General features: G+C 43.3%; 3 protein-coding genes and 1 long non-coding RNA gene across 4 annotated transcripts; 2 read left to right on the top strand and 2 right to left on the bottom strand.

Annotated features, from left to right (window-relative positions):
* Window positions 1-3,957: 3,957 nt before the first annotated feature.
* On the bottom strand, window positions 3,958-8,445 carry 4930509K18Rik (RIKEN cDNA 4930509K18 gene). The gene is made up of 3 exons (NR_040663.1): window positions 7,770-8,445; window positions 5,767-5,849; window positions 3,958-5,008 (listed from the first exon to the last, which is right to left on the bottom strand). It is a non-coding gene; the product is annotated as an RIKEN cDNA 4930509K18 gene (long non-coding RNA).
* Window positions 8,446-42,255: 33,810 nt separating this feature from the next.
* Window positions 42,256-51,086, top strand: Ndufb6 (NADH:ubiquinone oxidoreductase subunit B6). The gene is made up of 4 exons (NM_001033305.3): window positions 42,256-42,519; window positions 43,932-44,024; window positions 48,823-48,867; window positions 50,830-51,086. The coding sequence occupies exons 1-4, from the start codon at window positions 42,340-42,342 to the stop codon at window positions 50,896-50,898; spliced, it is 387 nt and encodes a 128-aa protein (NP_001028477.1). The 5' UTR covers window positions 42,256-42,339; the 3' UTR covers window positions 50,899-51,086.
* Window positions 51,087-51,448: 362 nt separating this feature from the next.
* Smim27 (small integral membrane protein 27) lies at window positions 51,449-52,098 on the bottom strand. Its single transcript, NM_001349093.1, has 2 exons — window positions 51,958-52,098; window positions 51,449-51,639 (listed from the first exon to the last, which is right to left on the bottom strand). The coding sequence occupies exons 1-2, from the start codon at window positions 52,000-52,002 to the stop codon at window positions 51,535-51,537; spliced, it is 150 nt and encodes a 49-aa protein (NP_001336022.1). The 5' UTR covers window positions 52,003-52,098; the 3' UTR covers window positions 51,449-51,534.
* Window positions 51,836-62,071, top strand: Topors (topoisomerase I binding, arginine/serine-rich). Its single transcript, NM_134097.3, has 3 exons — window positions 51,836-52,003; window positions 53,176-53,373; window positions 58,596-62,071. Exons 1-3 carry the CDS (start codon window positions 52,001-52,003, stop codon window positions 61,494-61,496), a joined length of 3,102 nt encoding a protein of 1,033 aa, NP_598858.2. The 5' UTR covers window positions 51,836-52,000; the 3' UTR covers window positions 61,497-62,071.
* The last annotated feature ends 9,074 nt before the right edge of the window (window positions 62,072-71,145 follow it).

Below are 71,145 nucleotides of genomic sequence, written 5' to 3'. Positions count from 1 at the left end.
TGGGTACTACTGATTGACCATATTTACACTTTAAAATAAGATTTTTGAAGTGTCTAATTTATACAATGGATAGCATTTAGACTTCAAAAGTAGAGTATTTCAATAAAAAAAAATCATGAAATTAGGTATGGTGGCACATGCTTGTAAAGTTAATGCCTAGGAGGTAGGGCTTGGATCACAAGTTCAAGGATAGTGGGGGGATATGGAACTATGTTTCCAAACAACCAAGATATAGGAAAATAAAAGTAAAAAGGAGTATTTAGAATACATATTCCAGGGCTGGAGAGATGTCTCAGTGGTTAAGAGCACTAACTGCTCTTTCAGAGGTCCTGAGTTCAATTTCCAGCAACCACATGGTGGCTCACAACCATCTGCAATGAGATCCAAGACATCTGGTGTGTCTGAAGACAGCTACAGTGTACTCAAATACATAAAACAAATAAAGAAATCTTAAGAAAAAAAGAATTAGTATTCCAGAAAGAATTATCCTTGAGCTCACTTGCATGATATATATAGGTATATTATGTATATACATATAGAAAAATAGATACCACCTTTGCCTAAAGAATACATCCATGATTACCCAGTTAACACACATTTTTCAATACAAGGATCCCTATATCTTTTGTTTGTAACACATATTATTAGTTGTCTAAGAACATAAGGAAATGAGGAAGCAATTGCCAATATAACTGCAAAGCACAATAGACTGAGGAACAAGAAAATCAGGGGAAAGTGGAAATAGTATTTCCCCAGGTACAAGAAATAAGGGAAAGGGCTTAGGATGCAAAACCAGTAACTTAGAATTTTCTTTCTCTCTTTCTTTTTTAATACAAGGTTTCTTTGTGTAGCTGGCTGTCCTGGAACTCACTCTGTAGACCAGGCTGGCCTTGAACTCAGAGACTTGCCTGCCTCTGCCTCCCAAGTGTTGAGATTAAAGGTGTATGCCGCAGCGTCCCAGCCTGACTTAGTGTTTTCAGTGGATACGTGAATCCCACTTGCAGAACTCGTCGCCTGTTTTCCTGTGGTGGAGTCGTCTCAGAATGCACTGATGCTCATACACTCGACTCCTTATCTGCCTTCCACAGCACTGTGGCCCTAAAGTCAGAGTGGGCAGCTTGCCGGTGTCATTCTATGGTGACTGTGTGAATGGACCCATGACCTCTGTAATCCACGGTGACACCAAGTTTTACTTCTGGTTCTCTGTCCTTAAGACATGCCAAGAAACCAGTAAGACCTTCAGTTTCTCCTATCTCCCCGATCTTGATGTCTAGTGGAAAGTGGAGGTCATGTGTGGAAGGTTTGTGATATAGCTAGTCCATGGACTGCGGTCTCTGGGTCAATAAATGCTTCCTTTCATTTGTTTTCTAAGGTCTGTTGATGTCTATTCTGTATTGGTTTCCATTCAAGAACTTGAAACTCCCCAATTATGATTGCTGCCATCATTCTGTCAATCAATCTCTTTATAGCTACCCTGGCACAGCCCTGCCTCCTTGGGAGTAGTCCATTAACAGCATCTTATGTGTCCTTCTATTGCTGTTGATCACGTGGTTTCACCAGAGCTCAGATGTGCATGTTCAGTAGCCTCCTAGATTTTTTTTCTCAAATTAGCTTAATTATTTTAAAACTGATATATACACACTTCGGAGAACAGCATAGTGCAATATGAACATTGAAAAGCATACCCTATGACGTAACTGTAACTGCCCCAGGCATCTCATGCTGGAAGAGACAATGGGTTGAAGACCTGAAGCCAGAGGAAGGACTTGACTCTCAGGAAAGGAGCTCACAGACATGACAGCATACCTCCTGGCTTTTTTGTTTGTTTTTATTTTTGTTTTGCTTTTCATCTTTTCTGTAAAACTGTAGTACTGCCGGGGGGAAAGATGAAGGGAATTAAGAACTTTTCCTCACTTTATCCCCACTTCTGGCCAAGTTGTGAATAAATCCATTTTCTCTTATCAAATAGCGTTTCTTAATTTCTTTTGGAATATAGAGCAACTGAGGCAGCAGGTATGGGCCTAAGTGTTTTATAATGGTAGCATGTAACACAAGCAAACACATGCAATGAGCCCCTGTGTTAGCATCTCCTATTAATGATGGGCTTTTATCCCTCGGACCAGTTCAAGCCCAAGGCACAGAGTAAGGAGAAGGTGGAGGGAGATGTGGAGTCAGGGAAGCAGAGGTAATGAGAACACAAGTCCTAAATCTTTGTCAGTTGGGGATAACTGAAGGTTTCCTTAAAATAGAAAGGAAGTTTGTCCTTCCCTTTCCTTTCATAATACCGTTAGGGTATACTGCTGTGGCTTCTGTCGAGAGAGAGAATATTACTGTCATCCTTGTCACGTCTAAGAGTCTGTTGTGTGCAACAACATCTAATCTTACTGCCACAGCCCTTGTTTGTATTATAAGGTAAAATACTTACATGTATGTGTGCACACACGCTCACACACAGATGCACACCACGAGATGTGTGTGCTTACACTGTATATGTGCGTAAAATACCAGTAAGTGTTGATGGAACACTAACAAGGCTGATCCCTGGGACAGAGATCATTAACAGAGGCAGGAAGAGGCTTTTAATTCCTTGTATTTTAAAATTCCTGTGTATGGCATGTGTTTGCATGTGTTACATGCTACCATTATAAAACATATTATCAATAAACATATATTCTTATGTAAAATGAGATATTTCTAGCTTTATGGAGAAAATGGCTAGACTGTAATCACTTAACTCTTAAAAATCACTGGAACGGGGGTGGGTGGGTATGGGGGACTTTTGGTATAGCATTGGAAATGTAAATGAGCTAAATACCTAATAAAAAATGGAAAAAAAAATCACTGGAACGTTCCCTTGTTTTTGTCACGATCCTCCATGTTGACTCCGCCCATCTAGCTTCCAAGATTCTAGCATCATCTAGGAAAGTTGCTTTTTCCTCCCTTTCTTTTTATTTTTTTAATATATTTTATTCGTTTGCATTTCAAATGTTGTCCTGGTTTCCCCTCTGAAAACCCCCATCCCATTCCCCCTTTCCCCTGCTTCTATGAGGGTGCTCCATCACCCACCCACTCCTACCTCACCACTCTAGCATCCCCCTAATCTGGAGCATCAAGCCTCCACAGTACCAAGGACCTCCCCTCCCATTGATGCCAGATAAGACCATTCTCTGCTACATATGCAGCTGGAGCCATGAGTCCCTCCACGTGTACTCTTTGGTTGGTGGTTTAGTCCTTGGGAGCTCTGGGAGGTCTGGTTGGTTGATATTGTTGTTCTTCCTATGGGGTTACAAACCCCTTCAGCTCCTTTAGTCCTTCTCCTAACTCTTCCATTGGGATCCCCAGGCTCAGTCCGATGGTTGGCTGTGTGCATCTGCCTCTGTTTTGGTCAGGCTCTGGCAGGGCCTCTTGGGAGACAGCTATACCAGGCTCCTGTCAGTAAGCACTCCTTGGCATCAGCAGTAGTGTCTGGGTTTGGTGTCTGCATGTGTGATGGATCCTTAGGTGGGGCAGTCTCTGGATGGCCTTTCCTTCAGTCTCTGTTTTATTTTTTGTCCCTGCATTTCCTTTAGACAGGAACAATTCTGGGTTAAAATTTTTGAGATGGGTAGGTGGCCACATCCCTCAACTGGGGGCTGTGCCTATCCACTGGATATGGTCTCTACAGGTTCTCTCTCCCCTTTGTTGGGTATTTCAGCTAAAGTCATTCCTGTTGGATCCTGGGAACCTCTTGCTTCCCTGGCATCTGGGACTTTCTTGTGGCTACCCTCAGTTCCCCATACCCCGCTGCTACAAACCTCCATTCAATTTCCTGACCCTCTGTACTTCTCCCCTGTCTCCTCCCATACCTGATCCTCCCCTCACTCTTTTTCCTCCCCCTCCTCTTTCCCTCCCAGGTCCCTCCCTCCCTCTTAATATCCCAGCTATTTTCAAAACAGGTATTGTCATCCTACTCTGAATGCAGCTTGAAAACTCATTTAATAAGGGAATGAATAATTGATTTAAATAAATAAGTCACAGTGCTACCTTTACATTAAAAGAATTTTCCTCCTTGCAAGACTTCTTATTAACACCAATACTCAGCTGTTACCATGGCAACATGCTCATTCGTAGGAAGAAAGATTTGGAGAAGATATTGACATACTTGGAAATCTAGAGACTTCTAGGGCATGGCAATGTCTTGGCTATGCCTAGTGTCTCCCTACTTAATAGTAGTGATAGTCTCGTCACTATTTAATGAATAACACAAAGAAACAAGCACATAAGACATAGCGGTAAAAGACACCCATGAGCTGGTGCCCTCCCAAGGAGAAACCAAACCAAGAAGCCAGAGGTAGGTCAGTGAAGACTTGGGTTAACAGCATACTATAGATTCAACTGCTGGCGAAGGAAGGGACCTTCATATATACTGTTAATGCCAGGGTTTCCTAAGCATTATGAAATTGATGTTTAAGAAGCTTAACCATAGATATTATTTCCATAAACACAGCTCTTTGAATGTAGAAAGATATTTATAATTTGAGAGGCAAATGTCTTGGACACTGGATCCTTACCATATAAATTCTAGTTGCTACAAAGTCACTGCTCCTGTGTGGTCCCAAGAGGAAGCAACATATACAGAGAGAGGACAAGCCAGGCAAACGGGGGCTCTTGTCACTCAGACCCAAAAATGGAACTTGAGTTAGGCTGAGTGCTCCTTTTAAATACTATATCTTTGTGGGATTTTTTTTTAAATTTAAATATTCTATCTTTATTCCTTTATGAAAGTAGAACGTGAAAAGAGAAAGACAAGTTCACAGAGAAAGACTCGGGGGAAGCAGGAGAGGATCTCAGGACCAGAGGATGAATGCTCTGACCAGGGTGGCTGACGTTGTCCAGGTATCTCCTCTAAGTGGGTCACTGAGGGACACAGCAGCAGTCCTGACTCCTGAGCACTGACGGTCTTCTCTGTTTTATAGACACGAAGGGAAGCATCTTCGCATCCAGACCATCATGCCCTTCTTGGATTCTCCTAAGGAGGAACACGAACACGTGAACTTTCTGGATCGCGAGTCTGTATATTTTCTATTTGAATACATATTGCCAAATTGCCTTCCAGAAAGGTTATACAACATTGCTTTCAACTATAAGGATGACAGTTCTCTGCTGCTGAGTTAGCAAGGCTAGAGGTTTACATCTATATCATGTGTAAAATATATAAATTATATTCAATACTGTCTTTTGTCATTTTTCTCCTTTTGTTAATGTTTATTACATCTGCAAACTTGAGGATATTAATTCCTTCCCCACTTCCTCTCAGAACCCCTTCCCCTTCCCTATTCTTCCAACTTTGCGCCCCCCCCCCTTTTCAACACCTATCATGTCCAATTTGTGCTGCCCACATATACTTGGGTGTGTAGCCTTCCACTGGATCATAGATGACTTATTAGGGATATACTCTTAAAAAATAACTGTCTCTCCCTCTCCCAACAACTATCAATTGCCAACAGCTCCTCACCTGGGGTGGGGATTCATGCTTACACTCTGCCCTCATCCATGGTGGAACTCGATCTGGTTTGGACTTGTATAAGTCTTGCGCATACTGTCATAAGAGCTGTGAATTCATGTGTGTAGCTGCCCTGCTGTCTCCAGAAGACACTGTTTCCTTGTGGCCATCCACTACCTCTACCCTTTCTATTCTTTCCATGCTCTTCTGAAACCATTCCAGGGGAGTGTGACATAGATCTCCCAGTTAGAATTGAACACTGCACAGTCTTTTATTCTATGTACCTTGACCATTTGCAAGTATCTGCGTTGATCACTGTCTACTGCAAATAGAAATTTCTCCGATGAGGTTTGAGATATGTGTGAACCTGTGGGTATAATGATAAGTCATTAGGAGTCAACTTAATACTGTGTTTATTTAGCAAAATGACAGTGGCAGGCTCTTCTCTAGAATCTATGACTTATCTAGCCACAAGTGTTTGGTCCCAACAATGGTGCTGAGCATGGCTTTCATCTTGTGGGATTTGAGCATCCAATGAGGAAGTATTTGGTCATGCCTATGGTATTCGGGCCACTATTGCACCAATAGGAATTTCTTGCCACTTATTTGTGTAGCTTGCAGGGTTCACACCTGAGTAAGATTGATGCCTGTTTTTCTCATAAGACAGTGTGCATTTCACCTTACAGCACTGTGAGAGCTAGCCAGTAAGGATGAAACTACCTGATCATTACCAGATAGATAACTACATGTTCCATGACTGAAGTATGTGGTGTTCTCAGCCATGGGATCTCAAAATCAAATTATGGAGGGTAACCAAGAGCACTGGCAATAGCCTGTAATGTTTAAGCATCTATGAGATAGCGCTGATTAACAACTCCAAAAGAAGAAATCCATTCCTGGCACTGAGCCTTTAATTTGTTTGCTTTTGGTATCTAGTAGGAAGATTGTCCCTTGATTACAGTTTTAACCGAATGTGTGTGTGTGTGTGTGTGTGTGTGTGTGTGTGTGTGTGCAGTATGTGTGTGTGTGGTATGCGGTGTGTGTGTGTGTGTGTGTGTGTGTGTGTGTGTGTGTGTGTGTGAAGCTTTTACAATACTCTGCAGTAGGTAGGTTTCCATATGATTTTTTTTTGGTTTTGTTTTTTTTGTTTGTTTGTTTTTTTGTTTTTGTTTTTTCCAGTTTTTTCGAAACAGGGCTTCTCTGTGTAGTCCTGGCTGTCCTGTAACTCACTCTGTAGACCAGGCTGGCCTCGAACTCAAAAATCTGCCTGTCTCTGCCTCCCGAGTGCTGGGATTAAAGGCGTGCACCACCACTGCCCAGCTGATTTTTTAAGGTCTTTAGTGTTATTTATTCCTCCCCGAATTCCCTTCTCTACTCTGCCCTTCCATCTTTCACTTCAATTTAACCGTTTCTGTTCATTATTTCTTTTCAGTCTCTATATCAGTGTGTTCTATTTCCTATCTCTTGAAAGCCACTTCCCATGAGACCTTGGTAATTTTCTAACCTGTGAGGGCATTTCAAGTGAAATATGCATATCTGAAGATTTAGAAATAACATCTACAAATGAGAGAAATGATGTGACATTTGTCTTTCTGGGTCTGGATTACGTGTTTACAGCTTGATACAATTACCTTAATGGCTGGATAATATTCCCTTGTATAAGTCTTTGCTCAATATATATTTGACAAAGGGTTAATATGAAAAATTTACAAAGAAAAAATAAATATCAAGAAAACAAACAATCTGATTTAAAACTGGAGCATGCAACTAGAGAGTTCTCAGAAGATGAAATACAAATGGCTGAAAGACATTTTTAAATTTTTTGAAATCTCTAGCTATCAGAAAAATGCAAATTAAAACTACTTTAGATTTTTTTTTTTTACCCCAGTCAGAATGGCTAAGATCACAAAAACAAATGATGATAAATGCCGGCGTGGGTGCCAGGGAATTATTTACTGCTAGTGGGAGTGGGTGCATATGGAAATTAATGTGGAGGTTTCTCACAAAATCTAAAAATACATCTACCACATGATCCAACTCTATTGCTCTTAAGCATATACCCAGCACACTCTCTGTCCTACTGCAGAGAGATGTGCTGCTAACAGTGTCCACTGCTGTTCAGTCTAAATGCCCATCAAATGATGAGCAGCTACTGAAACACACAATGGAATAGTATTCAGGCCTGAAGACATTTGCTTTCTTAAGTGAGTTAACAGTTCTCTTGCTGTGGGATTCATTTATCTATTGCTATAGAACAATCACAGATAAAATTACTATTTTAATAGACCTCGTGAAACCCATTTCATGGGTAAAGCATTTGGGCAGGATTCAACTGGATGGCTGTTCTAGGTGTGATGTCTGGTGAACAGGTTCATGAGGTGGCCTGGAGGATCCACAGGGCCTTCACACCAGCTTGGTGACATGATGGCTAGAAGAAAGAATGACGACAGGTGGCCCAGGACCTCTCCGTGGAGTCCTAGAGCTTCTCTCTAAGGCCTCTTAGAGCTCCAAGAACCTAATGGAAAAACTGCCAGTCTTCCTAGAGGTAAACTCAGAGCAAGCACAGTGTAACTCCCATGATTCTCAACTGGGGACGGTGGTGGTTTGAATGAAAATGGCTCCCAGGTGGTCATATGTTTAAACGCTTAGCTCCCAGTTAGTAGAACTGTTTGGGAAAGATTAGGAAGTGTGGTCTTGTTGGAGAAGGTGGGACTCTGGGGGTGGGCTCTAAGGTTTCAAAAGTCACATCAGGTCCAGTGTCTCTCTGTCTGCCGCCTGTGAATCAGGATGTAAAGCTTTTAACTACGGCTCCAGCATCATGATTGTCTGCTCCCTACTATAATGAGCAAAGACTAGCCCTCTAAAGCTAAGCAAGCCTTGAGGGGGATGGAGCCTCGGTGGAGAAGTAGTTCCCTGTTAATGGGCTTTGAGGGGCTCAGCCCAGCCCGACTTCCGGTTCTTCTTCTGCTTCCTGTTTGTACTAGCGTGTGACCAGTCACCTGATTCCACTTCCTGTTTGTGCTACAATGTGACTAGTCACCTGACTCCACCCTGCCCTGCCTTCCCTAGGATGATGGGTTGCTTCTTCTTAAACATAACCCAAAGCACACCTTTCTTCCCTTAAGTTGCTTCTTGGGTGTTTGGTCCCAGCAACAAAACAGGTGGGTTGTATAGCTGTAAGACTTACCTTCCACTGGTCAATGTTGTGTTATATATATATATGAAAAAAAGAAAGAAAGAAAGAAAGAAAGAAAGAAAGAAAGAAAGAAAGAAAGAAAAGAGAAGAGAAGAGAACAGAAGAGAAGAGAAGAGAACAGAAGAGAACAGAAGAGAAGAGAAGAACCAGGATATGTTTAGTAGCAGCATGGTATGGTGAGGTGGAAGGAGATGCCTCTTCAGGCCCATGCAAAGCATCCCTTCACCTGAGGTACCAGACACAGTGTATATAGTGTGGTATAGAGCATGGGGAGGGAAATTGAGGACGGAAGGGAGAGAGAGAGAGAATGAATATGGAGGAGAGAAAGAGAGTAGAGGAGGGGGAGGGGAATGGGGAGAGAAGAGACAAGGAGGGTAAGAGAGTAGGAGAGTAAGAGAGTAATGAAGAGGGGGCACACAGCCCCCTTTTTAGTTAGGCAGACCTGACTGTTGCCAGGTAACTGTTGGGTGCAGCCCAGAAGGAATGCTAACAGTCAATACTTTTTTTTTTATCTGTTTGTTTTAAAGCACCGGTTTTGTAAATATCATAAAGGAAGGTCTTATCAGGTCCCATACTGCCTTTGTATACCCATAAGTGCAAAGCTGATATCTCCAGTCATATTTCAAGAACTAGATGATTCAGTGTCTGTAAGAAGCCAAGACTCCACACACAGCTTCCATCTATGTAGTAAACTCTGGAACTCTACTACTTTAAAAAACAAAACAAAACAAGACAAAAACAAAAACAAACAAACAAACAAAAAGAAAGCAAAAGCCCCACACCATTTTAACAGTGTGTTCTGTGTTTAAGTCGGATGTGTGCTTTTAAAGAGAAGGTATGTTTTAACCTCAATTCACATTGTTACTGACAGAAAACTGGAACTGCTGGTAAAAACTATATTAGCCATCTCTAGCCAGAGAGATAAAATTCACTGAGATGGGCAAGGGACTGAGAAACAGGGGACCTGAGTTTCTGTTTTGATTTCAGGGCCTGCATATCAACCCTCAATTGCATATTTAGACTTTACTATGAAAAATAAATATCTTGTTTAACACAGAGTTGTGTTGAGCTAGTCTGTGCTAACAGCCAAAATGTGAAATTATCAACATACAGGCTGGTGCTGTGAGAAAATGGATAAAATGTGGGTCTCTAAATGATAAATACAATTCCACAATTACGTGGTGAGTTCTAGGCTAGCCTGAGTTATATGAGACTCTATCACACACACTATCTCACACACACATAGAACACACTATATATATATGGAGTAAGGAGTTTATGTAGCAAGCTAAAGGCCCTGGGTTCAGTCTTAGCATCAAAAATAAATAAATAAATAAATAAATAACAAAAGACCATGGTGCTTCATTATTATAATTTTTATTGGTAAGTGACACATTTTAGATATATAAAGTGAACTTTGCCATCTAGGCTGAAATAACAGATGCAAGTTATCTTCAGCACCCACATCACTGAGAACTTTTGCACGGAGCTAAGAATTCTCTGTTCAGTAGGTTTTAGAATCCTCTCAATGGGTTTTTAAAGGCCCTTCATTTTACAAATAAGGAGTCTGAGACTTAATGAGGCTGTTCCTTGCCCCACTCAGGTAATGTGCAGGTAATAACAGAACCCGTGTTTCAGTTCCTGAGCCCAGAGTCCAGGTGCGTCGCTACTGTTAGCCTACCCCTATAATTAGACGTAGCTATTCCTTACACTACATATAAGAATGTCTTGTAATGGCTGATTACCATAAGCCTCTGCAATCCCTCTGTGACTACGGAGGGACTGTTACACTGTAAGATGAATAAGCCACTCTTCCTAATGCACTCACTGGGTTAGCGTGACATGTGGAGCAATCATTATGACTCACCCAAGGAACACTGGGAGAATTAAGCTAACGGTCAAAGCACACCTGCCAAATGCCCAGAAGCAGATAAGCAGCCATCAAGAACCTGTGACCCAGCAATGCTGAACAGTGTGATCTATGGCTCTGAGGACCCAGTCTCCTGAGGCTGGCAGGCAGCTGCTATCCAAGGGAGGCCAGGCTCCAAGATGGACCGTTTCGCAGAGGCACATCAAAGAGCTGATGGACTCTGAACACTAGTTTGGGTTTTTCTTTTTCTGGCAACAAAATTAAACCCTCTCCCAGGGATTTATCCGGTCTTTTGCTGATCTGGGTGTGTGAACGGTGCAGCTAAATCCCTGCACACAGCACCAGCTGTCTCCTGGGTGCTTCTTAAAATGTGGCTAAGCACAAGTGGAAAACATCAAGGCTTGTTGAAGTCAACACACAGAAGTAATCTCTCGGGAGTAATGTAAGAATTAGTCTCACGTTGTAAGATAACTAACTGTAAAGGCTGGCAGAGTTGGGGTGGTCTCCCAGCTGCTCTGAGAAGGCTAGGATTCGGTGTGTCTGGAGCCCATTTTAATACCACTGATAAGCTTGTGAGACTGTGTGATTGTACAGGTGACTTGGAAGCTGTGTTTTAAAGTCTGTGTCATGTATGACATTTTAAACCTGAAGCTATTCAGTGCCTTCAGTGCTCTTTTATGTTGGGAAGGTAAAATCTTATATGGCTCTGATTTTTTTGTTGTTGTTTTTTTAATCTCTTGGAAACAAATATGTAATTTAAATAAATACCAAATGGAAAACTACTTTGGTTTTTTTTTAAGTATGTATGTATGTGTGTATGTACGTATGTATTTATCGTGTGGGATGCGTGGTATTGTATGGAGGTAGGAGGACAACTACCAGGAGTGGATTCTCTCCTTCACCTTCTTGAATATCTTTTCATGTTTCTGCAGCAAAATACACTTTGTAAGTGTCCAAAAAAAATCCCTTAAGGAAGACCCTAGACTCGGATAGTATGCAAAGATAAAAGAACATTGATTCTGCAGAAACAACCAGCATGTGGTGGTCGACCATTCTTCCAAATGTCCACCCAAGGCAAAGGCACACAGGCCTTCTTAAAGGGAACTAGGGAGATTTCCTAGAGGGATCTGGTAATCTAAAATTTCATTGGTGGGTGCTAGGAGGTCACAGGTGGTCAGTGGCCTGCATTCCTGCCATGAATGTTTAACCATAGGATGAGATAGGGCTGCCCAGAACAGATAAGGGCTCTGCATCCTGAGATAAGATATTTTTCCTTTCTGGTGGTTAGCCCCAAGGCTGTTCTTTGGGAGGGGTTTTTATGACCTTGTGCCTGGATTTTGTGGTCTGTTCCTGGAACTGGCACCTTATGGTCTTCTTTTCCAAATCAGGCCTGGTCCTTAAATAGAGACAAATGGGGTTTGTGTCAGCAGATTGAGAGCCACTTTCCAAACCTAGAGTTTCTTCTTTGACTCTTGGTCACTGTTAGGCAATTTCTTCGCTGGTGAAATGAGCCAATTCAAACCAGATTAGATTATATTAAAGGCAGGATTTGGGGGGATAAGGAAATACCTCACTTCCCTGGGAAGGCAGACTCTGAGGTGAGCAGTGAGCATCCTGGCAGGTGTTCTGGAAGAGCATCCTTCCCCCTATTCTCGGGCTACAAACAAGATGCTTTCTAGCGTGATGATTTCTACAGAGAAGGTTCAAGAGGAGCTATAGAAGACTAGAGAAAGCAGAAGTTTTCACAGCAATGCCCAGGTTCCACTTAAGCCAAGTGAAAATAAATTATGTCACCTGTATGAATGGGCTAGCGAGTAGGGAGTGGGGGGGACAATACTAGCAACAGAACAACCCCCAAAGTAGAGAATGACTTCCCCAGATTGCTTTGTGCTAAAGGAAAGAATAGCGGATACAAGGTCTCAATAAATAAATAAAAAGCATAAATACAAAATGCTGAAGAGAGCAATTGCAAATCGAAAGAAAGCAACCCCAGATCAATGAGGCTGCCAGCCAACGAAGGCATTCTAAAGGGGCGGCCTAAACACTGCTGGACACAGGTAGCAGAAAGCTTAAGGTTTAAAATGGAGAGCGAATACACTGTTCAGACCAGGATGACACTAAGTATCATCACTGCTGCTTCAGGGCTCAACAGAAAACGGACATTTTGGGAAGTGCTGTGAAAGAACAGTTTCCTGACAGTGAAAAGCAAAACCTGGACTTGAAAGAGCACACGCTCAGTTGAGACGCTGAGATGGGTTTTACAATCAACAATAGACATTGATTAAGTCATTCAACTGGAGAGATAAGGAAGAGTTTTCTCTGGCATCTGTGCAGAAAATGCTAACCACCTCCAGGTGGAGAAGCGGGCTGGGTCCGGCTTTCCTCAAAACCCAGGTGAGCAAATCTCTGAGCTTCGGTGGGAGGGAAGCAGGGCTGACTACCGCTATAGGATGCCAAACTGTCGTGCAGACTGGAAGGCTAAGACAGACCTGTCTGAACTTAACAAGAAAAATAACCAGAAGACAAAAGAGAAAATTGGGGGAAGAAGAGAGAAAGAAAAGGAAATAGACCACACACACACAATTTTCGACAGAATCAAGAGAGTCAAGGTATCTATCATTTCCAGATATTGCCTAGAACTAGGTTTCCCAATTCAAGATGACCCCTCACAAATTTTAGGAGAATTAAGAGGCAGGAAATACGGAAACATTGAAGAGGGTAAGAAAAACAAAACAAAAAAAAAAAAAACCACCAGGGACAAACTTTAAATTTTCCTAAACTCCACAGCATTATCAGTCATAATAACGGTAAGAACGAGCCCCGCCTGAAGTGGCGGCACGTGCCTGTAATTCCAACACCCAGGAGGCTGGGACAAGAAGGTCACAAATTCAAGGCCAACCTGGGATACATAGCAAGAGAAGAACAATTTTCCTCAAGGGACAGAGAAAAAGCCTAATCGCACGAATGCTGTGCGCGGACCCTGCTGAGGCCGGAGCGCTAGAGCCTGCGCACTTCTGCATCCTCGTCCCTTGATAGCAGCCCTGGGCAATGTGGTTTGTTTTGTTCAACTCCAGCTCGTTTTAGCTTCATCTGCCACTGTGGTTTGTCAGATTGAAGAATGTATGGCTTGAAGCTAAATATTTCCCAGCAAATTGTTCTTTAAATGATACAGCATTGTGTCGAGAGCCGCAGACAGGGCATTAGAATCCGGCTTCCGGTCTGTGACTCTGTCTTTGCTGCCATTACCGTGAGCAGGAGGGGGCTCACGTACCATGCCATCGGAGTGGCGATTTGGAGTACACCTGTGGAGTCTGTCCTTTTCTTCTTTCTACCTTTAAGTGGGTTTCAAGGTTCGGACTCAGGCAGCCAGGTTTTGAGAGCAAGTGCCTTCAACCATTGAGCCATTCTGTCAACTCTCAGTTTGTGATAGTTTATGGACCTATGTCTAATCTTCCTGAGTTTTATTTATTTTTTCCTTCTAGATTAGGGACTCTTTGAGGTAAAATGACTAATACCATTTTACATAGGGGTGCCTGCATTTTTACATAAGAAATAGCAACAAAGCTTTCACACCTACAACCATCATCGCTTCCTTAGGAGCCGCTCTTTTTGTTTTGTGGGGCTTCGTGGTGTGTTGAATTGGATTTGGAGAATTAGCTAAATTAATTACACAGGAAGCCCTGGGGAGCTGGGGGCTGAGATGGCTCAGCATCAAGAGTTCCCAGGTCTGGTTCCCCAAATCCACACGGTGACCCACAACCATCTGTAACTCCAGTTCCAGATGATCTGATGCCCTTCTTCTGATCACCTTGGACCACAGGCACACCCAAGGTGCACAGACAGATATGCAGGCAAAAACTCACACATATGAAATAAAATGTCTTTAAAAGGGGAAGGTAGAGAAAAATTGGAAGTAGGGGTTTACAGGGTAAGAATCTAGGAGAGGGGTGGTGGCGAAGCACCTAAAGAAATGATCAGCATCCTTCGTCATCAGGGAAATGCAAATCAAAACAACCCTGAGATTCCACCTCACACCAGTCAGAGTGGCTAAGATCAAAAACTCAGGTGACAGCAGATGCTGTCGAGGATGTGGAGAAAGAGGAACATTCCTCCATTGTTAGTGGGATTGCAAGCTTGTACAACCACTGTGGAAATCAGTCTGTCTGTTCCTCAGAAAACTGGACATAGTATTACCTGAGGACCCAGCTATACCACTTCTGGGCATATACCCAAAAGAGTCTCCAACATATAACAAGGACAGATGCTCCACTATGTTCATAGCAGCCTTATTTATAATAGCCAGAACCTGGAAAGAACCCAGATATCCTTCAACAGAGGAATGGATACAGAAAATGTGTTACATATATACAATGGAGTACTACTCAGCTATTAAAAAAAATGATGAATTCTTGAAATTCTTAAGCAAATGGATGGAACTAGAAAATATCATCCTGAGTGAGGTAACCCAGTCACAAATGAACACACATGGTATGCACTCACTGATAAGTGGGTATTAGCCCAGAAGTTCGGAATACCCAAGATACAACTCACAGACCACATGAAGCTCAAGAAGGAAGACCAAAGTGTGGGTGCTTCAGTCCTTCTTAGAAAGGGGAACAAAATACTCATGGGAACAAATATGGAGACAAAGTGTAGAGCAGAGACTGAAGGAAAGGCCATCCAGAGACTGTCCCACCTGGGGATTCATCCCAAATACAGTCATCAAAACCTGACACTATTGTGGATGCCAAGAAATGCTTGCTGAAGGAGCCTGATAGATGCTGTCTCCTGAGAGGCTCTGCCAGAACGTGACAAATACAGAGGCAGATGTTCACAGCCAACCATTGGACTGAGCTTGGGGTCCGCAATGGAGGAGTTAGAGGAAGGACTGAAGGAGCTGAAGGGGTTTGCAACCCCAAAGGAAGAACAACAATAGCCACTAACCAGACCTCCCAGAACTCCCAGGCACTATGCCACCAACCAAGGAGTATATATGGAAGGACAATGGCTCTAGCTGCATATGTAGCAGAGGACGCCTTGTCAGGCATCGATGGGAGGAGAGGTCCTTCATCCTATGCAAGCTCCATAGATGCCCCAGTATAGGGGAATTGAGGGTGGGGAGGCAGGAGTGGGTGGGTGGGTGGAGGAACACCCTCAAAGAATCAGGGGGAGGGAGGATGGGCTAGGGGTTTTCCAGGAAGGGGGGGCAGGAAACGGAATAACATTTAAAATGTAAATAAAGAAAATATCCAATAAAAACATATATATTTTAAAAAAAAATTGGAAGTGGGAGTTTGCAGGGTATAAATCTAGGAGAGGGTTGGAGTGCAGTTCTGTGTTCCTGAGAGAAGCCCTGGCTGGAGCACAGTCAAGGGGAGATTTTTGAAGGTGAGAAGGGTAGTTTGCCTTTTCTTCTGCTTGTGTGATGTAACTTCCCTTCCTGACCTTCCAAGACACACAGACTCTTCTGGGAACTTGATGTTACTCACTGGGCTGCGCTGGGCCTGAATCTGGCAGGGCAATGAGGACTACAGCTTCCTACAGAAGCAGTGAGGTGGAGATAACCTGCAGATGCAGCAGAGTCAGAGTACACAGAGGGGACCACTCCTGGCTCTGTGGATTTCCATGGCTTTGCCCCCTGCCAAACTGCGTATTCAGACAGTCTTTACAGGGTAGGTGTCTATGAATTTCTCACCGTGTAGAATTCCCAACAGTTCTCTGCATGGTACCCAAGAGTGGGAACGAGGAGGTGGAGAATCCCGAGTTCCCAAAGTCTTCCCTGCTGGGCCGCCCCGTCCTCTGTCAAGACAAATGTGATTTATGTCCATTCTGGTCACTGTTTCAAGGTCTCTGACCAAAGATGCTAGCAAAGATGCTTTGAGTCCCCTCCCTACAGCACCTTGGTCAGTCTTCCCGAGAGATGCTGTTCTATTTGCCTACACGTTCTACTATATGGCTGTCAGTTCTCCTGGGAACTTTGCTTTTTTTTTTTTTTGCCTGTCTCTGGAATCTTCATTATACTACCTTTCTCCCTTAGGCACCGGCCCCCTGGTTTGCCAGGAAGTACATAGTATTTTACAGGCTCACAGGACACTTCCTGCTGGTCCCTGTTTCAGTTCATGGTTCCATCATCTTCCTGGTAACACAATCTGTGATTCAACACTGTTGCTTGGCACACCGGAATGTATTATCCAAGAAAACTAGAGGCAAATCGCAGCTCTTTGGACCACAGAGGGAATCTCTGACAGCCTTTCGGGGGCACCTTGTTTGTGAGACTTGATGATTTTGCCAAGATTCTCTCAACTACATAACTAATGATACTTATTGTTGGATGTGTGTCTCTTACAAGCTGGCCCTCTGTGAGCCCGAATTCCTCTCTTAACATGGCTCTGCTCTGCACACTCAGGCCATCTTGCCACATCTTACCGCACTTAGATCCCCGTTACTGTGTTGAAACAGGCTATATGTCTGTCCCAGGCTCATGATTGATTCATTTTGCCTCCAAGTTCTTATCTTTCTAGGCTGACCTCTGACTGTTGCTATCAATGATACAGTGCACGGACTGCTTGTAGAAACATCGACTTTCTAGTGAGCAAACCATCTAGTGTCTCCGTGTTGGCTTGTGCACAGCACTAACATACTGTGCATCCCTGTCCTCGCTGAGTGGTTCATGATTCCCAGAATAATGCCTGGTAGTTCAGGCTGTTTCCCCATGAGCACCCAAGACATCCCACTCACCGGATAGTAAGGACAGTTGACTAGGCTGGGCTTACTTAGGGCTCAAATGATATATACAAACTATGCTCTTAGCGCCTCCCCACTGACACTTAGATCAGAAGTTCTCCACTACAGGTTGTGACCCCTTTAGGCGACAACCAATCCTTTCATAGGATATCAGGTATCCTGCATATCAGATATTTACGTTATGGTTCATAACAGTAGCAAAATTACAATTATGATGTAGCAACAAGGCAATGGAGGACAACTGCTAACTGGCGTGTTCAGCCTACTTTCTTACACAAGTCAGCACCTCCCACAGTTAGCTGAGCCCTCCCACATCAATCAAACAAACAGAAAGAGTTCCCAGATGGAGTTAGTTGCCTACAAGGAATCTAATAAAGGGATTTCCTCAACCGAGATTCCTCTTTTCACATAACTCTAGCTTGCATCAAGTTAACAAAACAGTAACATACCGGCCAGGACCCCACCTCTCTAGCTTGGTGAAGCAGTGAGTTTAGTTGGATTGCTTACAGGAACCTGTCTGACTGGGGCAGTTACATCACCAGGAAGCTCAACCTCGGCATAGGGTCTGCTCGAGAAGGTTGCATTACTCCGGGTCATGCCCAATTTGCAGGCAGCTCCTCCAATGATGCTCCTCTGCTTCAGCAACAGCTTCTGCCCCTGGGACCCCCAGCCTCCTGATTTGTAACTTCCTCCTGAGGTCCTTTAACTTTCATGTGAGTTCCACAGGTCTCCGTCCTTAGGTCCAGGAGGGGATGTTTCCATCAGGAGGAACTAGCCACACAATAGGAACTAGCCACACGATAGGAACTAGCCACACAATAGGAACTAGCCACACAATAGGCATCATTACCACCTCTTACATGTTTACACCAGGGCTATTGACAACGCTTTCTTGACACAACAATAATAATATAATATTTATGATATTGTTAATAATATTTGGATTAATTTGTTTCAACGGAAGCAAAACAACAATCTGTATACTTCCAGAATTTCCGGAACAATAGTAGACTCTTAGATCTGGATGAGACTTGAAGGTCAGTCATTCATTCCTCATTGAACAATTCATGAACAATGAATTGAACGAATAACATCCATTGTTGTTTTATATTTGACTCTACCAGTATTTTTAGCTCACAGATTTGTGTCTTTAGGTTTTGAATATTTTATCAATAATTCCATCATCTATCACTTTGCTTTATGGCTATTGATTGGTTTCTTAGGTACAGGTGCCATTTTCTTCCTCTTTCACATGCCTGGCACAGGCTTGGTACTGATGTCTTGGAATTTCTCTGGTTACAGAAGTTTCCCCTCCTATTCACTCAGGTCATTTTTCAGTTGATAACTTGAGCTCCATGTAACCTTTCCTGTCTGAGAGGGACTCAAGCTGTCATCATCTCCTCAAACCTCAGTCACAGTCTCTTAAACTCGATGACTCGGTTTTGCTTGGCTCAGAAGTCTAGAAACTCCCTCCAGTGCCAAATCAAGGTAGCTGGGGCCCCATTTCCTGTCTCTCATTTCTATCCTGTATCATGAACCCACGTTGCCTAGTATCTGGTGTCTTTAAGCCATTGTTCCATGTATTTTGCTCTGTTTCTAGTTCTTTAAAAAGGAAAGCTAAATCTAGTCCTTCCTCATGGCCGGTGGTGGGATAACTTACCCATCAGCGGAGCCAACCCTAATTTCTTGACTCTGAACCCCTTACTCTAACTCCTGACGCAGGCAAGAACACAAGAAGATTATGCAACTGTTTTTTGGACTTAAGTGTCCCTGGATAGGAAACACGTGGCTCCCATGGTTTTGTAAAAAACAAGAATAGAAGGTGTTCTCTGTAAACTATCCAAGGTCATTTACACGGCTTTGGTACTAACCAGAATGCAGTGTTCCGATTTCTCAGTTAACAGTTGTTGAAATTTTGGAACTGCTAAGTGACGTTGAATGTAGAGTTCCATTTAAGTATATGAAGGATCCTGGGGGGGGGGGGGGGTGGATGGTAGGCGTAGGTGCTCTTGTGTGAACCTCCATCATTGCCCGGAGCAAACCAACGTTACTGTCAATTTCCCTGTGGGATAGTGGGAGCAGAAACGGCAGGAGCTGCATCCCTGGTCTCCCTGGAGCAAGCCAAGGATTGGAGTAAGAACATAAGATGGGCCCATTCTCCAGTTTGTCAATTTTCTGCCTGCGTTACCAGATGAAAGCCCTCGTACATCTGCAGGCAAATGCTTTGTGTATGTGCTGTCCGGAGAACGAGTGCGGACTAGGCTTAGCTAGCCAGCAGAGGATGCGGTCTCTGACATCTGAGTGTTAGGATTGCCTTCAGGCACTACGGTTGCTGGGCTTTGTCTTTGGGTTCTAAAGACACAAACTCTGGCAAATGAGTCATCACTGAGCCATCTCCCCAGTTCAAATCCCCCTGTTCCTGATATGAGCCAACACCTGGGACCCAGGACACCTATATGAATGGCTGCATAGACGGAGGGACGACTCGTCCCTGTTCTGTCTCATCAGCAGCTGTGGGTTTTCCTTATGATAGCAAATGAGGCAACACTTATTAAATTCTGGGTTTGATGCTTTTATAATAATTACATTTTAGTTACAGGGAGAATTAATTGGGCGATTTGGACTTATTTGGAGTTGACAGAATCCATATAACTTAGCAGATTACCTTAGGAATTTCAAAATATGTTATCTCAAAATAGAGCTTAGAAAAAAACGGAGTAGAATCTGTGTTGGCTTTAAAATCCACTTTGAGCAAGGGAAATTTCCAGCTTGGGCTGCCTTCTGAGTCCCTGCTGCTGACTCTGCACTTTGGGCGACAGGCTGTCATTTCGGGACAGGTTTTTTTTTTCATTTTAAATGGTTTGTTTAATGATTTCTTCTTTTAAGAAAACTTTAGGCTGAATTATTTTACTAAAACATTTTCCATGTCATGCTAAAATATTACATTTACCACATCAATGGTGTTTTAGGAAAACCAGCTACAATTGGTAACGAAGCGCCCTAAATTCTCAAAAAGGCAGGAAGTGGGGTTGCCTTTCGTCAGAAAGCTTTACCGCTCCCTGGAATTTGGGACGCTTTTAAACAGCGCCACCTAGTGGAGTTCTCTAACTATAACCGCACCGCAGCGCCCTATCCGTGATTCTTTGAATACCAAGTTTAGCTGGGTGTGACAGCACGTGTAATCCCAGGCCTCCCGAGGCTGAGGCAGGAGGAGAGACTGCACAGCCAGACTCTGTGTTTCAAAACAAATAAATAAAAGGATTGGGGGTTTTGGGGATGTAGCTTAGGGGAACAGCAAGTGTTTAGCCCGTCCAAGGTCTTGGTTTAGATTCCTCGGGGGATGGTAGCAAATTAATTGTTCCAGATGTCATTCAGCCTACTGATAAATGCATCCCAGTTTCAATTCCTGCACTGATTAATTTGAACGCAGATATATACTCAACCAGCTTCTCAAAAGTTCAGTTATTTACTGATTTCATGTCCCATGGATAACTGTTTTTTTTTTCCCGCTGACGTCTTTCACACTGCCCCTCGCCCCCCCCCGCCCCCCCGCCGTGAAGTCTTCCCGGAGAATTAAGACATTATGTATAAGGTAAGGTTCAGTTTTCACAGAATGGGAAGTGACGCAAGGTACATATGCTTGTTAGAGAGGCAACTGAGCTCACACAACACCACACATTATTAGCATCACAGGGAGTGTCAAAATGTGTATACGGGGTCAGGGGACGGGGGCGGGGATGGGGTGGGGTGGGGGAACAGCCAGTGGATGTAGAGAATTTCTTCTCCAAATTCATTTTATATTCCCACTGGGAAAAAGCTAAATTCCATTTGCCAGATTCTCCTGCAGCTTATGCAGGGATCTGGGGTTGAATTTGGATAACGTGGAACCTGGCTTCTAAAATATCCTCCATATTTTCCTCACCTTCCCCAAATCCCTGTCTGATAACTGTCATTATCCAGTCAGACAGACCTTAGGAGCTTTAACTGTCCACACACAGCCTACTACCCTCCTATTCTAGCCCTATGACCTTCAAGGGACTGTGATGTGGACACAGAACCCACTTTCTTGCCATAAGCTAGAGGTTTGGCGTTTACTTGTTAACTGCACTGATGAATGAATATGGAAGAGAGGAAAATGGAAGCTAAAGGAGAGGCGTATCTGAGAGAACAGACCTTTCCTTCAGAAAGATGCCTGGGTTTTCTGACGCATTTGTGCAGGTCTCAGAGTAAGCACGCAGTTGATAAACATCAAAAACATCAGCAACACAGCTGAAAAGCATAACCACAAAACGCACTCTGGCAGTGTGAGTTTGGGAGCCGGATAATCAGGCTGTGATGGAGATGATGAATCTTGTGTAGAAACGCTTCCTGCAGCTTTAGTCATGAGGAGTTCCGGTGAGGCGCCTGCGCTGTAGGGTATTTAGGAAGGGGCCTGTCAGCTTTCACAGCGCCGTCGCGCCTTCTTTCAAGACACTGTGACACCTCATGCTGTCAATCCTGCTTCCACACTAATTAAAGTTCTTAATAACCTCCATTCCAAGATGGTCCGGAATATATGATGTGTGTTTATTTCCATTATAGGCAGGGTACACAACATGTGACATTAGTAAAGAGTTCTCAACTGAGCTATTTGTGGGGCCCCACTCAGCACACATTCAACACCCAAGGAAGCCCTTGGATGAACAGAGGAAGAAGAAACTCGTGGGCTACAGAGGCCAGAGTCTGCAGAGGAAGAATTGGCATAAAGTTGTTTTTTGAAGAAAGAAAGGCAAGCAAGCCTGGTCACAGGAGGAGGGGGAATGAGCCATTGGCTTCATGGCGGGAGGGGAGGGAAGAATTGAAAAGTTTAGCCAAGATGGAGGCAGGATAACAAGAGCTCTGAAAACCATCACTGAGAATTGAATTTAAAGCTGAGTTAGAGCTCCAGATCAGTTAAGTAGGCAGACACGCTGGATCTAGCCAAACCCTGAGCTGATAGCTGCTATCTTCAGTTCTGCCCCAAAGCACACTCAAGATGGGAGGAGATATGACCGCACACCCTGCTCCTAAATAGAAACAATCGGAGATTAGGGGAAGTGCCTCTCTGTACCGTGTCCTTGTGTGTCCTTTCTTCTTGTCAGACTGTTGATAAAAGAACCTTATTAGTGTGGTCAGTGTGGTTCTCACCCTTCCTAATGCTGTGACCCTTTAATACAGTTCCTCAGGTTGGGGCAACCCCAACCATAAAATTATTTTTGCTGCTACTTTATAACTGTAATTTTGCTACTGTTATGAATAGTAATGTAAATGTTTTTGGAGACAGAGGTTTGCCAAGAGGTCACGATCCACAGGTTGGGAAGCACTGCTCTAGATCTTTCTCTGTCTTTACTTGCTTTATATTGCCATTTCACTGTGAATCCCTCTCCTGTGTAGCTAACCTCGACTCCTTGTGCAGCCCCAGTATGGGGTATATAGCTCTGGTACTCCTGCTCATCGCAAGTACTTACAAGGCTCCCACTCAAAATCTACATTCTTGAGGGGGGTGGACTGTGAGTCATTTAAGTCGGTATCGGAAGAATAAGGACAATGTCTCCTCCCTGGAAAGTAATAAAATAATGTGTGTGGAGGTGGGGGGGGGGGAGTCGATAAGTAGACCTGCTGGATCTAGGTCTTATCCTACGTACTTGGGACTGAGTCAGGAGGATCACAGGTTCAGGGTTACTCTAGCTATTTTAGAGTGACTTTGGGGCCAGCCTGAAGAGCTTAGTGAAAGATTGTCTCAAAATGAAAAGTAAAAAGAGGGAGGGAGATAAAATCCAGTGATAGAACATTTGCCAGGACTCTAGGCTCTCTCTCTCTCTCTCTCTCTCTCTCTCTCTCTCTCTCTCTGTCTCTTGTCTGTGTGTGTGTATGTGTGTGTCCCAGAAGCAAGTCCCAGATCCAGGCGTGGTGGCACACACCTTTAATCAGGGCCACACTTTCTGCTGGAGACCTACATAAAAACATTGGAAGAAGGAAGACATTGGAAAAAGGAAGATTCTCTCTTCTTCGCCTGCTTGCCTTGTGGGACTGAGCAACTGCTAGATCCTTGGACTTCCACTCATAGCTGCTGACCATTGTTGGGGAGTTGGACTACAGACTGTAAGTCATCAACAAATTCCCTTACTATATAGAGACTACCCATAAGTTCTGTGACTCTAGAAAACCCTGACTAATACACTCTGTCTCTCTCTGTCTCTCTGTCTCTCTCTGTGTGAAAGAGACACACACACACACACAGAGAGAGAGAGAGAGAGAGAGAGAGAGAGAGAGAGAGAATGGTAATCTTAGCACTTGGGAGACTGAGGTGAGAGAACCCGAGTCCTGGGCCAGCCTGGATTCTATGACAAAAACCCTCTTGAAAACAGAACAACAAACCCAAATGGAAGCCCCACCCATGCACCCAGCCATGTGCATTTACCTGTCTATCACATCTGAAACTCCATGTAAAATGACTATTGAATGAGAAGATGACTGAACTGACAGCACAGGAGAGAAGAAAACTCGGAGAAAACTCAGTGAACACGATTCTAGTTAACCAGTTGCAAGGACAATGCTGACAGTCATTTGTGGTAAGAATCAAGCTGACATAGAGAAGCATGGTGGGATGTACTTGGATCATGGTTAGGACATACTGTTTAAGATTTAAAAAATAGGGCTGGAGAGATGGCTCAGATGACTCAGGTCCTGAGTTCAAATCCCAGCAACCACATGGTGGCTCACAACTATCTGTAATGGGATCTGACGCCCTCTACTGGTGCATCTGAAGACAGCTACAGTGTATATAATAATAAATAAATCTTAACAAAAATTTTTTTAAAAATAAAAAAATCAGAGGGGCTTGAGAGATGGCTCAGTTGCTAACAGCACTGACTGCTCTTCCAGAGGTCCTAAGTTCAATTCCCAGCAACCATAAAGTGGCTCATAACCATCTGTAATGGGATCTGATGCTCTCTTCTAGTGGGTCTGAAGACAGTGACAGTGTACTCACATACATACAATACATAAATCTTAAAAAAAAAAAAATCATAGAAAGTCCTACTGGCCGTGAGAATTTGGGGGGTTTTGATATTGAGACATTTCATCTGTGAATGGGATAGACCAAGTGAGCCCTACATTTGTGTGTTGCTTCTCAAGAGTAGAGTCTGTGAGGAGGAGCCCAGTCAAAAGTGATCCTCAGGGGGCCGGAGAGATTATTCAGCAGTTATGAGCACTGGTTGCTCTGCCAGAGGACCAGGTCTGATTTGCAGCACACATGGTAGTTCACACGCCATCAGTAACTCCAGGGTGTCTGATACCCTCTTCTGGCATCTAAGGGCACTACACATATGTGGTACAAGGAAGTACATGCAGACACTCCATCCATACACATAAAATAAAAATAAAATAAAAGTGAGCCTTTGTTTCTGGTGCTATAGGAGTGAAAGACACAGGTCAGTGAAGCACTGACTTCCTCTGAGATGGACTGTGCTGAGTCCCAGCCACAGCAAAGACTATTGAAGTAAGTCTGCTCCATTAGATCATATGTGGTTCGGGCTGACCTGTGGCTCCTGCTTTTCAGTTATGTAAAGTCCCTGACCTGGCATTTATACTCAATCATACCCAAAAGCTCTAGAAAATGTGCAGGCATTTGGCTTCTTCATATTTTCATCTAATAAAAGAAATAAAGAGCCCAGGTGGCACACAGCATGTGCCTGCAATCCTGTAACTCAGGAAGCTGAGGTAGAAAGTCTTTTAAGCTTGGGATCTTGAGGTCAGTGCGAAATTTAGGGAGACTATCTCAACAAATGGCCCAAATCAAAAGACTGGAGAGATGGCTCAGTGGTTAAGAGCACGCTGCTTTCAGAGGACCCTGGTTCCATTGCCAGCATCCACAAGGTGGCTCACAACCATCAATTCTAGGGAATCTGACACTATTTTCTGGCCTGTTTAGGCACTAGGCACACACAAGGGGCACAAACATACATGCAGACAAAACACCCATACACATAAACAAAACAAAATAAACCAAATCAAGAAAACAAACAAATGGTGCCATAGACCCTCTTGGGTCCCTTGTCTGCGTAGGTTGAGTCTCTGGGTGCAGATGGGCAAGGAGTCGGTGGAAATGACAGACAAATGCACACAGGAGATTGTGTAGAATCTGAATGTAATTTGTCAAATTGAGCATCAAACTTTTTATACAAAAGAATAACAAGAAACCAGGCGAGATACATCCCCTGAGTTACAGTGACACAATACAAAAGGAATGTATACATCAAAAGAAGGCAGGGACCAGGCTGCTGCCGCAAAGAAGGGAGCCAGGTGTAAAGCTAGTCTAGTGTTAAGCCCACCACCAGGGGTTCTGCTCTAGCAGACCTTCTCATGAATACTGCAATACCACAGCCCCCCTATTTCCTGGGCCCTAATAAATTCTTGTATGAGTGTAACTTTTAAGTATCTGTGGAGAATCTCCATTTGTCAGAAGAATTCACCAACTTGCTCCTAATATGCCATGTAGCCTGCTATACCTGGGTGTACTGAAGATCTCTGTCTCAGTGGGATTCCCTAACTCTTTCGTGGTAAACCCACCTATTAGCTAGGCCAATGTGTATTCCTTTGTTTCGATGAGACTGGATGCTGTCCCAAGTAAACACTGCAGACCAGCCCTGAACTGTTCCGGCTCCGTCCTTTCTAATGCTTAGTTACTGAATAGGTAGCTTTCTTACTGAATTCCTACTGAATTCCAAGTTTGTGACTTCAAGTATTTTCTGGGACGTTGGAACACTGGCGAAGGCTTAGATATGTCAGAATTCAGTCTTAAAAGGCACTTATAATAAGATAATACTAAAAAAGAGCACGTGGATCCATACACCAGACTAACGCAGGGATAGGATATGAGTATACGGGTTATGAGAACGCCAAAGTTCCAGGAGGTGAGTTTCCGTGAAACTCTTTGCCTCGTGAGTGCTTCCAGGCCTCTCAGCCTGCCAAGCAGACTTCACTGGAGTGTGCGTAGCAAAATGGAATAAAAAGACCTCTTTCTTCTCAGTTTAAAATGTTTTATTCTGAAGATTTGTGGCATTTGTTTTTGAGTGATCTGATAAGATGTAAAATAGGGGAAATTTTCTGAGTCTATTTTATTTTTTTTAATTTTTAAATTTATTTATTTTGTGTGGATGAGTGTTTTGTCAGCACGTATGCATGGGTACCCGGTGCATGTCTGGTACCTAAGGAGGTCAGAAAAGGGTGTTGACTCCCTTTTTGGACTGTAGATATAGATAGCAAGCCACCACACTGGTGCTGGGAATAAAATGAAAAAAGTATAACATAAAAACAAAAACAAACAAACAAAAAAAACCTAAGCCTTTAGGTCCAGGCTTGAGAATGTGACCTTTGATACTCAATGCTCCAAGGCATGCTAATCATAAAATAGATAGCAACATTCCTTCATCCACCTGCTTCCTGGATCCAGGGAGTGTTTGTTCAAAAAGTCACCCTGACCGCTCATGGAACCTGCTATACAAATGTGCTATTGTTAGAGGCTCATAGAAACTGTCTTGAAAAATAACCCACACAATTACCAGGTATTCCTTGTGACTCTTGTGACTTCCATTCCTTCGTGACTCTTAATTGGTATTTTTGGTATTTTTCCAACAACGTCCTCCCCACCCCCTTGAGTTGTGGTTTCTTCCTTTAAATACCCCCTTACGCAGCTACTCAGGGCTCCAAGGTCCTCTAACCCTGTGTGGTGTATGACTGTGGGCCCCAGAGCGCGCCTGGAATAAAAGTCCTCTTGTGGTTTGCATCAAGACCGTTTCTCATGAGTGATTTGGGGTGTCCCCTCTCCTGAGTCAGAGCATGAGGGAGTCCTCACGTTGTGGGTCTTTCATTTGGTGCATTGGCCAGGAAACATGACCACCCCTCACACCCGAGAACTGACTTGGAGGTATGGGGATCCCCTCTGGAATGTGTGCATGCTGGCCGGTCTCTGTTCTGAGTGTTTTCTGAAACGAACGTGCGCTTTCTTTGTGTTGGTTTGTTTGTCTGTGTCTCATCCTTTGTTTCTGAAGCACACTCAGGCACCACCTGAGCTTATACTGATCAGCCTGAGTCTGGTTTAAAAATTGCCCTGGGGGATGCCCCAGCCCTGGAGGGACCTTCGTCCCATCTATAGGGACCTTTTTCCTATCTGTAGGGACCTTTGTCCCATCTGTAGATCGGTAGTGATACTGTAACCCTTTTGTGGAGAACTGGCCATCTGATTCAGTGACCCTCTGGGTCATTTCTCTGGTTTTGATCGTCCCTGTGGAAGCGGATGACAGTTTCTTTGTGTTTGTTGACAGTTTGTGTGCTGTTTGTATATTTTGTGACTAAGATGATGAGACAGACTGTGACCACCCATTGGACTGAAGATAGGACTAGGGATAGTTTAAACATGAGAGAACCGGGTTTGAGAAAAGCAGTACTCCCCAACTATCTGGGGATAATTTGGTGAAAGAGAAAAAGAAAAAGTAAATAGTATCAATTGGTCTTTGGAGCCCTGCACCTGTAGTTAGGAGTCTAGTGTAGCTGGAGAAGCCCTGCTAGGAGTTGATTGTAAATGCTGCTCTTAAAGGGACCAGCAGCTTCTCAAGTTCTATGGTAAGGGAACTGATGGCTGTTTTTCCTACAAAAATTTCTGTGCTTGTGTTTATTGGATTCATCAGGTAACAAGGAGTTCCTCTCTTGAAGTTACAGCTAGAAAAATTAAGAATTTTGTTTGGTTTAAATAAGCAAATGTCTGTAGCCATTTCATTTTTGTTTCTGAATGGTTTTAAAGGTATAAATATGTTTTATATGTCTTGGTTATAGATTATTGGCTCATAAGTTATTGGTAATGATTAAAAAATTGTAACATTAGTAACAGAAAGTTGGCTTAAAACTGGTAACCCTGGGTTGGAGTAATTTAGAACTACAACACGGGGCATGAGACAACCCAAGGAGACAGGTCTCTAAAGATATGCCTGAATTGGGTAATATTCTATGTAATTCTTATCCTAGAAACCAGACTTATAAAAGATAGGATTTAGGGCAGCATCTCTTTGAGGTATTGGGAGCTGCACCTTCTTGCGTTTGTGTGCAGGAACAGGCAGCCAAACTTTGTAGCAAGTAATGTTTTTGGTGTTGATTTTTAAAGAGAATGGGTTGTTTACACTGTTAAAATTCAGTTTTGCTTCCCAAAATTGTGATTGTGCTCTGGTGTTACAAGAGAAATCGAAAGTGAAGGCTTTTCCTGAATCGGAGCCTCCAGCCAATTGTCAGCAGCTGCTGCATACACTCTTCACAACCGAGGAGTGAGAGAGAATTCTGTTAGAGGCTAAAAAAAATATCCCGGGAGCCGATGGGCGACCTACAGTTACAAAATGAGATTGACATGGGAATCCCTTTGACTCGCCCCGATTGGGACTACAACATGGCTAAAGGTAGGAAGAGCTTGAAAAACCTATCGCCAGGCTCAAGTCTCTGAGGCATCTCAAGATGGCCCACTAATTTGGCTAAGGTAAGAGAGATAATGCAGGGGCCGACCAAACCTCCCTCAGTGTTCCTTGAAAGGCTTATGAAAGCCTTCAGGCGGTTCACTCCCTTTGATCCTAACTCAGAAGCCCAGAAGGCCTCAGTGGCCCTGGCCTTCATAAGGCAGTCGGCCCTGGATATCAGAAAGAAACTTCAGCGATTGGAACGGTTACAGGAGGCTGAGTTATGTGATCTAGTGAAAGAGGCAGAGAAGGTGTATTACAAGAGGGAGACAGTTATATGATCTAGTGAAAGAGGCAGAGAAAGTGTTTCATAAACAAGAGACTGAGGAAGAGAAGGAAGAGAAGACAGGAGAGATCGTAGACAAGAGAGAAGCTTGACTAGAATTTTGGCGGCAGTGGTAGGAGAGAAAAAAGGACAGGACCTAGACAGATAGGGAACCTGGGCAACAGAAGACCAATGTGCTTCACGGAATTAGGCGAGTTGGGGTACCAAGCCTCAGCTAAAAAGGCTCAGCTGTGTCAGACTGAAGTTACTTATTTGGGATACACCCTTCGAGACTAGAAGCAGTGGGTAAAGAAAGCCAGAAAAAAAGACTGTAACTCAGATCCCCACCCCAACTACACCAAGGCAAGTAAAAGAATTCTTGGGCTCCTCTGGCTTCTGCAGACTCTAGATACCTGGGTTTGTGACCTTAGCTGCCCTGTTGTACCCCCTAACCAAGAAAAGGGAGGTGTTTGTGTGGACCCCAGATCACCAGAAAGCCTTTGAAGAAATTTAAAAGGCCCTACTGATGGCCAACCATGGCCTTGCCTGACCTAACCAAGCCTTTCACTCTTTATGTGAATGAGAGAACAGGGGTCACCAGAGGAGTCCTTACTCAGAATTTGAGACCTTGAAAAAGGCTAGTGGCTTACCTATCCAAGAAGTTAGACCCTGTTGCCAGCAGGTGGCCTTCTTGCCTGAAAGCTATTGCTGCCATAGCTCTGCTTGTCAATGATGCTCATAAGCTTACTCTGGGACAGCAAATAACTGTAGTGGCACCCCACGCTCTTGAAAGCATTATCTGACAGCCCTCTGACCGATGGATGACCAACGCTCGTATGACACATTATCAGTTGTTGACTGAACGAGTGACCTTCGCTCCCCCTGCTGTCCTCAATCCTGCTACCCTACTGCCCGAGACTGATGACTCTTCACCTACTCATCACTGCGCTGATATTCTGGCAGAAGAAACTGGTACTCGAAGTGATCTGAAGGATCAGCCTTGGCCTGGGAGTCTGAGCTGATACACGGATGGCAGTAGCTTCGTGGTTGAAGTTTTTATAGACACCTTTTCAAGCTGGGTAGAAGCTTTTCCTACCAGGACTGAGACAGCCAATGTGATGGCCAACAAGATCCTAGAAGAAATTTTCTCGAGGTTTGGGATACCCAAGGTAATCGGGTCTTATTAGAGCAAGACAGTACAGTGAAGCTTTTAGTTTTGAGACAATAGTACCGTGCCCTAAAGGATCAAATGCATCAGGGAGAAGATAGTGTCTAGTTCTAAGATTAGAACTACTAACAAGTAGAAGTGGGGAATGAAAAAGTATAACATAAAAACAAACAAACAAACAAACAAAAAACCTAGGCCTTTAGGCCCAGGCTTGAGAATGTGACCTTTGTGACTCAATGCTCCAAGGCATGCTAATCATAAAACAGATAGCAATATTCCTTCACCCACCTGCTTCCTGGATCCAGGGAGTGTTTGTTCAAAAAGTCACCCTGACCGCTCATGGAACCCGCTATACAAATGTGCTATTGTTAGAGGCTCATAGAAACTGTCTTGAGAAATAACCCACACAATTACCAGGTATTCCTTGTGACTCTTGTGACTTCCATTCCTTCGTGACTCTTAATTGGTATTTTTGGTATTTTCCAACAACGCCCTCCCCACCCCCCTGAGTTGTGGTTTCTTCCTTTACATTCCCACTTACCCAGCTACTCAGGGCTCCAAGGTCTTCTAACCCTGTGTGGCGTATGACTGTGGGCCCCAGAGCGTGCCTGGAATAAAAGTCCTCTGGCAGTTTGCATCAAGATTGTTTCTCATGAGTGATTTGGGGTGTCCCCTCTCCTGAGTCAGAACATGAGGGAGTCCTCACATTGTGAGTCTTTCAAAACACAGGTCCTCTGCAAGAGTAACATGCTCACAACCATTGAACCAACTCTTTAGCCCCTCTAATTCTAGGTCATTAAACCTGTAGTCTCAGCCAGGTATGGTGGCAAATATTTATAAGCCCAGAACTTGGGAGATTGAGGCTTGAGGCTTCTGAATTCCAGGCTGGGTTACATAATGAGACCTTGTCATTCACACACACACACACACACACACACACACACAGAAAGAGAGAGAGAGAGAGAGAGAGAGAGAGAGAGAGAGAGAGAGAGAGAGATTTTTAAAACATTTGGGGCATTTATCTAGGGCTGTCTGCACAGTGTTTTCAGTGACTAAGTGCCCTGTGTAATCAATGAGTGAAATACTCCTTCCCCTAAACATACAAAGTACAATGCCAGTAAGCACTACCATAATTCTGCCTAAAACAAACATTTAGAAAAGGATTTTATCAAGGCTTAGGACTTGACAAAACTCAGCTATTTATTGTAAGCATACTTCGTATTTGCCAGGTAGGTAAAGTAATGTGGGAGGTTGTGGTGTTAGCTGAAGTGGGTAGAACCTATCCACACATGTGTGTGCATATGTATGTATGTGCATGTGTGTACATGAGGAAGCAAGTATGAAATGAATGATTCTTGTTTTAACTAGCTTTATTCTTTCTTATGCATTACCTTCAAACATCACTTTAACTAATGGTTCCTGTATACTCTGGGCTGGCTTTGAATTTTCTATATAGCTGAGGCCAGTCTTGAACTCCTGATTATCCTGATTACACCTCCAGTACTAGGCTACCACACCCAGCTTTAAATTGTACAGTGCTTCTTGTCACCCTAGCCCCCAATGGCTGGACAGGTCTGCTTACATTTGTCTATCCATTCTAGTTGTCCTTAGCTCAATCCCTGCTGTTCATACTTACTCTAGCAAAGGAGAAACCTTTGTATAAGAGATACATTGTATTCAAACTGTAGAAGAGGGCAATTGTTTTGTGTTGCACCTTTATTTACAAAGTTAACAATATTAAACTGGGTGTATAGTTTGTTTCAAGTATAAAGATGAAATTATTGTAAAGTAATTGCAAACAAACCTACAAAACTAATACATTTCAAGTGTGTGTATGTGTGTGTGTGCATGAATGTTCAAGTGCATGTTTGCTCATGTGTGCACATGAATGTGGAGTCCAGAGGTTGATATCAGATGTTGTCCATCTTGTATCTCAATAGGCAAGGTCTCCCACTTGAACCCAGGAAACACCGATTCGGTTAGTCTAGCCAGACAGCTTGCTCCAGGTCCTCTGCCTCCACCTCTCAAGGCTGAGATTACAGGTGGACCACCATGGCAGACAGACATTTGTGTAGGTGCTGCGGATGCTAACTCTAGTCCTTTACCCATTGAGCTATCTCCTCTAGTGTAGATATGTTTCAATCCAACAAAAACAATGATTTGGACTGAGTCATGGGAAATTTCTTTGGGGAATCTCCCCATTACATTGACCTTTCACCTGCTGGAATAGCAGTTGAGTCACTGAGGGCTGTTAACATTCTTCCTTGTGAATAATGGCATTTATTTTAACCGATTCATTATTTTGCTGAGCAGATCTGCTTAAAGCAACCTGCAAGCTGAAATGTTAACTAATATTAAATAATGAAAGAACCTAATTTTTTCCATTTTGCCTACCTTATTTGGCAGATAAGCTTCTGTTAGTGGCTGTGTATAAAAATGGAGTCTATGCGCTGTGAGGAGTGACAGAGATTGACAAGGCACCACTTTCTTGCCTCTGAATGACTGCCAAACCCCTATTCAATGAGCCAGAACATCACATGGTCTCCAGCTATCTGTGTGACTGTAAACACACATGTAAATTTGGGCATTGGGCTATAAGGTGGTGATGTGGGTGATACAGACAATATACACACTAAAAGAAGGAAAGAAAACACACACTAGAACTCCAGGTGTCTCCTTTTGTTAGAGATTTCAACCAGACACTTCCAGGATCTCTAGCTGACATTTCTTGACCCAGAGGTCCAAGGATCCACCTAGAAGTAAGCTCATGAGCAAAGCAGCCCTGCCTAGGGCTTCTAGACAGAGGAGATATCAGGCAAAAGCCAGGAATGGTGGCTCAAGCTGAGGCAGGAGGAGCACTGTGAGTTAGAGACCAGCATGTACTAGAGGGCACGTTACAGTCCACCTTGGGTTGGAGTTACGGCCACAGATTCGGTCTCAAAAAGCCAAACAACAACCAAACAAACAAAACCCCTACAAGGCAGAACCTTTTCTAATCTCAAAGGATATTAAGGTTAAACTCATGCCAAAGGTCTTAGAGGAAACTAACATTCAGCCAAGGGACCGGCTCCACACTCCCACTGCTGGCACATACCTGCTGCCTCAACTAGGACATTTCTGGTTATATTGGTTTCTGTACATCTCCAAAAAGCTAGGACCACCTAAAAGAAGGACCCCTCTCACATCTTTACAGACTCTCTGATCAACATGGGGAGCTTCCTCCTTGTTATCTGAAAAATATTACCTTGCAGTGATAGAGCGATACATTTAACAAAATTTAAATTTTATTATTATATGTATGTATGTATGTATGTATGTATGTATGTATGTATGTACGTACGTACGTACGTATGTATGGATTATGGTATGGGCATGTGGGCATGCAAGTGGAAGTCAGAGAATAATCTTGGGGAGCCAGTTCTCTCCTCCCATCTCTGCTTGGTGAGTTGCTTACTTTTCTTTTGGGGGGGTTTCTCTGTGTAGCCCTGGCTGTCCTGGAACTCACTCTGTAGACCAGGCTGGCCTCCAACTCAGAAATCCACCTGCCTCTGCCTCCCAAGTGCTGGGATTAAAGGCGTGCACTACCACGCCCAGCTTACTTTTCTTTTGCACCATAACCAAGGTAACTTACAGGAGCAACTTTACTTTGGCTTATGGTTCCTGGGGTTATGGCTCATCATGGTGGGGACAGCACAGCAGCAGGTGGCAAGCATGGCCCAGGAGGATGAGTGCTCACTTCTTGAAACTGTCAGCACGAAGCAGACAAAGGGAACTTCAAGTGACATATGCCTTTTAATCTCAAAACCCACCTCCAGTGACATACTTCCTCTAGCTAAGCTACACCACCGAAACTTCCCCAAATAGTGCCACCAAGTGCTCAGACGCCTGCTATGAAGAACAATTTTCACAGAAACAGCACATGCGGGTTCTCAAGATTCAATTCAGGTTTGCATAGCAAACACTTTACCTGCTGAACCATCTTGCCGGCCTATCGGAGGTACATTTCTAAAACTATAAGGAATAAGATAGAAGTTTTTTTTAAATAGGAGCTAAATGGATTATAAAGAAGTTAATTGCATTTCTGTCATTTGGCTTGATCAGTGCCAGTGCCTAAAGTAAAGATGTTAGGGTCTGAAAGGGAGGGGTTTTTTGGGGGGGTGGGAGGATTCTGATGTCGAGCCAATCTCTCACCTGGACTTAGTCTGGTAGCCAAACACTGCTGTCAGATCAGTCTTCCTTCTATACCCCCATGAAATTCATGGCTTCGTCCTCCTGTCTTCTCTAACACACCTTGCCAGGGAGAAAAACCAAATCCCCTTCTGGGCTTTAAAAACACAGCTGGAAAGGTAGACCCTTTCTCAACAGACCCAAAGTCAAGCAAGCTTGCCGATAGACACCTTTTTATTTCCTTTCCTGGCTTGTCTTCTATGTGCCCTCTAAGCCTTATACCTTTCCCAGATTCCTGGCTAGCTACCAAGGTCTTAGACAAAACCCCCATGGCCCTGCTCGCACCCAAAGATTTATTTATTATTATATCTAAGTACACTATAGCTGTCTTCAGATGAACCAGAAGAGGGCGTCAGATCTCATTATGAGTGGTTGTAAGCCACCCTGTGGATGCTGGGATTTGAACTCAGGACCTTTGGTAGAGCAGCCAGTGCTCTTACCTGCTGAGTCATCTCGCCAGCCAGAGTCTGTCTTAATGGACTCTCTTTGCTTTATTTTTTTCACAGCCTGAGGTCATTGGAAGGAATGGAACATGGTAGATAGTAGCCAGTGGCAGAAGAATTATACTTTGCTGAAAACATTGATTCTGTTTATTATTGTTATTATTATTGACTATATTGTTTAAGTGTGAGAATGGAATGGTTTCCACAGAAAGTCATGATGATGGCCCTCAAAGAAATTACTAGATGTATTTGGTCCCATTAACAAAGGCAACATTTACTTGGGTTGTAAAATGCCCTACTGAGGGACCTACAAATAGTCCTTTCTAGCATGGTTAGGCTCCCAGAGACTCTTATAACAGAGTTATAACTAACTCATTATAACAGAGTTGAGGTCAGTAGGTAAGATAAGTCTTGCATGAAGAGTACACAGGTTAATAATAGCCTAAATAATGGCTCAATACTTCAAAGCACAGATTTTTAAAGCTTTGAGCTTCAAGTTTCAACAAAACCATTTTTAAAGGAATACAGTGAGCCTTAGTGACCTATCACACACCAACTGCTAATTAACTGTATTTCCTTTACCCTTTACTGAGAAGTGAGCTCTGCACACCATGTTCTCTTGTGTATAATGTTATGGATGTGTTCTAGGTAGCAGAAGCCCCATTCAAAACACAACCACAAGATCTAATATCTCCTTAATACCATAAAATATCACAATGGTGTTTAAATTGCCCTCTGCCTCTTTATTGGTCCTCATTTTGTTTTTCTCCTAACTATAGTTTTGTTTCTGAAAAAGTTCAGCTGGATGACATCCCGATGATTTGGCTTATCGGAATGTGTCCTTTTAGAATTGTGTGAGGATTTCCTCTGCCCTTTCTACTTTCTTATGAAATGAGTAGTTCTAGAAACTGTACAGATTTCAGGTCAATTTTATAGGCAACAAGATATCTGTCCACAAGAGGGCGCGGATGAGCTTTCCATGAGCAGCCACAGCATCAGAATTATAGAACAGTGAAGTTTACCTGAGGGCCAGCATAATGAATGGAAATATGCAACTTCTGGGGTGGAGGTGTGTGGTGGATAGCCTTGGGGCTAATTTTATTTGATGTTAATTCTGTTCTCCAGTGAGTGGCTTTGAACCAGGAATGAGTCAGCACTCAGGTGGTTTCCTGTAAACCTGCTTCCCATTTTAATTTGTAAAATAAAGGAGAGCTGATGATTGGGCAGATAAAAGGGAAAGTGGAGTGGAAGGTGGAGAGAGGGAAGGAGAAAATAGAAGAGGGAGAGGATGCAGAGGAGGAAGAAGGAGGAAAGAGGAGCAGAAGCACATGGCCTGGATAAACCGAAAGTTCTAAGGGGTCTCATAAGCTGTGGAAGATGGTAGTGTAGCTGTAGATCTGCCCAATCTAGGCACACAGCTTGTATTCATTCATCATATTAACTGAGTCATATTTTCATTGCCGGGGCATATTTGGGTTGGAGATTTACCGCAACAGGGGTGGGGTGGGAGGTGGGGGACCCTCTAGAAAATACAAAGGGAGGGACCTTAGATGAATTGCCCAACAGTGGGGAGGGGGAACTCATAGAGTCCACCTCTAGTAGAAATACAGGGCATCAAGTAAAGGGATGGGGTTGCACCATATCTGCCTGGACGAGGCCATGCTCCCACCTTGATGACTGTCTTAGTTAGGGTTTTACTGCTATGAACAGACACCATGACCAAGGCAACTCTTATAAAAAACAACATTTAATTGGGGCTGGCTTACAGGTTCAGAGGTTCAGTCCATTATCATCAAGGTGGGAAGATGGCAGCATCCAGGCAGGCATGGTGCAGGCAGAGCTGAGAGTTCTACATCTTCATCCAAAGGCGGCTAGTGGAAGACTGACTTCCAGGCAACTAGAGTGAGGATCTTAAGCCCACACTCACATTGACACACCTACTCCAACCAGGTCACACCTATTCGAACAAGGCCACACCTCCAAATGGTGCCACTCCCTGGTCCAAGAATATACAAACCATTACATTCCACTCCCTGGCCCACATAGACTTGTTCAAAAACATGAGTCTATGGGGGCCATACTTAAACATAGCATAATGCAAAATGCATTTAGTCCAACTTTCAAAGTCCTCATAGTCTATAGCAGTCTCAACAATGTTAAAAGTCCAAAGTTCAAGGTCTCTTCTGAGATTCATTCAACTAATTAACTGTCATCTCCAAAGCAAGGCAGGAAACCAGCTGGGCAAACTCCAAACTCTGCATCTCCATGGCTGATGTCAAAGCAGTCTTCAGATCTCCATTCCTTTTTCATCTTTGTTGACTGCAACAAACTGCTTTCTCTTTGTTAGCAGCTTTCCTCAGCATGTCAGCATGTATCCCATGGCTCTGGCATCTTTAACATCTTTGAGTCTCCAAGGCAATTTCAGTGTTTTGTTTTTTGGTTTTTGTTGTTGTTGTTGTTGTTGTTGTTTTGTTTTTTGGTTTTTGGTTTTTTTTTGGTTTTTTTTTTTTTTTTTTTGAGACAGGGTTTCTCTGTATAGCCCTGGCTGTCCTGGAACTCACTTTGCAGACCAGGCTGGCCTCGAACTCAGAAATCCACCTGCCTCTGCCTCCCGAGTGCTGGGATTAAAGGCGTGCGTCACCACGCCCGGCTGCAATTTCAGTGTTACAACTTCTTGTTTCAGTGTCTGGGACACTGATCTTTTGGGCTCCTCCTAATGGCTGGAATCACTTTTCCAGCTCTGCCCTCTGTGGCACTCTAAGCTCAGGTTGATCCACTCCACTACGGCTTCTGTTCTTGGTGATCATCCCATGGTACTGACATCTCCAATACACTGGGGTGTTCCACTCCAACTAGGCTTCACCAATAGCCTCTCATAGGCTCTCTTCATGGTTCCAAGCCTCAAATCCTTTGCATGACCATCAACTTCAACTGAGGCTGTACCTTCACCAATGGCCTTCCATGGCCTCTCACAGTGCCAAGCCTCAGCTGCTCTTCATAACTCCTTCATGCTTTCAAAACCAGTACCACCTTAGTGACTTACACATTACCAAGTACAGCTGCAGCACGGGGTACAACCTTGGCTATCTCTGGAACACAACTTCTTTGTGCTCCCAGAAAACAATTCCCAGAAGATTTCACCTCAGTGATGCTGGTCTCTTCTTAATCATTGCTAATGTCTTAGCTCCAGCTAACCAGCATCAATTGTCCCAGTAGTTCCTTCCATTCTTAACTCTAGAGCCAGAGATACATGGCTGAAGCTGCCGAGTTCTGCTGCTTGCAGGAACTAAAACATGACCCCCTTGTACTATTACATTATCACTGGCTTTATGTTTTCTAAATCCTTCACTGCCTAAGCTTGGCTACCCTGGGTATTACTCTGTAGATTCACCTTGAATACAGAGATCAGCATGCCTGTCTCCTGAGATTAAAGGTGTGTACCACCATGCCTGGATCTAAATTTAGCTGGGTAGGATCTTGCCCCAAGGTCCCACTCCCTTAATCTGTTATCTCCTAGAACTCAGGATTTTGCTCCATTTCACTTCCTGGTACTCCTTTAATACTCGAGCCATATAATTTATATTTTTCCTTTCTAAGCTTGCTATGCTTGTTCAAACTTCTCTTCATAAGACTTAACCAGAGAACAAAGTCTCTGCTGGGCTTTTTTGAAACTTCCTTTGACAGTGCAAATAATCTGAGTCTCTTCACCTTAGCCTCAGGCAGACTTTTCAGACAAGGGCAAAAAGTAGCCACATTCTTCACCAAAATACCACAAAAACTGTCTTCATGCCACATTCTGAAATTCTTCTCCTTTGAAATCTCTTGGACCAGGTCAACACAGTTCAAATTACTCCCAGCAACAAAGTCTTCCATATTCCTACTAGGATGACCCATTAAGCCCCATTTAAAGCATTCCACTGCTTTCCAAATACAAAGTACCAAAATCCACATTCTTTCAAATAAAAGCATGGTCAGGCCTATCACAGCAATACCCCACTCCCAGTACCAACTTCTGTCTTAGTTAGGGTTTTAGTGCTGTGAATAGACATCATGACCAAGGCTACTCTTATAAAAAACAACATTTAATTAGGGCTGGCTTACAGGTTCAGAGGTTCAGTCCATTATCATCAAGGTGGGAGCATGGCAGTATCCAGGCAGGCATGGCACAGGCAGAGCTGAGAGTTCTACATCTTCATCCAAAGGCTGCTAGTAGAAGACTGACTTCCAGGCAACTAGAGTGAGGATCATAAGCCCACACCCACAGTGACACACCTACTCCAACCAGGTCACACCTATTCGAACAAGGCCACATCTCCAAATGGTGCCACTCCCTGGTCCAAGAATATACAAACCATCACAATGACAATGAACTGAACCTATGAACCTGTAAGCCAGCCCCAATTAAATGTTGTCATTTATAAGACTTGCCTTGGTCATGGTATCTATTCACAGCAGTAAAACCCTAAGACACCATCCCACAGTCAAAAATTTTGACCCAAAATTGTTCCTGTCTCAAAGAACTGTAGGGACAAAAAAATGGAGAAGAGACTGAGAGAAAGGCCATTCAGTGACAGGCCCAAATTGGGATCTAGCTCAAGGGGAGGCTCCAAGGTCTGACACTATTACTGATGTTATGGTGTGCTTACAGACAGGAACCTAGCATGGATGCCCTCTGAGAGGCCCAACAAGCTGCTGACTGATACAGATGCAGATACTTACACCCAACCAATGGATTGAAATCAGGGACCCCTGTGGTTGAATTAGGGAAAAGCTGAAAGAAGCTGAAGAGTAGGATGACCCCACAAGAAGACCATCAGCCTCAACTAACCTGGACCCCTGAGATCTATCAGAAACTGAGCCACCAACCAGGCAGCGTGCGTGAGCTGGTGGAAGGCCTTGACACATTTACAGCCCAGAACTACCTGGTCGGGCCTCAGTGGGAGAAGACCAGCCTAACACTCCAGAAATTTGAGGCCCCAGGGAGTGGGAAGACCTGGTGGTGGTGGGGATCCTCTTGGAGCTGAGGAAGGAGGGGTGGTGTGATGGTGAAGTTTGGCTTGCCAGTTCTTCCTATGTTTGGTATTAAAATGCTTCGTCGAAGAAAATTTCCCCAGAAGTTTTTTGTTACTCTAAGATGTAATTTGTACAGAACACTAGAAAAAATGTCTGATTTTTTTTTTAATGGAAAAGCAAGTGTTGTTTTCAGATGTTGGAACAATGAAAGTTATAATACCACTAATTATCTATTAAAATGACTTACCACATCAAATAATGGGTGGATAAATGGGTCTCTCACAAACTATGGATACAGTCATAATAGACCTTTAAGAAAAGCATTTGGAATTTTTTTTACAGGTAAGTATACACTACACATTCCACAGCTGTTCTATTTCTAGACATCATACAAAGATGGTTCATAGCAACTGGGCTTGCGGTTTCCAAAAATAAGGAAAAACTAATCTGTTGGTTAACAGGTAAATATTTAAACTGTGGTATAACACCTGCAATAGGTTATTATTCAGGAACAACAAAGAATATGCTACTAAGTTCTCCTCATACCTCAACCCCTGGATAGTGATGTTGAGTAACAGGAACAGGACAAAATCAAGTTAAATCTGTGATCCCATTTATAGAAAGTTCTACAAGAACACGGACTCTTTAATAGTGATGGAAAGCAGATCAATGGTTGGTGAGAAAGCAGAGAGGGGAGGGGGAAACTGGCCACAAGGCATAGTGTACAAATTGACATGAGAAATGATTTTTTTTTTCTTACCAGATTTCAAGATAAGTTGTTTTTCAAGGCCATCCAATGGCTGGAGAGATGGCTCAGCGGTTAAGAACACCCAACTGCTCTTCCAGAGGTCTTGAATTCAAATCCCAGGAACCACATGGTGGCTCACAATGATCTATAATGGGATCCAATGCCCTCTTCTGGTGTGTCTGAAGACAGCGACAGTGTACTCATACACACAAAATAAATAAAATCTTTAAAAAAATCATCCAAAAATCAAAAACGAGATTTTTTAATAAAGTATTTTGACTTGGTTATGTGTGACGTGTTTTATATTTTAAAAATCATTCAATTCATACTTACTGATGCTGAAATGTTTTCATCTTTGACCAGAGAAACCTGCTAATCAAGTTGCTTACTGGTCTTAGAAACTTCCCCAGTTCTGGTTCGCTAGAGAGAGCCTTATAAATCATATTCTTCTCTGCTGGAGAACACTCAGGTTCCAGAAGCCCCACCATGTAGCTAGATTCTCCTAATTCAGTCTTCTGACGGAGCAGTAAGTGTTCTTAACCGCTAAGCCACCTCCAAACTCCCTAGTTCCTACTTTTGTGTCTATCCTATCTTCCCTATATAATATTGGTGGTGGTGTTTGAAGCAGTAGTTAGGTTGGGCATACTGGTGTACTTCATCTAGCTCATGAGTAGTGGAGGCAGGGGAATTCGGAGTTTAAGTCCAGTCTCCCTAAATAGCAATTTCAAAGCCAACATGAGATCTTGTCTCCAAAACCAAATACAAATAACAAAATTATTTTCATTTATTACTCTAAAATTTTCAGAGCATGTATATATATTTAGTATCACTACTACTCTCCCTGCTTTTGGATAAAAGGTAGCATACTTGGTGTAGTTGGTTTTATTTACTTATTTATTTTTTTAACTTATCAATAGATTGTAGAAGTTACTCCAGTTATGAATAGAAGGCTCATTTATGGCAGTAGCATACCAATGCTTTACAGTACTATAAGCTTTCCCACTAATCCTCTATTCTGAAATCTGGGAGGTGATTTTTCAATGTTTTGCTATTACATATCGTGTTGTGACGAATATTCGTGCACACCCCTACAAATTTTTACTGCCATACCTTTGGGATGTCTTACAAAGTGGGCCGGCAGAATCAAAGAGTGAGCGAGCCTATGGAAGCCTCCCAAATAAGGTGCTCTTTATTTCTGCAGTACAGAGAGGGAAGAAAACCGAGATAGGCGCTCAAGATTACTTAGCGGGTTACGAAAGAGGTGGGAGCCAAATTCGGACGCAAGTGTCTCTCGGTCAAGAAGAGAATTCAAGGGGGCGAGGCAGAGGTTCGCTAAACCATCGTCCTTGTTCTTCCGGTCCCCTCCCCTACAAGTTCTTTCTCTGAACCCTAGCCCCAGGACTTCTCACACTTTCCAACACCGCCCACTTAGTTCTTAACTCAGGGACCTTCCTGAGCTCATACTTAACCCAGGTTGTTAAAACCCAGGGTCCAAGAGAGGGCTTTGCGCATGAGCAGAGCCTGCTTTCCGCGAAGGAGTCGGCCCGCCCCCAGAGGCGGGGCTGGTGTGGCGTCATCACTCCGCGCCGCTTCCAGGCGCCTCAAGGTCGCTTTGCGGAGCGGGAGGGGCAGGTCAGTGACCGGTCCTGTGTAGGCTCGTCGGCAACATGTCAGGGTACACGCCGGATGAGAAGCTGCGGCTGCAGCAGCTGCGGGAGCTAAGGAGACGATGGCTGAAGGACCAGGAGCTGAGTCCCCGGGAGCCCGTGTTGCCCCCGCGCAGGATGTGGCCCCTGGAGCGATTCTGGGATAACTTTTTGCGGGACGGGGCCGTGTGGAAGAACATGGTGAGTGATGAGCCACACGGGTGTCCGGGTTCCCACCCCGGGTCGCAGCCTGGCCAAGCCTCCCAGCCCACTCCTCTCAGTTCCATCAAGGCCCAACCCTGTCCAGAGCCCGCATACCCGGGAGGGCCCCAAGGGACAATCAGTCCAGGGGCTCAGGTTTAGCGGAGACGCTGTCAGGTCGCTATTGTTCAGGGCTGGGGTCTGGAGTCCAGGAGCAGGTGGCTGTCAGGTGTACTGAGAAGTCGGGTCTTAGGTTTTACAAGACGCTCGCCGCACATGCAGTTCTTTCGAGTGTAGATACCTTTTCTCGGGTTAAACTGGTCAGAATTAACTGAGATCACAGGCTGTGATTTCAGTATTTGAGAACACTTACGCGGTGGGTAGGGTTGAGGTGCCAGAGACTGGCCAGCTGGTATAGTACAGCCCCATGGGGTCGCAACAGAAGACAGGGTTCTATTTGGTATGCTTTGTCAGACTCTAAAGCTCCCTTTCTACGCATCACTGTGTACGTTTAACACACTTTTAGTTACTTTTAAATTGCATTCCATGACCTCCAGGCAGAAAAACCGTTCACTCAAGGACTGCTTTTTATTGTAAGGATTCCAGATATTTTCTTGGAGACTGCTATTAAATCACATCAATGATGAGTAGCGAACATTGTGTGGGAATTGCTTTCAGCTCCTTCCAGTAATTGTGGTAGAAGTAGAAGTAGTAGTTGTACAAAGTCTTGGTTGGTTGGTTGGTTTCTTGAACAACAATGCCTTATGTCTTGCAGAATGGTGCTTATTCTGTCTTAGAATCTATGGATATTCTATAGGAAGCCTCAGAGTTAGTGAAAATACTGAAATTGGTAGGTCAGCCCCAATCTGTCAGGAAATATGTTCCATTTAGAAATTTGTAAAATAATTATCACACATAGTTGGTAGTGGTGGAATGTTTTTGTTTGGTTAGTTGGTTTGGTTTTTGTTCCACACACATTGAAAAATAAGGTAGCTCATGCTAGGGAGAGTAAGCAGCGCATGTTGGTAATCACAGCAGCTCCAGAGGCTGAGGCAGGAGGATAGCCGAGGATCTCTGCAGAGGGAGGCGGGCCAGCCTTGGCTAACGCTTGGGACCCTGTCTCAAGTGAGGGGTGGGGTGAGGCTGGAGAGGTGACTGCTTCAGACCACTTGGCTCTTTCAGAGGACCCAGTTTTGGTTCCCAGCATGCACATGGTGGCTCAAAACTGTCTGTAACTCTAGTTCCAGGGCATCTGATGCTTTCTTCTGTCTGAGCTCTGAGGGCGCCAGGCATACTCCTGGTACACATACATATATGCAGACAGAACACTTACATGCATAAAGTAAATAAATCTAAAAAATAAAACTGTAAAGAGCGGATGTTTGCTTATTTTGTATGTGTTTCCCCCGCAGGTCTTTAAGGCGTACCGCTCCAGTCTCTTCGCTGTTTCTCATGTGCTTATACCTATGTGGTTTGTTCACTATTATGTCAAATATCATATGGCTGTAAGTATACTTTAAATGTATGCTGTCCAGAACTTATTTTTAATATTATCCAATAATTTCCTGTGGCTGTGCTATACTCAGAAAATAATATGCCATGCTAAGCTGATTTTAAAGTTCTTTGAATTTTTGGGGGTGGGTGGGTAAAGGTTTAGTTGAATTCTGAGTACTCTTATATACAAGTAGTTTCAAAACTTAGAAATCAAAAAATTACTCTTACACTAGCTTATACCTTTTGCAATGCATTTCCTTGAAGTAGTGTTTAAATGGTCAGCATGTCTATCTAACCCTGGAGTCCTGAGCAGGTATAAAGATGACTTCTGCTGCTTCTTTAGACCAGTCCGTTATGTGGTAACGTTCCAACAAGTCTGCCATGTCTCAGTTCCCTTTCCTTGTCCTTATCTGATTTTTCGTAATTCTCTTCCTTTACAATCTAGGGTATCCAAAAACCACAAACTTTTTCATGGGAAGATCTTGCATGGGTTGACTAAAGCCCCTTGCCGTGGTTTAAAGACAAGGGACAGCACAGTGTGGTTGTTCCGCTCTATTGGATCCTAGGCAGTAGGAGAAGGGCATGTGGTTTCTGCGACATCATGGAAGGGGAACAGTAGTGTGGAGTGTTGGAACTCAGATAGTGTAAATGGGGTGTTCTGTGTCCAGTGAGAGTTGCTAGAGTAGGCTGAGCACGTCCATTTGGGGAGCCTTAGTGCCAGCAACCTGGGATAGGATACTGGAATTCGAGAAGGGAGTCAAGTAAGGAACCTGAGGTGGAGTAAGACATCAGAACCCAAATAAGGTGAGGAGGTTCAACATCACAAGGTGTGGTGATGGTGACAGGACATTTGTTAGATGGGAGGAGCTTGATCGAATAAGTGCACTGATCGAATGGAGTTATTTACATGAACAGGGGAACACCTTGGAGAATGGAGTTAGAATTGGAAGTGTTTGTATGAACTCATAGTTATTACTGTGTATTCATAGGTAGATGGAGAAATAACCACGAATGTGAATGTGGGCGTGTGTTTGAATGCATGGTCACTAAGTCTGTCCATTAAGAAGGCCTGGAAACAGGGCTCTCTCTAAGTTACAGTCCAGCAGGCAGCATCTCAGTGTGGTCAGCCATGAGGCAGACAGAAACTGTGCTGCTTGATAGATGCAGCAAGAGGACAGCAGCCTCAGCTTCTTGATGTTCCTGCCCACTGCATAAACGGAATGCAGTCACAAGGAATCATGAAGCAAGCCCACTGGAAGAAACGTTCCATTGGAGCAGGGTTATTGGCTTGCTACCTTCAAAAGTGTTAAGGTCAAGAAGGTTAAAGAATGCCAAAAGACAGCTTGAAGAACTTGGGTTCTGTACTTTTACCCTGTGGTCTCCAGGGATCAAACTGTTAGGCTTAGCAGCAAGCCTTTGTCCTGTGAACCATCTCCCTGGCCCACAGTAGAGTCTTTGAGCAATAAGAATGGAATGCCTAGTATGTCCTCTTTATTGTTGTAGAAAGAACATATAAAAGTAAGTATTTGACTTCCAGGAATATGTACTGTTAGAAAAACAGCAAATTCAAGGAAGACTATGGCGGGAACAAGTTAGGCCAGTTGGAAGGACAGACAGAAAGTCTGTGATGAGCATGTCCTCTAGACTGAGGACGTGGCTAAAGAGTCTCTATTGACCCCATAAGCTGAGACCAATTTAGGAAAGTTTCAAAATCTAGGGAGAAGAGGTGAGCTAACTGTATAACAAGCTGAGGGAACCCTTTATTGTGCGTTTATTGAGACTTGGTTTCCTATGTACTGCAAGCCTTAACCCTGGCTCTCTTTCCCTTCAACGGATTACATCCATGAGCTTCCACTCCAGCAGGCTTCTCCACTGTTAGACAGGAGAAAACATGAGGATTGAGAGGGAATGTAGAGAAACATTGACCACAGCGTGCAGGAAGCGAAGCTGCACTGGGCAGGTTAGCTAGAGGCTGTTAGGTACTAATTAGGAGTCGGGGAAAAGGCAAAATGATCTGGATTACATGCTGCATAATAGTCCCTGGAGGGTCCATGCTGCCTACATGCCTGCTGCATGAAGGTTTGAATGGAGCTGTTTCCATTTCAGAAACCAGCAGAAAACTCTTCTGCCTCAATCAAATTGTGACCAACAGTTCATGTCTCTGAGGGTACTCTCTACTAGGTGCCACTTCTGTACTGATGGGCTTGGGAGTCATGTTCACTTGCAGCTCCACAGGCCTTTTCATGTCACTGTCCGTCTTGTTTCATTGCTGTTGTAGCATGTCCATTCCTAGAAAAGAACGCTGCCTTCTGTCAGGGCAGGTTTGGACCATCCAAAAGTGGCTGATGTACAGAACTGGACACAGTGTTACTTGGGGGTTTAGTTTGTTAGTTTATATTTTAAATTAAAGTGTATTTTTACCTTAGTTAAACTACCATGCCTCTGATAAAATAGGAACAGCCTTATTCTGTCCCTACCATCTTTGAATTAATTGAATTTGAATTCTTAAGACAATTCTACTTACAAATGTAATCACATTTTCTTAAGTGCTTTAGATCCATTTATAAATTTATTTGTTCAGTCTTAATTTTAGGTATTTATATGGTACAGTGGTGCCTCCAAGAAGCAATTTTTTTTATTCAACTTTAAATCAGAAGTGTGTCCATTATACATTTTCATTATAATCCTGAGCCTAATCTGTTAGTCCTAGAAGTAGCCTGATTATTTTATATATCATAAACACTCTGATGGTAGAATATGGATCATCCCAACTTTTTCTTTTTTAGTTACCTGTTTTTCATTAGTTCTTTGAGACCTTCATCGAATTGCAATGTGTTTTGATTATAGTCACCTCTCCTCCCACTCTGTCCAGATCCACTTCCCTTCTCTACCTACCCTTACTTACATTTTTAAAAATGTATTTTTCCGTGTGTGTGTGTCTATATCTCTGTGGGTATGTACACATGAATGCAGATACCCATGGAAGCCAGATGAGGAGTCAGATCTCCCTGGAACTGGAGTTATAGTCAACTGTGAGCCAAGCACTGTGGGTGACGAAAACTGAACTCTGGTCCTCTGGAAGAGCAGTATGTACTCTTACATGTACATGTAAGCCATCTCTCCAGTCCTGTCCCAACTTTTTTTTTTTTTTTTTAAAGATTTATTTATTTATTATATGTAAGTACACTGTAGCTGTCTTCAGACACTCCAGAAGAGGGCATCAGATCTTGTTACAGATGGTTGTGAGCCACCATGTGGTTGCTGGGATTTGAACTCTGGACCTTCGGAAGAGCAGTCGGGTGCTCTTACCCACTGAGCCATCTCACCAGCCCGTGTCCCAACTTTTAAAAGTTGGCATTTATCTACTTATACTAAGTGTAGTTTCCTTTATCATCTCTATGACCAGGTTGTCTTAAGATGGAAAATACATTTATCCTCTAACAGAAGCATATTTAGTAAACTGTAGTATTAGTTTGGCAAAAAGAGACATTAATATGTAGCCACTACTCTGAGGGATTCATGCTTTCTTAGCCACTAGTGGACATATCCCAGCATTTCATGTTTGGTAGGGTCTTAGCCACGTACCTTTTATTCTTCCTCTTGGTCAGTTTAGGTGAGTTCTGCAGCTTCATTACAGTAGCATTTGCTTCAGTAACTGCATTCTACATCTCTTGGAAAACATCTTAGTATCTTCCTGACTTTGGCCACAGTTCTTTTTAAAATAAAAATTAAAGATGTGTATAATTTTTGTACATGGGAGCCACAGATGTCCCATAATGTGTTTGTGGGAGGTCAAAGGACAATTTTGTGGAGTTGGCTGTCTCCTTTTATCTTCATGTGGGTTCTGAAGATTAAATTCATGTTGCCAGGCCTGTGTAGCAAGTGCTTTTTACCCAGAAGCATCTCACTGGCCCTGGCCACAGTTCATATAATAAAGATATTTTATTTTCCTCGTATTATAGTCTTATGTTTCTCTCATAATCTTGGCCCTCTTGCCTTATATAATGCTATGTTTTACATCATGCCAGTAATTTTTAAATATTTTGATATGGTATCTTATGTAGACATACATGCTTTATGAGTTTATCCAAATTTATATATTAAATGCCTCTTTCTGTATGCAAAGCACTGTAAACGTGGGTACAGCAGTATACACAGCAGACAGATTGTGTCCCTGCTTCGTGAAAGGCTTATTCTAGTCTTGGAGACTGGCAGTAAGCACATGAATAAGAGACATATGTTGTTATAAGAGGTGTTCAGTTCTCTAAAAGAGATTGAGCATGGTGAAAGAATAGAGCATGACCGGGAGCTGCTGGTTTAATTGGACCTCTCTGCAGAGGTGATAGTAAAAGGTACCTAATTGGAATGAGAAGAGGGAAAAACTAGATAACCAGGAGTATATTTCAGGTAGAGGAAGCACAAAAGCCCTGGGACATCCTAGGCTTTATTGATTGGACTATTAGCTAAGGAGCCATTGTGACTAAGGGACAATAAGGGAGGGAGTGTAGAAAGTCAAATGATTTTCTAGGTGTGAATCCTGCTGGGTTTTAGAGGTCACAGCAAGGACTCCATCTTTTTTCTTTTGAGGGTTGTGAAACTTTGAGCAGAAATCTGATCCATTTTGGAATATGATGCTGTGTTGTTGAGTGCACAAGTTGGAGCTCTGACAGCTAAGTGGAGGTGTTTAATTAATATGCGCCCAGAGTTCTGGGAAAATTGGAGACTTAAATAAAAATATTTGGGAAAGATCTACCATATTTTCAGAAAATTTCTAACCCTGTAACTTACACAGATTTATTTTTATTGCAGACTAAACCATACACCATTGTTAGCTCGAAGCCCAGGATATTTCCAGTAAGTCTCAAAATTCCAGTTTTTTGCTTGTATGTTATCCCTCCCCACTTCTACAAGTGATTGCCAAGTTCATCACAATAAAATGGTCTTTTCTTACTGTCAGCTTAAATGCAGTTTGTGTATCATAGGAGGAAGGGAGGAGGGCTGGTGTGATGGTGGAAAATGAGGAGCGGATACTGTATGTCTCCACCTTGTTTGATGACCTTGACTGCCCTACAGTAGGAGGCACCACCAGGTTTCTCAGGGGTCAAGAATTACAGCACGAGCCTGAAGAGATAGATGTACAGGCAGCTAACAGCTGAGGTTCTGTCATTCCCAGATTCTAACTTCTTTGGCTTTATGCTTATAGTTCTCAATCTGTGAAGTTAAGACACATTTGTGTCAATTTCAATTTTATGTTACAAAGATGTAAGCTCTAAAAGTAATTTAAAAAATTCCCTCATGCCTTTAATACTAGTACTCAAGTTGTTCAACGCAATAAATGACTGCTACTATGTGAGTAATGAATGAGCCTCCATAATGGTAAATTGAAACTTAAATTAAGTAGCATATGTTACAGTTATCTGTTAAGAGCCGCAAAAGGAGACTTTTAGGGAGAACCATCAAATTTGGCTAACAGTCCACCCTGGAACTCTGCTTTACAAACTAACAAGAAATGTCCTGTAATCAGTGTATGTCAGACCCCAGGCAGCCTCAAAGTTGGGCATTAACTTGATGGTTTTGTTAGCTGACTAATATTTATTTATTCTTTGCTTGCCTGATTATTTAATTATATGTTTATGATGCCATTCATGGTCAAAGGAGAAGACAGGCTCTGTTTACAAAGCCATGTCAGTGGTTTCGTAGCATTTCTTTATTTTCTGAATGTCCTCTTTTGCTACAGCTGTCCTGTTCTGTGTCTGTGTTGTTGACCAGTTCCAGAGTCTCTCTCTTTTTTTTTTTTTTAGATTTATTTATTTATTATATGTAAGTACACTGTAGCTGTCTTCAGACACTCCAGAAGAGGGCGTCAGATCTTGTTACAGATGGTTGTGAGCCACCATGTGGTTGCTGGGATTTGAACTCCTGACCTTCGGGAGAGCAGTCGGGTGCTCTTACCCACTGAGCCATCTCACCAGCCCCAGAGTCTCTCTTTTGAGAAACTGAAGACCGTCTGTGTCCTCTAGAATAGACCAGGCCATGACAGGGTTCCAAGTCTCTGGCTTAACAGAACAAGTTTCCTTCTTCCTGATAGGATAGACTAGTATGAGTCAGGCTGTCCTCCCAGTCTGTTTGTCCCAGCCCTTATTAAAATGAATAATAGAGCATAACTAGCTTTTTCATGCAGTGCCTGAACATGGACTAGCATAGAGTGACCATCTATGCACAGTATTTTTGAAACTTGGAGGTGGATGTTGAGACAATAGATTGAAGGAATAAAATACTAAATCTTGTAATCAGAAGGATGTCATTACCTTGATTGTGGAGATAGATAGTCTCACAAGTATATCCATGCTTCAGAACTACAGTCTACCGTCTAAATATGCACTTTAGTATGCCTTTTAATTTTTAAGTCCTCATGTAATAGTTTGATTAATCTTTTTTAGCTTCATTTACAAATCAGTACAAGTAAAAAATTAGCACCTAAATTGAAATGTTTTAGGTAAAATGCAAAATAATTTTAATGGCCTTTTTTGGGGATTCTTTTTGTTGTTTTTTTGTTTGTTTTAAGACAGGGTCGATCTATGTAGTCTTGTCTGCCCTGAAACTTGCTATGTAGACCAGCTAGCTTCAAACTAGAGATCTGCCTGCCTCTACCTCTAGAGCACTGGGATTAATTCACCATCAGACCTGGCTTAAATTTAACAAATGTAAAGAAAGTATCTTTATAGTCATTTATTGTGTTGAGCAAATGTTGGAATATTTACAATGAAATGTATATTTGGTGAAAAATCTCTATTAAACACTTCCTGTTTTCCCTAGGGTGATACAATTCTGGAGACTGGAGAAGTAATTCCACCAATGAGAGATTTTCCTGATCAACATCATTGAAGAGTCCTTAAAAACTTAACAGACTTGTGTAACAGCACAAGTATGTTCCTAAAGTGCTGTATTTACTGAATCTGTTTCCTGGAAAAGTAATTAATAAAGCTTATTCTCAGAGTGTTATCACTGTCCGTGTTACTGTCCAAAGGTTCTATGATTTGAGACTAACAGTAAAAAGACAAATACTAAACAGAGCTATTAGCTACTTTTTTCTGTCCATTTTGATAAACAGGATGCAAAACACATTTTAGTCACAGTGTTGTTTACATACTGATTTGACATGAGGATGTGAAGTGTTTGAGCACTAGAATGAAAAGCTATGACCTGATACAAAATAGAGCCGGGCGTGGGGGCGCACGCCTTTACTCCCAGCACTCGGGAGGCAGAGGCAGGCGGATTTCTGAGTTCAAGGTCAGCCTGGTCTACAAAGTGAGTTCCAGGACAGCCAGGGCTATACAGAGAAACCCTGTCTCGAAAAAAAAAAAAGGGGGGGGGGGGTGTTGTCCGATCATTTTGAAAAATTGGCATGTTAACGCTTATCACAAAAGGCCACACGCAAATTTGTATTGTGAATTTTACTTTGAGTCTACATAGGTGCCATCTGAAGAAAAGAAGTGTTTGCTAAGAATTACAAAAGTTCGTTCAGAAGAACTTGTCTGGAAACTCCTTCTGTAGTTGTCGTCGTGCAGCTACAGTCGATGCATAGATGACGAATCCCCAAGAGAGCAAGACGATTGCAAGGAGCAACTAAAAGGAGGGGAGGAAAAGCAAAAAGAAGAAATCAATGTGCCGGGTCCTTTCCCTGTGTAGCCCGAGCAAGCAGCTACAGGTGGAAAGGCATCACATGCCTCTAACACAGTGCAGCCCAGAGGCAAGCAGGCCTGCAACCCCTGACGTCAGAGGCGGAAAAGCGTGTCCTCCAGGAAGAGGCGGAGCCGAGGGCAGGGCGTGAACGCTCAATTTAGGAATGGGTTCTGGAGTTCCAAGCTGCGAGCCAACAGTCTACCTTCGGCTCGCGGGCCCTGCCATGGTGCGCTCTGGAGCTCCGCTCTGCTCGGTACCTACCAGGGAGTAAGTCCAGTCCAGGCTTCGGCGACTCATCGGCCTCATGGTAAGGGAGCAGCGGGGACGGGGTGGCAAGGGCCCTACAGCCTGCTCGCGGGCGCATTGCACCCCGATGCAGCAGCCATTTTTCAGCGGGACTCTGCGCGCTCCCGCGGGCTTCCGCCCGGAGTTGGAACACATCACGTGATCCGGGCCTAGCCCGCCTTTCAGGCAGCAGAGGGAATAAAAGAGAAAATGTGAAGATCGCGCCTTTTTTGCGCTCACATAGGAATTCCTTAACTGCTTTATCCTGCATTTGCAGTGCGGTATTAATACAAGATAGTGTGCCATCGTGTGCATATAAAAGTTTATTGGAAAATAGTCCACGGTGGAAGAATCAAAGTTGCCGTCCCACACCCACATCGGTTTCCACCAAATGCGGATAGACCTTCATATGTTTATGCTTGACTTAAACATCTTTTACGTAACAAAAACATCGTTGGGAACTGTTAGTTGAGCCGTTCACCAAGAACAAACAGAATATTATCGCTGATGGCTGGAAATCTTTTCAAATATGTTGTACAGGTAGCCCGCATGGTGGATCTGCCGGCCAACAAGTGTTGACGGGCAGTTTGTCGAATGCTTGGGACTGCAGCAAGTTTGAAATACTAAGTCCCGAGAAAGGCAGCTTGGCAGGCCAACTATCAGGATGCTGGTGGTGTGCAGAGTGGAAGCCTGGCCGGCAGAGGCTGGGCCGCTCGGCTTTGGGCGCAGATGTGTCAGATACATTTTTAGTGTAGATTTCCGAGAGTGGAAAGAGGGAAGCGGGCCGCAGGGAGTTATGGCGGGGTAAAAGAAATGCCTGATGGTCAACCCAGCTGAAATAGACGGAAGGACCAGGGTGCTCTGGGAGCTCAGTCCAGTTCCCGTGGCACCATAGAGAATCCTAACAACTTGTTGAAGTTTGTGAGGTTCCACTGATACTGAGGCAGCCTTTCTGCATATTTGGTTGTGATTGTGGAGTTTGTGCTGTGCCCCCCCGCGGTGGGGGCAGGGCAGGGTCCGGGGTCTGTGCCGTAACGTCCCGCCTCCTGCGTGCGGCAGCGGTTTGGCGCATGCGCCCAGAGCTCGGGGGAAGGGGGTGGAGGAGCGGTGTTTTGCTGCGCGGGCTCGGGGGGTTGGTCTCGCCTTCTCTCCGCCTCCAAACTGCCTGTGGGTGATGAACGTTCTACGTCATAGGGGTCGCAGCCGCCGCCACCGGGGTCTCCGCTGTCTCGCGAGGAGGGTGAAGCGCCCCCTCTGGTGCCTGCCGAGGAGGGGAGGCGCCGAAGCCGCCGGGTACGCCTTCGCGGATCCTGCCGCCACCGGCCGAGCTTACTGAGCCGGCGGGAGCTGGCTTCCAACGGCCCAGCGGTTCCTGCCACCGCGTCCTCGGAGGTGAGTCGGCCGGGAACAATGGGTGAGGGGTTCCAGTAGGCCCTGGAGCAGCCCTGTGGTCTGGGCCTTCTTCCACCCGGAGCTCCCAAGGGCTGGGGTCGCCACGCTGCAGGGCACCTGTGGATCGGCACCGGTGGGCAAGCGAGGGGAGTGTCTCCCTGCACTGCCTGAAGGGCTGGAGCGCAACTGAATACGGGATAGAGCTGTGTGTCGGCGCAAAACAGTTGCCACTGTTAGGAAGTGTGACCTTGGTAGGTCCCCAGCCCTGGACCCTGTCTGTGAAATGGGATCAGCATTTCAGTTGGTCGTGTTTATGTAACATGCATGGTGTGGTTGTCTTTCCATCCGAGACAGTAGTTTTGGACTAAGGAAGCTGTTAAGGCTAGAGGAGTTGTGCAGTGCTACACATTGTGGGCAGGGCTTGTATGCCTTGTGACTTTATTACACATCTAGTTAGTGCCCTTTGCTCATGGGCTGCTGATTCTGATTGGTAGACTGGAGAGGGGCAGTTACGGGATTGAAGGCACGGAGATTAAGACCGGAACTGGGAAGCAGCAGTTCTACTGGGCACCGTCCTATGTTAAAGTGGAGAAAGAAGGAAAAAACGTATGTGTCTTAAGAGTTGAGCTAGTACAGGGTAGAGTGTTTCGTTTGAGAGGATTTGAGGGTTTGGAAATAGATGGAATGCAAAGTGCAGGGCTCTTCAGTCAGTCACACTCAATGCGTATCTAGAAGGAGAGGCTTTCACGGGGCTAGCTTCCAAGCAACCCTCACCCCTTTTATTTTGGGGCAGGGACTTTTGTAGCCAAGAGTGGTCTGGAGTTCCCTACTTTGCAAAGGATGACCTTGGTCTTCTCACCGTCTTGCCTTCATATTCCAGTCTTCTGGGAATGCAGGAATATTCCAGGGTGCCTGGTCCCAATTAAATTTTATTATTACCAGAATTGAAATTCAATCTGGACAGTGGTGGTGCATACCTTTAATCCCAGCAGAGGCAGAGGCAGGCAGAGCTCTGAGTTCAAGGCCAGCTTAGTGTACAGAGTGAGTTCCAGGACAGCCAGGGCTCCACAGAGAAACTCTGTCTAGCCTCACTAAAAAAAGAAGAAATTAAATTTGGTCATTTAGGACTTAACAAATTTTAAACTATTCAGATTTACAAGTAGAATGCAGATTGCTTTTTACCAGTCATTCTGTTTTATCTATTTGTGGATGTTGTTAGCTGCTTTGCTTAGATATGTTAAATATAATTGTTATCATCTTTGGAAACTGTCAGAGGTGTGGGTGATGATCACTACCAATATCAAACTTTTCCATAACTTAAGCAACTATGTTGAACTCTCATCATCAAACCCTGCACCAAGTGTTTGCTTATTCAAATTGTATCCCTTCACACAACTTTTTTTTCCCCCTTTTCAAAAGACTATTGGTATTCTGTCTTAGTTAAGGTTTTACTGCTGTGAAGAGACACCATGACCACGGCAACTCTTAATAAGGACAACATTTAATGGGAGCTGGCTTATAGGTTCAGAGGTTCAGTCCATTATCGTCTAGGCAGGCATGATGCAGGCAGAGCTGAGAGTTGTACATCTTCATCCAAAGGAAGCCAGAAGTAGACTGGTCCAGGTGGCTAGGAGGAGGTTATCATAGCCTACCCCGACAGTAACAAGTTTCCTCCAACAAGGGTGTAACCCCTCCTAGTAGTACCCTGGGTCAAGCATTTTCAAACTACGCCGATTTTAGAGTTGAGAATATTTGAGAAGTAACTTTCAAGTTTGTCCCAGCTTGATCTTTGTGGAGATCCAAAGTAAGAAGTATTGATTCTAGTTGGATGTGGTGTCCATGCCTTTAATCCTAGCACACAGGAGGTGGGGGCAGGCAGATCCATGAGGTGCAGGCCAGCCAGGCTACGGGGAGACTTTATTCTTGACCCCACCCCCCAAAAGTGGCAATTCTCAGTATTATTTTCAGTAGTGCTGCATTAAAGTGCAGTCAGATGATTGAGTTCTGTGTCCAGTGATAATCTAAGGAGTGCTTTAGAAGCTGACTTTTGTAGAAAGCCTTGACTTGGAAGGGGGTGGGGGGGAGAAAATTCTGAAGTTCATGATCTCCATTTATTTTCCCTAGATATGTTGACCCTGTTACCAGAAATTTCCCCAAAATTATGGTATAAAGGGGATTTTAATCTTTGTTAGAATCAGCAGATTGGAAGATCAAAAAAGGAAAAGTTGAGTGTATCCTAAAGTAATAATAGATTTCCCTTTGGACTTGGCTTTTTATGAAGAGCTGATTAATCTGCTCTGGAGGTATTGGTTTGTAGCCCTGATCCTTAGGTTAGTAGGGTAGAGGAACGTTTACAAGGCTTCCGTCTAGAATACAAAATACAAAATTTAAATGGGTCCATCTTTGCTGCTAAAGTCAGGACGTCTTCTGCAAGTACATCGCCGCCCAGTCTGCCTGTTCCCTACCTCCCCACTATAGTTGTTAGTGTATTCACCGAGGCATGCAGTTATCACCCAAGTGTAATTACGGAACAGTTTGGTCTTCTCAGAAAATCTCATCAGCTCAAGGCATCTTTTCCTCCTTATTGAACTACTTTGGTCATGTGTATGAATGGTACCATACAGTGTGTGTGTGTGTGTGTGTGTGTCATTTATTAGATGTTATGTTGTAGCATTCAGTACTTTATTACTTTTATCACTAAGTAATTTTGTGTTCACATGTTTTTTATATAAGCCACTGGGTCCTGTTAGTGCTGCTTATATCCATATAGCTGTAGGGTTATCCAGAGGGGCTTGGGCGGTCTACCAGTAGCCACTTCTCAAAGAAAGTGACTTCCCACAGCAACCATCAGCTACCTAAAGACCTTCAGTTAAGAGTGGGGCTTTGGGAGTTCTTTGGTCGTCGTCATCATTGTAGTTGAACTCACACTCACGTTGGTGTTTGATTGTGGTTGCCACCTCCGGGGTACTGACCTGGGTCCTTTGTAAAACATCTCCCTCACCCCATGCTGTAATTTTTAACTGGCTTGGACTTAGACAGGTGACCACAGCTGTGAGTATCGTGCAGCAGCCACAGCATATCTTGAGCTTCTCGAACCTCTGGCTCTGGCTTTGTCTTCCCACCCTTGCTTAATTTTCCCTGGGTGTTGTGGGAGGAAGTTTGGTACAGGTGTCCCATCTCTGGCTGGGCTATCACGGGTGCTCGTTCTCACAGGTGGAATGTGATGGCTAGTAATGAGTCTGCACTCCTCTTGCCAAGGTGGAGAGGAGCATTGCAAAGCCGTCTGGAGGTTCTCCCCTTCTGCAGACGACTTCCGCTGCCTGGGTTTTGACCATGTTGATATAGTACTAAACCACATTGTGTTTATCTGTCAGTGGTGGGCATTTCAGTTACTACATCACAGAGGTCATGGCTAATGTGACTTCAGAGTTTTGTTTAGATATATAGTGTATGATTATTGTTTTCCCCCTTTATTTTTCTTTTTTAAGTTCTAGGACTAGAAACCAGGGCTGCTTTGCCTGTCCAGGCAGGGCTACCACTTAGTTCCTATACTCATCCCCAGGTCTAAGCTGTAAGTTTCGTGTGAATTAGAAATGTTCAGTAAACACTAAAATTCTGCCTTCCAGAGAAACAAATTAAGATAAAATATGTTTTATCTTGAAATTTACTGATCTTTTCCTCCCATTAAAGTCCCCCGTGTGTTAGCTAACTAAGTCAGTGCAGATTCCTCTGGCTCTTAGAGCTGTGTTTAGTTGAAGCCTGGATACCAGTCTGTGTTGCCTCATCTGTCAGCTCCCTCCCTCTCTGCTGTTTGCAGGCTTTGAGCACATACTGTCTTTGATCTACAAAGTTTTCTCTTTTTTTAATGTCTTTCTTAAAAAAAAAAAAAACAAAAACAAAAAAAAAAAACTTTTTTCTGAATGGGTTGATTATAAAAAGAGAAATGCTAAGAAATGCTTCTAAAAAGAGGACTGAAAATATCTGGGCCATTAAAGAACCATTTGTTTGAATTAATTGGCTTTTTCTGAAGGTATGGTTCTAAGAAAGTCAAGATGCCCAAATCTGGAAAATCTATGATGGAGCACTTGTATTTTATCAGTACAGTTTTTGTTGAAGTGGTTTTGTTTTTGTTTTTTCTCCTTAGACCATTGAGTTTATTATTTGGAGAGTTACAGTTCTATTCTCTGAAAAGGGTGGAAAATGAGTAATGTGTGAAGGAAAGGAATTTTTAAATATCTTCAAGATGGTTAGTATAGCATTCAGCACAGGAAAGGGTGTATAGGTGAGAGGGGTGAACTACAACACACATATCATGTCCGCTTCAGCGAGGTCATTCTGTAAGCTACAACCTGAGGTGATAAATGTAAAGAACTGATCATTAGCAATCTAGTGATGGGGTGCAGACAGTAAGGAAGGACACGCCAGGCATGTAATACACCTGGTGGCTTCACCAGTAGATTCGGCAGGAAGGCTAGGTCTGGTGGCCAGGTACCGCCTCCCCTGCTCTTAACACTGGAAGTCATGTTCTAATGAAACTTTCACCGAAAACTAGAATTGGCTTAAACGGCTGAACTCTCGAATATGGAAAGTACTTTACAAAAGCTGTTTCAGAAAAGTTAATGTACTATATCATGTATAAAATTGAGTACACATAAGTTGATTTATACACTGTTTTCTGTAAATATACAGTATATCATGAATAGAATAAATCATTAGAACATAGTGTTAGAGACATATGTGTCTGACAAATATAAAACCATACATGAAAATATTTGAGGACAAGAGGGTTTTTTCTCTTTTTTTAAAGTGCAGTCTAGGAAAGAAACACAATGGTCATGACATGAAGTAGCAGACTCACTGAAAAGTTACTTACTAAGTCTGAATGGGAACACAGGTATTTGTTTGCTGCTGAGCTTATGTGTTTGTGTCAGATACTTCTTAAACTATTTAAAGAATATGTAGGCTATTATATGGTATCTAAGAGCCTACTGTGTGCTGGTACTTCCCCAAAGGTAAAGGGTGAAATTAAAGTACAGATAGTAACACTTGGGAACATAGAGGATTGTTATCTTAGGAAACTGGTCTATTGCTATGCTTTTATTATGTACTGTCTTTATGTTAAAGCCATTCATTTTTGCTGAAGTATGAACAAAGCTTTATGAAGCATTTTTGCTTAGTTATTCTATTACTGAGTTACTGATATACTTCTTTCTCTTTTACAGATAATGGCCTCAGCTGCTAAGGAATTTAAAATGGACAACTTTTCACCTAAAGCTGGCACTAGCAAATTGCAGCAGACAGTACCAGCTGATGCGTCTCCTGATTCTAAGTGTCCTATATGCTTGGATAGATTTGATAATGTGTCTTACTTAGATCGTTGCCTACATAAGTTCTGTTTTCGCTGTGTACAAGAGTGGTCCAAAAACAAAGCCGAATGCCCACTGTGTAAACAGCCCTTTGATTCTATTTTCCATTCAGTGAGGGCTGAAGATGACTTCAAGGAGTATGTCCTGAGGCCTTCCTATAATGGTTCCTTTACTAACCCTGAGGTTCGAAGGTTTCGCTACCGGACAACTATGACGAGAGAACGGAGCGCCTCTCTTTATTCACCCAGTAGTACTGTAAGTAGGAGAACAACCACGCCACCAGATAGTGGAGTGCTGTTTGAAGGGTTAGGCATTTCGACAAGACCTAGAGATGTTGACATTCCTCAATTTATGAGACAAATGGCATTAAGGGGGCCAACTACTACAGATGAGAGATCTTTGCGGAAAATTCAAGAACAAGATATTATTAATTTCAGGCGAACTCTTTATCGTGCTGGTGTTCGAGTTAGAAGTATTGAAGATGGTGGCCGCTACAGGGATATTTCAGCTGAGTTCTTCCGTAGAAATCCAGCTTGCCTTCACAGATTAGTTCCTTGGTTAAAGCGTGAACTTACTGTGCTTTTTGGAGCCCATGGTTCGCTAGTCAATATCGTCCAGCACATCATCATGAGTAATGTTACTCGCTATGATTTGGAGAGTCAGGCATTTGTGTCTGACTTAAGACCATTTTTGCTTAATCGAACTGAGCATTTTATACATGAATTTATCAGTTTTGCTAGATCTCCCTTCAATATGGCAGCTTTTGACCAGCATGCTAATTATGATTGCCCTCCTTCATCTGAAGAAGGCAGCCGTTCAGATTCTTCAGTCATTACAATATCACCAGATGAGGCTGAAACTCAAGAGCTAGATATGAATGCATCTACTGTTAGGCAGGCACCGTGGGATGATGAAACTCCTGGACCATCTTATTCAAGTTCAGAGCAAGTGCATGTTGGCGTGTCTTCCCTTTTAAATTCTTCAGACAGTTCAGATGAAGAGCTTGTCTCTGGAGGAACCACATCTCAGATACAAGGAGTACAGACCAATGACGATGTCAATAATGACAGTGATTCATCGTCAGATAATTGTGTCATTGTTGGGTTTGTTAAGCCATTGGCTGAAAGGACCCCGGAACTTGTTGAACTGTCTTCTGATTCTGAGGAGTTGGGCCCTTATGAGAAAGTGGAGACAGTGAAGACTCAGGAGCAAGAGCAGTCGTACAGTTCAGGTGACAGTGATGTTAGCCGGGCGTCATCTCCACGCTCTGTCCTTGGAAAAGATGAACAAATGAGTAAAAGCCATTGTGATTCTGACACAAGAATAAGCTCAAAGAAAGAAGAGAAACGATCTACATCATTGCCAGCTCCCAGGGACAGCTCATCTACAAGAGGTGACAGGGTATGCTCCCCATATAACCATCGACACAGGAAGGGAGGAAGGTCGAGGAGTTCAGATTCCCGGTCCCAGAGTAGAAGTGGCCATGACCCGAGGAATCACAGGAAGCACGGGAAGAAAAGACTGAGGAACAAGAGGTCCAGAAGCAGGGAGAGTAGTAGCAGGCCGAGAGCAAGAAAGGACAAAAAGAGATCCAGAACTAGAGATAGCAGCTGGTCCCGGAGGAGCCAGACACTTTCTCTAAGTAGTGGAAGCACCAGTAGATCGAGGTCTCGTAGCAGTGATCATGGCAAAAGAAGATCACGAAGCAGAAATCGAGATCGCTATTATTTAAGAAATAATTATGGAAGCAAATATAAGTGGGAATACACTTACTACAGCAGAAACAAGGACAGAGATGGCTATGAATCATCATACAGGAGGAGGACTCTTTCAAGAGCCCATTACTCTAGACAGTCTTCAAGTCCAGAATTTAGAATTCAGTCTTTTTCTGAAAGAACAAATGCGAGGAAGAAGAATCACAGTGAAAGGAAATACTACTACTATGAAAGGCGCCGGTCCAGGAGCGTGTCCAGTAACAGGTCGAGGACTACATCCGCCGGGCCCGACCGGGTGAGAAATGAGAAGCCCGGAGGGAAACGCAAGTACAAAACCCGGCATTTGGAAGGTACCAGTGAAGAGGCTCAGCCGGCTCGGGAGTTCACTTCCAAAGGGAAGGACAGTCATTACCAAAAATCAAAATTGGATGGCAGTTATAAAAATGAGAGTGACAGCTTTTCAGATAGCAGATCATCAGACAGAGAGACAAAACACAAGAGGAGGAGGAGGAGGACCCGGAGCCTAAGTGTAGAGATAGTTTATGAAGGAAAGGCTACGGACACAAGCAAACACCATAAGAAGAAAAAGAAGAAACATAAGAAGAAGCATAAGAAACACCATGGAGATAATACTTCACGGTCGCCGGTGGTTATAACCATCGACAGTGACAGCGATGGAGAGTCTGAAGTAAAGGCGGGTATTGAATGTAGCAATGGCAGTCTTCCACAGCCTATACAAGATGGAGCATTTGAAACTAAAGATGTTGTCACAATCGAAGATGAGCTTGGTGTCCTGGACAAGGACTGTGACGTTACAGCACTTGCTGATGACTTGAGCACCAGCCAAACTGTGGAGAATTGTGACTCGCCGGCAGTCCCAGTTGAACAAACTCTTGATGTAAGAGAAGAAAGCACCTTTGCCTCTGATTTGGAGAGCCAGTCGAGTAATGTGTCTATTCAGGCTGAACCATCGAGACCAGTGCCATCTCCACGGACCTCACTGTCATCAGTGTCTCCTGGTAGAGACTGTGATGTGTCTTAAGACTGCCAGAGCCCCTCCTCGATAATCCGAGGCTGTGGGGAAAAGGTAAAGAGTCATCTATTGCAGTCTAGATGACTTCCTGGAAAAACTTTGCCTCTTAAAATATCTTAACTGTGTGTGTTAATTTGTAAAATTCATTATTTGTTCAAAAAGTTATGTATGTCCCATTCCCAGATATATGCACTTTTAAGTGAAGAAAATGTTGCTAGCTGTTTATTTAAAACTTGGGAAACTTTTTAAATAAAAATCAAAAAAATTTAGAAGTTATTTCATAAAGCCATATGGTATTGACATATTTTTATGGTAGTATTTTTGAATTTTTTTTTTGAGAGTTATTCTGGAAGTGTGTTACAAGCTAGGAGAATGCTTTTGGACAGTTATTTTTCATAAAAGATTTGTATGATTCAAAACCATTTCTTAGACTGAAGTAAGTCGTTTTAATCTGCACAGGTTATCTTGGCTTCTGCCAAAAGCAAAGTTTAGTATTTTCTTTATATACTTGGTTATCTGGACTGGCAATAAGACAAATGTGTATTCAACAAAAGACAATAAAACTGTACACTCTAAAAAATTCAGACAATTTTCTGTGCAACATTGATTTCTTTAAAGTTTTGCTGGAGCCAAAGGCTTAAAACCTGGGTGAACAGTTAGTTACGGGCCCAGCTTCAGTGGCTGTAGTCTCTCCTCCCCCATAGCTCAGTTCTTTAGTTGCGACGTTGAGGATCTTTCTTACACTCTTCAGGGGAATGGCTTTGGAGCGTTTGGCTTACTACAAACACACAGGAACCCTGGCCAAAACCTGCTTTGGCAATTTTTCTGCACAAAGTGGCTCTTTGTTTTTATTGTTAGCAGAAATAAGATGGCTGTGTATCTAACCTGATAAAGATTGTCAGTGCACAGCAGAGCTTGGACTTACTCCAAACATAAGCCTCAGTTTGCCTTGTTTCCTGTGATTGGTCATTCTTGAGTAGAAATGGGAAGGCTTGCTTCACGGCCAGTATTGGGTTTTAGTGGGAGAGCAGAGCATAGAGAATCATTACCCTCATGGATTTTACCAATAGTTTAGTTAAAACGGTTGTATAAAGAATATATAGTTCTCCGGAGAGCAGTATATATGTGTGGAAATACATCTTACATATAGTGGGAACCTGATCTTCGTGGAAGTAATAGATAGTTGAGTTAGAGTTCAGAAAATAAGTTGACAGCAATAGAATCTGAGAGGCAGAGAATCTGCAGTGATCTAAAGGCAGGAGTGGGGCCTAGCATGTTAGAAGCAGGGTTGTGGAAAGAAAGTGTAGAAACAATTTAGGTAAAAATGTTCAAAATCTGCTTAAAAGGCAATAGAAAATGACTTTCAGACTTTAAAATAGAGTCTAAAATTAAATGTTGACAGTTTGAAGTTCACACAGTGAGAAATAGTGGAAGAACTATGTGATTAAGGAATGGACTTTGTAATTGCAAGAAGCCTTTTTAAGGGTTCTTGACGGGGCGGGGGGGGGGGGGGTTCTCACCCTTTCCATCCAGTTCCTCCCTACCTCTCCTATTTGGAGCCACTCCCTTCTTGTATCATTAGAATTCTAAGGGGTAACAGTAAAACAATAGAGTAAGATAAAACAGAAATAGGCTAGGAAAACCCAAGAGAACACACAAGAAACACTTGTTTGCACACTCAGGAGTTCCATAAATAAACTAAATTAGAAACTGTAACATGTATGCAAAGGACCTGGCGCAAACCCGTGCAAGCTCTCTGCTGCTCCCTCAATCTCTGAGGTGGTAACGGTTTAATCATGTTGGTTTAGATGGCCTTGTCTTGCTGCCCTCCTTCCCCTCTTTCCTCTTCTGCGGTGGTCTGTATCGGGCTGAGCGTGCCAGAGTCTGGCACTCTGCATAACATCTGGTTGCGAATCTGGTTGTTGGGTGTGGTCGGAAGAAGCTTTGGTGATGGCTGGACAGCTTGGGAGTCATTTTTATCACTATATATTTTGTTAAAAGATCATTAGGATTTGGTTTTACCTAAGGTCTCTGGGCTACCCAGTCTTAGGTTCTTGGTATGGTTTCCATCTCGGGTGGGATGGGGAAGGGGTGCTTCAGTCAAACCAGGTGCTGGTTGATTAGTCCCACACGCTTTGTGCCTTCGTAGCAGTAGCATATATTGCAGGGAAGACACCGTTGTCAGAGTTTATGGCTGGTTGGTGCTTACATTTCTCTTGCTAGTATCAGAGTACCTTCCTGAACCAAAGATGCTAGATCATAGGGTTGGAGGCTCTGTGGGCATCACCTCAACTTCTCCATGTTGAGTGGGTCCTTGTCATCATTTTGTGAAGAGCAACTGATTCTAGCAACAGCCTAGGTTTGCAGATTCCCTTTGGCCAACAACTCAATTCGATGTAACCCAATTACTGAAAACCTCATTTGGTGACAGAGATGGCCAGTTGGGGCTCTCTCCCTCCCACTATTTGGATATAGATTGCCTTCATATATGTATATATTTTAGGAAGCTTCTACCGTATTAGGTTTCTATACAACTCTTCAAATGCCCAAATTTTAGTTGGCTCTTCTGTGTTCCTTCATCCTCTCTCTCCCCTGTTCCTCCCCACTTGAACTTCCCATTCCAGCCCCCTTCTCATCCATAAGTATAGTCTAATTCCCTTTCCTATCAAGATTTGTTCCTCCTAATCCTGTACTCTACCTAACCTCTGGTTCTGTGGATTGAAGCATGATTATCACAGCTTAATAGCTAATATCCATACACAAATAAATACCATTCTTGTTTTGGGTGTGGGCTACTGCACTCAGGATGGCTTTTTTTCTAGGCCCATCTGTATACTTGGGAATGTCATGGTTCCAGTTTTATAAAGTGTTTTCTCAGCCATTTGTGTTTCCTCCCTGAGAATTCTGTTTATATCTGTCCCCCATGTTTTAATTGGACGGTTTTCTTGATACCTAGTTTAGTTCTTTCTGTATTTTGGATAACAGTGATACATACTTAGGAAAATCTTCCCCTTCTTAGGCTGCTGCTTTGTGGGAATAATGGTGTTCTTTGCCTTACATTATATTTTCAGTTTTATGAGGTCCCATTTACCGTTGATCTTAGTTCCTATGCTAATGGTGTTCTGTTCAGAAAGTCTTTCCCTCTGCTAGTGAGTTTAAGACTATTCTTTGGTTAGATTTTGAGTTTTGTGCAGGGTGAGAAGTGTGGATCTATTTGGATTCTTCTACATGCAGCCATCCAGTTTGACCAGTACCACTTGTTAAAGATGCTTTCTTTTTTCCAGTGTGTATTTCTGGCTTATTTATAAAAACAAAACAAAAAACCAAAAACAGGTGTCCATAGGTTTGTGAATTTATGTCTGGGTCTTCAGTTTGAGTCCACTGATCAGCATGTCTGTTGTGCCAATAGCAAGCAGTTTTTATTGCTGTAGCTCTATACCACAACTTGAAATCTGGGATGGCGATGACCACCAGGATTGTTTTTGCTATCCTGGGTTATGTGTTTCCATATGAAGCTAAAAATTGACCTTTTAAGACCGGTAAAGAATCATGTTGGAATTTGATGGAGATTGTATTACATCTGTAGATTGCTTTTGGTCGGATGGCCATTCTTACTATACCAATCCTACTGATCCATGAGCATGGGAGAGCTTTGCATCCTCTCTTTAAAATTTCTTCCTTCGGTGTCTTAAAGTTTTTATCATATAATCCTTTCACTTGCTTGGTTAGAGTTACCCCAAGATACTTCCTCCTCCTCCTCCTCCTTCCTTCCTTCCTTCCTTCCTTCCTTCTTCCTTCTTCCTTCTTCTTCTTTCTTCTTTCTTCTTCTTTTCTTTCACGGTCTTTTGGTCATTGTTATAAAGGAGGCTCCTGATTTTTGGAGTTAATCTTGTATCCAGCCACTTGGCTGAAAGTGTTTTGTCAGCTCAGGAATCTGTAGAGTTTTTAGGGTCTGTTATCTATCCTATCATATCTGAAAATAATACTTTGACTTCTACTTTTCTAATTTGTATCAAGACTTCGGGTGCTGTATTGAGTAGATAGGAAGAGTGGGCAACTTTGTCTTGATTCTGATCTTAGTGATATTGCTTTGAGTTTGCCCAAATAAGTGAATGTTGGCTATGGGCTTGCTGTAAACTGCCTTTATTATGTTTAAGTATGTCCCTTGTATCCCTAGTTTCTCCTGGACTTTTATCATGAAGGGGTATTGGACTTTGTCAAAGGAGTTTCTCTAGTAAGATGATCCTGTGGTTTTTGTCTTTCCGTCTTATATGGTGGGTTACATTTATCAGTTTATGTGTATTGAACCATCCCTGCATCACTTGGTTGAAACCTCCGTGATCATGGTGGATGATCTTGGATGTATTCTTGGATTTGATTTGCAAGTATTTTTACTGAGATTTTTTGCATCTATGTTCATAAGGGAATATAAACATAAGGGAGATAAACATGTCTGTTTATCTCTTTGTTGGGTCTTAATGTGGTTTTGGTATCAAGGTAACTGCAGCCTCATAAAAACTGCTAGGTGATGTTTCTTCTGTTTCTGTTTTATGGAATAATTTGGAGACTATTGGTGTTAACTCTTTGAGGGTCTGGTAGAATTTTTGTACAAAAGCCATCTATCTGGCCCTGAACCTTTTGGGAGAGTTTTAATTACTGCTTCTATTTCTTTAGGTGTTATAAGGTAGTTAGGTTTGTAAGCCAAAGTGCCCGAGGGGTTTTGTTTTTCGTCAGTTTTCTTTGCAAGTAACCAGGTCTGTTCTAGGATTTCTTTTGTGTTTGTACCATTTGGTGGAGCCGGTCCGTAGGTGTACTTTTGTGCTTCACTCTTGCTTATAACCACCACCCCTACTCATTCTGAGGACATCATGCAAAAAAAAAAAAAAAAAAATCTGTTCATTTAAAGTTCCCATTTCCTTAAAATACTTAGTAGTTTTGCATTGTGATGTTTTAATCAGACGAAAATAATAATAAATTAAAAATCCAGTGACATTCTGGCTTAGAAGTTTGAGGCTAGGCTCCAAGTTTATCTGCGGCCTTCCTCTTGCATTCACCCACCACCAGCATCCCCTGTACTGCTCCATACCCTGCCAGAACCTTCACACTTGGCATCCTCTTCATTTGACAACTGGACAGTCTGGCTGAACTTTATGCTAAAGTGTATCTAGGATCCCCATTTCCCCCTGGAAGTGACTTTGGTTTTTGAATGTCAGTGGGCTCATACAGCTGTTAGTTATTAGTTACAAAGTACCTCATCAGCGGGAAGGGCTACACACCCGCACCCATCAGTCTCATGGCTGTGTGCGATGCTGTGTAACACTGCAGCACACAGTCCCTTAAAATATCTTGTTATACATAAAATTACATAATTTGGTTTCTTACAGTTTTCATGTTGCAAGTTTGCAAATTAACTATGAAAATTGTAGTGTGGCTTCTTCTTTACAGTTTTCACTAGAAGGAAATGCTATCTTAATGCAGAGTTTTCTAGTTAACTTACTCTGTTGCTATCGAGTGTCAATAGTTTAAGGAACATGTAGTGCGAGGTAACACAGTATCCTTCACAGTTGAGCATTGTGATTTCCTTTCAGTCAGGGTCCATGCGGTTTTATGTGTGCAGCTTTTCCCCAGCTGTGTGGCTGAGGTTGGTCTCCTTAGCTCAATCCACCCGCCACAGTCCCCTAAGTATTAGACCTTAGGGGTGTGCCATTGCATCAGCTGTCTTTAGTGGAAGCTTTAATGTGTGATGTTTGTATTGATTCCCGGTTGGATAAAGGGTCTGTAGCATTTTTTTGAGCTTATTATAAATACACATGTAATTCTGTAGCATTTTTATGGTGTTTGGTTGCCAAATTATTTCCAGAAGGGCTGCAGGACTCTTCAGTAGCAATTTGTAAATGTACACCACACTTGTTTCCATCTTTAGATTCTCTCTACATGTGCACATGTATATTTCCTTTTTTTTTCTACTTTAAAAAAATGTTTTTATTAGTATGTGGTGTACAGAATAGTTTTTATTATGACCTTTCATCCATGTATATGGTGCACTTTGGTCATAATCCAGTATTCTTATTACCCCTTCCCTTTCTCACGGGTCCTCTTTGCCAAATAGTGTAATTTGATGTTTTAGAATCTAGATTCCAAATACATGAGAAACACTACAACACTTGGCTTTGAGTCTGGCTTATTTTGAGTAACATTGCTAAGCCCATTCATCTTACTGAGGGTATGACCTCATTCTTTATGGCCAAACAATGTGTTGTGTGTGTATCGTATAGTCAGCTTATCTACTACTTAGCATCCAGGGCAGTTCCTGACTGCCTTGTGAATAGTGTATGCAGTATTTTTTCTGAACTATTTTAAAGTTACATGTACAAATGACCCTTCATCCTAACATTCCTGTTTTTCTAAAGAATGGGTTTATATGACTGTTATAATCATCAGGGAACTGTGATGTTGACACATGATGTGTGGTTTAAAAGTTGCCCTCAGGGGCTGGTGAGATGGCTCAGCGGGTAAGAGCACTGACTGCTCTTCCAAAGGTCCTGAGTTCAAATCCCAGCAACCACATGGTGGCTCCAAAAAACCATCCGAAACGAGATCTGACGCCCTCTTCCGGAGTGTCTGAAGACAGCTGCAGTGTACTTACATTAAATAAATAAATAAATAAATCTTAAAAAAAAAAGTTGCCCTCAGGATGTCCTTTGTTCTTTAGTCTCAGTCTGGAACAGTTGACTAGTACGTGTCTGTCACCACATTGATACTTTTGAAGCATGTATTTTACAGAGCGAGCCTGGACTTCTTTGTCGTGGCTTCATTCTGACTGCAGACTTGTCTAGAACGGTTTGTATGGGGTATCTATTGGTCATTGTATCTGAACTTTGTCCATGTGTACCCCTATTTATTTATTTATTTATTTATTTATTTATTTATTTATTTATTTTGTTTTTTTCTAGACAGGGTTTCTCTGTGTAGCCATGGCTGTCCTGGAACTCACTCTGTAGACCAGTCTGGCCTCGAACTCAGAAATCCGCCTGCCTCTGCCTCCCGAGTGCTGGGATTAAAGGCGTGCCCCCCCCCACCCCCCTGCCTGGCGTGTACCCCAGTTTGATCATTTGGTTCGGTTGTGCTTTTTCTCCCCTACTCTTCTCAGGAGTCCGCTCTTTGGTTAGTCTGTGGGAAGGCGCTTTGCAATCCTACGAGCATCCTCTTCCTAGTAAGCCTGCCTCTGCCGAGTTCGGGGTCTATTGCTGCTTCTTTCTCATGGTGGTTATAAAATAATTTCGTATAATTTATTAGGTGGCACTTAGGAATCGGATGTTTTCCTTTTTTTTACTAGTACAGCCGGATGCACTCTCCAGTGGCTTACAGCCTTTTCCTCACTTATCGTGATACTCAGATTTTGTCCTAGTCACTTAGTGAAGGCGTGTGCAGCCCACCTTCTGCATCCTTTTCAAAGTACACACAACGAGCAGTATGTAGACAGCTGCTGCAGGAAATGCCGTCTGCGGATTGGATCCGAAGAGTGAAAGGCTGCAGGGAGCACAGGGTGGCGGTTAGGGAAGTGATTTAGTATTTGAAGGGAGGTTGTGCAGGAACACAGCTTACCAAAAGATGAAGTGAGAGGATACAGAACGAGTCATTGGTCTATAAAACGTGATGGGATTTGAGGAGGCTGAAAAGCTGGTAGCTGAATAAGTGTTAAGCACCAAAGTCTGGCTTTGTTTCTGTAGGAGGGAGGACTGACATGTTTTGTGTTGAAAGAGACTCCCACCGCCCATAGGAGGCTGAGGTTAGAAGTGATATACCATCCCGTGTGCCTGAAGAAGTCAGTGGTGAGAGCCATCTTAGTAGACTTAAAGCAAGATCATTCTGTGGAAAGGATGCAGCGGTAAGAAGGAGGGTGCTGAGTTAAACTAGGGATGCTTAAAATCAGAGAGGGGTGGCTCTGTTTTATGTTTTAAGATAGGTCCCAGAGCCTGGAGAAAGGCCCAGGTGGTAATCCCAGCTAGTCAAAGGGCCTAGGCAGGGGAATTGTAAGTTCAAATCCTGCCTGGGCAATTTGTGCAGCCTTGTCCACTGCTGGGATAGAGCTCAGTGGTAGCTACTTTCATGGTTTGCATAAAGCTCCAAGAGCCAAACCCTAGGGAGGGACACTTGAGTTTAGGGGGGCAGAACCCTTGCAGAAGTAAAGGTTGAAAGCAGTAATGATAAAGCAAAGTGCTTGAATGATAGAGGATCCAAAACTCAAGTAGTTAGGCATTTGGAAATGGCAGAGGGGGCAAAGTGCACAAAGATCTTTATAGGTAAATAGAACATTGCCTAAAACGTCTCTCTTCTTTCTGAAATAGGAAAGACAATCAGAACAGCGGGTCAAGAGTGGGGCTGGGCTTGAGGTGCCTTTTGAAGGAGCAAGAATTAAGGATAAAGAGTTGCCCGGGCAGTGGTGGTGCACGCTTTAATCCCAGCTCTCCAGAGGCAGAAGCAGGCAGATTTCTGAGTTTTGAGGCCAGCCTGGTTTACAGAGTGAGTTCCAGGACAGCCAAGGCTACACAGAGAAACCCTGTCTGGGGGGCTGGAGGGGGGTAGTAAAGAGTTGGTGATTAATGCTGAGGTCTACCTGAGATAGAATATTTCAATTTTAGAACACTAAGATTTGTGATTTCTTTTAACCTGGTAAATGTTTGTCAGTGGGAAAAGCAGAAAACAGTATTAGGAACTTTGGGTTCTGACTAATTTTTATTTTATTTTATTATTTATTTATTTATTTATTTATTTATTTATTTATTTATTATTTAGCTAATGTGTGTCTCTGCATAAATACCTTCATGTTAGAATCCCTTTATCCCATGTGATTGCTGGGAATTGAACTCAGGACCTCTGGAAGAGCAGCCAGTGTTCTTAACTGCGGAGCCATCTCACCAGCCCAGCCCCGCTCCTCCTTGTGGTTGAAGATTGATGCATGTGTGCAGTAAGGGACACGGATGAGATGGTGGAGTTAGCTGCTGTTGAGCTATTGAACCGATGCATCCAGACTGATTCGGGGCAGGAAGTGAAACTCTGAGATGATCAGTATACTTGGCCCAATCCCAACCCCAACCCTAACCCTAAGTATATTATGTTCTGGCCCTGTAGTCCACAAGGGAAGCTGGAAAGTGTAGTCTTTGAGGAGGAGACTCAACTAGTGTTTCCTTAGTCCCTCTTCTACCTTTGCTCCTCTGCACCTTTGTCTCTGGTCACTTTAATTATCCTGTTTTTCATAACTCTGAGTATTTAAGACCAAAGCCCCGAGGTCTGTAAGTAGCGTTGGCTGCTTCTCTTTCGCTAGCATTCCACTCTGGCAACTCTACCTACCTCCTTTCCCTTTGCCAGGTCGTATGCTCCTGCCTTGGGGTCTTGGTACTTTCTGTTCATTGTGAGTAGAACGTTCTTCATTCTTTTTTTTTTAAGATTTATTTATTTATTATATGTAAGTACACTGTAACTGTCTTCAGACACACCAGAAGAGGGAGTCAGATCTTGTTACGGATGGTTGTGAGCCACCATGTCGTTGCTGGAATTTGAACTCAGGACCTTCGGAAGAGCAGTCGGGTGCTCTTACCTGCTGAGCCATCTCACCAGCCCCCGTTCTTCATTCTTAAGGACTCCTGAGCTCTGTCTT

The sequence above is a fragment of the Mus musculus genome, chromosome 4 (assembly GCF_000001635.26).
Source record: "Mus musculus strain C57BL/6J chromosome 4, GRCm38.p6 C57BL/6J".
Classification (NCBI taxonomy): domain Eukaryota; kingdom Metazoa; phylum Chordata; class Mammalia; order Rodentia; family Muridae; genus Mus; species Mus musculus.
Note: the sequence above shows the minus strand (reverse complement) of the source record. Positions and strands in the feature narration are given on the sequence as shown.

Bases quoted from the DNA above. Each gene is read 5' to 3' on its own strand.
- Ndufb6 (NM_001033305.3), top strand. From the start codon at position 42,340: ATGTCAGGGTACACGCCGGATGAGAAGCTGCGGCTGCAGCAGCTGCGG. The intron at 42,520-43,931 runs GTGAGTGATGAG...TTTCCCCCGCAG, and splicing joins GGGCCGTGTGGAAGAACATG to GTCTTTAAGGCGTACCGCTC. The intron at 48,868-50,829 runs GTAAGTCTCAAA...TGTTTTCCCTAG, and splicing joins CGAAGCCCAGGATATTTCCA to GGTGATACAATTCTGGAGAC.
- Topors (NM_134097.3), top strand. The intron at 53,374-58,595 runs GTGAGTCGGCCG...TCTCTTTTACAG, and splicing joins CTGCCACCGCGTCCTCGGAG to ATAATGGCCTCAGCTGCTAA.
- Smim27 (NM_001349093.1), bottom strand. From the start codon at position 52,002: ATGAGGCCGATGAGTCGCCGAAGCCTGGACTGGACTTACTCCCTG. The intron at 51,640-51,957 runs GTAGGTACCGAG...CCCTCCTTTTAG, and splicing joins TGGACTGGACTTACTCCCTG to TTGCTCCTTGCAATCGTCTT.